General features: G+C 47.5%; 1 protein-coding gene across 1 annotated transcript; it reads right to left on the reverse strand.

Moving 5' to 3' along the window:
• Window positions 1–14,892: 14,892 nt before the first annotated feature.
• On the reverse strand, window positions 14,893–57,580 carry LOC143964190 (uncharacterized). The gene is made up of 9 exons (XM_077473887.1): window positions 57,420–57,580; window positions 56,995–57,075; window positions 54,783–54,884; window positions 51,585–51,626; window positions 42,525–42,587; window positions 29,515–29,577; window positions 24,572–24,723; window positions 15,975–16,081; window positions 14,893–15,458 (listed from the first exon to the last, which is right to left on the reverse strand). The coding sequence occupies exons 1-9, from the start codon at window positions 57,481–57,483 to the stop codon at window positions 15,326–15,328; spliced, it is 807 nt and encodes a 268-aa protein (XP_077330013.1). The 5' UTR covers window positions 57,484–57,580; the 3' UTR covers window positions 14,893–15,325.
• Between the last annotated feature and the right edge of the window lie 14,509 nt (window positions 57,581–72,089).

Consider the following 72,089-nt stretch of genomic DNA (forward strand, 5'->3'; position numbering starts at 1 on the left):
CGGTCCACAATACATAGGGTTGAGGTGCACCACTGCTGACCGCTGCCCTATACTGCAGCAGTCCTTCAGCAGTATAGGGACTGACGTACAGTCTGCTAATCAGTCACACACAACCTACTTGGTCCACAAAGGTCCTTATAAGGACTGGTAAGGTCCAGGGTGCTACAGTACATAGGGCTGAGTGAGGTACAGTCTGCTGTTCTGTAAGGACCTGTATCGGTCCACAATAGATAGGGTTGAGGTGCACCACTGCTGACCGCTGCCCTATACTGCAGCAGTCCTTCAGCAGTATAGGGACTGACGTACAGTCTGCTAATCAGTCACACACAACCTACTTGGTCCACAAAGGTCCTTATAAAGACTGGTAACTTGGTGTAGGGTGCTACAGTACATAGGGTTGAGTGAGGTACAGTCTGCTGTTCTGTAAGGACCGGTATCGGTCCACAATAGATAGGGTTGAGGTGCACCACTGCTGACCGCTGCCATATACTGCAGCAGTCCTTCAGCAGTATAGGGACTGATGTACAGTCTGCTAATCAGTCACACACAACCTACTTGGTCCACAAAGGTCCTTATAAGGACTGGTAAGGTCCAGGGTGCTACAGTACATAAGTTTGAATGAGGTACAGTCTGCTGTTCTGTAAGGACCGGTATCGGTCCACAATAGATAGGGTTGAGGTGCACCACTGCTGACCGCTGCCCTATACTGCAGCAGTTCTTCAGCAGTATAGGGACTGACGTACAGTCTGCTAATCAGTCACACACAACCTACTTGGTCCACAAAGGTCCTTATAAGGACTGGTAAGTTCCAGGGTGCTACAGTACATAAGGTTGAGTGAGGTACAGTCTGCTGTTCTGTAAGGACCGGTATCGGTCCACAATAGATAGGGTTGAGGTGCACCACTGCTGACCGCTGCCCTATACTGCAGCAGTCCTTCAGCAGTATAGGGACTGACGTACAGTCTGCTAATCAGTCACACACAACCTACTTGGTCCACAAAGGTCCTTATAAGGACTGGTAAGGTCCAGGGTGCTACAGTACATAAGGTTGAGTGAGGTACAGTCTGCTGTTCTGTAAGGACCGGTATCGGTCCACAATACATAGGGTTGAGGTGCACCACTGCTGACCGCTGCCCTATACTGCAGCAGTCCTTCAGCAGTATAGGGACTGACGTACAGTCTGCTAATCAGTCACACACAACCTACTTGGTCCACAAAGGTCCTTATAAGGACTGGTAAGGTCCAGGGTGCTACAGTACATAGGGCTGAGTGAGGTACAGTCTGCTGTTCTGTAAGGACCTGTATCGGTCCACAATAGATAGGGTTGAGGTGCACCACTGCTGACCGCTGCCCTATACTGCAGCAGTCCTTCAGCAGTATAGGGACTGACGTACAGTCTGCTAATCAGTCACACACAACCTACTTGGTCCACAAAGGTCCTTATAAAGACTGGTAACTTGGTGTAGGGTGCTACAGTACATAGGGTTGAGTGAGGTACAGTCTGCTGTTCTGTAAGGACCGGTATCGGTCCACAATAGATAGGGTTGAGGTGCACCACTGCTGACCGCTGCCATATACTGCAGCAGTCCTTCAGCAGTATAGGGACTGATGTACAGTCTGCTAATCAGTCACACACAACCTACTTGGTCCACAAAGGTCCTTATAAGGACTGGTAAGGTCCAGGGTGCTACAGTACATAAGTTTGAATGAGGTACAGTCTGCTGTTCTGTAAGGACCGGTATCGGTCCACAATAGATAGGGTTGAGGTGCACCACTGCTGACCGCTGCCCTATACTGCAGCAGTCCTTCAGCAGTATAGGGACTGACGTACAGTCTGCTAATCAGTTGTCAGTACTAGAATCCCTTTAGGACCCAGCACAACTCACCTGACACAGCCTGTGTCTGGGAAACAACAGTGATTGGCCAGCTCACGTTTAAATCACCTGTATCAGCATTCAGTCAGCGCTCGTGTTAGAGTTCACTTGTGTTTGATCCAGCTGATATTTGCTCTGTGACTTTCTTGTTTGACCTTCCTTGCTTGCTTCTGATTCTGTACCGTTTGGATTCTGATCTACCTGTGTATGACCCAGCTTGCCTAGACTACGCTTTGCCTGATTCTACTAGTACCCACATCTGCAGCAGTGAACCACAAGGTCCAGCAATCATCTATCCTCATCTACAACAGTGAACTACAAGGTCCAGTACTCATCTACCCTCATCTACAGCAGTGAACTACAAGGTCCAGCAATCACCTACCTTCGTCTGCAGCGGTGTACTACAAGTCCCAGCTGACCTGCTCTGCTTAGACCTGCTCATGGTATGTGCTTTGAACTCTTTGTATAATCAGCACACCTGAACTGTTACTTGTTATCTGCACCTAGCCTGACATCAGTCACACACAACCTACTTGGTCCACAAAGGTCCTTATAAGGACTGGTAAGGTCCAGGGTGCTACAGTACATAAGTTTGAATGAGGTACAGTCTGCTGTTCTGTAAGGACTGGTATCGGTCCACAATAGATAGGGTTGAGGTGCACCACTGCTGACCGCTGCCCTATACTGCAGCAGTCCTTCAGCAGTATAGGGACTGACGTACAGTCTGCTAATCAGTCACACACAACCTACTTGGTCCACAAAGGTCCTTATAAAGACTGGTAACTTGGTGTAGGGTGCTACAGTACATAGGGTTGAGTGAGGTACAGTCTGCTTTTCTGTAAGGACCGGTATCAGTCCACAATACATAGGGTTGAGGTGCACCACTGCTGACCGCTGCCCTATACTGCAGCAGTCCTTCAGCAGTATAGGGACTGACGTACAGTCTGCTAATCAGTCACACACAACCTACTTGGTCCACAAAGGTCCTTATAAGGACTGGTAAGGTCTAGGGTGCTACAGTACATAAGGTTGAGTGAGGTACAGTCTGCTGTTCTGTAAGGACTGGTATCGGTCCACAATAGATAGGGTTGAGGTGCACCACTGCTGACCGCTGCCCTATACTGCAGCAGTCCTTCAGCAGTATAGGGACTGATGTACAGTCTGCTAATCAGTCACACACAACCTACTTGGTCCACAAAGGTCCTTATAAGGACTGGTAAGGTCCAGGGTGCTACAGTACATAGGGTTGAGTGAGGTACAGTCTGCTGTTCTGTAAGGACCGGTATCGGTCCACAATACATAGGGTTGAGGTGCACCACTGCTGACCGCTGCCCTATACTGCAGCAGTCCTTCAGCAGTATAGGGACTGACGTACAGTCTGCTAATCAGTCACACACAACCTACTTGGTCCACAAAGGTCCTTATAAGGACTGGTAAGGTCCAGGGTGCTACAGTACATAGGGGTGAGTGAGGTACGGTCTGCTGTTCTGTAAGGACCGGTATCGGTCCACAATAGATAGGGTTGAGGTGCACCACTGCTGACCGCTGCCCTTTACTGCAGCAGTCCTTCAGCAGTATAGGGACTGACATACAGTCTGCTAATCAGTCACACACAACCTACTTGGTCCACAAAGGTCCTTTATAAAGACTGGTAACTTGGTGTAGGGTGCTACAGTACATAGGGTTGAGTGAGGTACAGTCTGCTGTTCTGTAAGGACCGGTATCGGTCCACAATAGATAGGGTTGAGGTGCACCACTGCTGACCGCTGCCCTATACTGCAGCAGTCCTTCATCGGTATAGGGACTAAGAGTTTTGTCACAGGGTGATTTAAAAAATGACAGGCAGAGGAAGAGGCAGGCCCTTCCGCAGGGGTGGTAGGGGTAGGGCAGGAGCACCAGCCTTGAGCCAAAGTGGGAAGTTGCAGAAGGTGCGTTCAATTACTTTAAAGGACGCACCAGACTTGGTTGAGTGGCTCACTCAGCCTTACTCTTCTGCACCCTCCTCATCCTCTCGATCTGCACCCTCTTCTTCACTCTCTGCTATGTGCACCCCCAAAGACACTACCACCAACAACACCACCACCACCACCACCACATACCTTCCGCTTGAGTCACAGGAATTATTTTCTGATCCATATCAAGAGGACATTGCTGATGCGCAGCCACTCTTGGTATTGGATCAGGAAAAGGAGGAAGCAACAACCGCTACTCAGCAGTCTGACGACAGTACCCAGATCAGCCCAAGGAGGAGGTTGGTCCCCGGTGTTGCTGCTGCCTACTCCGAGATCTCTTCTTATAGCGGTGGGGAAGGTGACGTTGATGATGACGTGTCTAGTGATGTCACGTGGGTGCCCACAAGAGAGTAAGAGGAGGGGAGTTCAGAGGGAGATATGGACCAGCAGATAGGGAGGAGAAGCAGGAATAACTTACATTGCACAGGAGGGACAAAGCAGACTGCAAATGTATCAGGAGCGAGTCATCGACCATGTACGGTCACATCTGGTGCTCCCAGGACACCGGCACATGGCTCCGCAGTGTGGGCTTTTTTTAACGTGTCCGCTGCTGACAATAGCGTTGCCATCTGCAATCTTTGCAGTCAACGCATTAGTCGCAGTAAGCCCAACACTCACCTCGGGACGACCGCCTTAAGAAGGCATATGGGCAGCAATCACCGAGCCCAGTGGGAGCAACGGAACACACAAAGCCACACTGCAGGCTCTCACCGTCCAGCCTCGTCTTCTACTTCTCCTTCTCCTCTCTCCTCACAATTGTCCTCCACTCCACCTTCCATCACGCCAAGCTCACGTTTTTCTGCAAAAAGCCAGGCTTCCATGGGCCTAATGTTCGAGCGTCAAAAAATGATGACGCCGGATAACCCTCTTGCCCAACGATTGACGGCTGGCTTGTCAGAACTCATAGCCCGCCAACTACTGCCATATAAACTGGTGGACTCGGAGGCCTTTCGCAAATTTGTGGCCATTGGAACACCACAATGGAAGGTCCCAGGAAGGAAGTATTTCTCAGAGAAGGGCATCCCAGAGCTATATGGCCATGTTCAGCGGCAAGTGAATGTATCTCTGGCACACAGTGTCGGTGCCAAGATACATCTGACCACAGACACGTGGTCTAGCAAACATGGGCAGGATAGGTATATCACTTTTACTGCCCACTGGGTGAACCTTCTGACGGCCGTCAAGCATGTAACCTGTGGCACCCGTGTAGATTTGGTTTTACCGCCACGGATTGCATGCAGGCCTGACTCTTCTTCTCCTCCTCCTCCTACTCCATCCTCCTCCCTCTCCTCCTCAGCTGCCTCCTCCTTTTCCGCTGCTAGCGTCTCTTCCGCTGCACCGCCCAAGCTCCCCAGAACCTATTCCACATGCCAGGTGAGACGTTGCCATGCCGTGCTGCGTCTGTTGTGCCTGGAAGCCAAGAGCCACACTGGCCCGGCACTCCTTTCAGCTTTGCGTTCACAAGGCAGATCAGTGGCTAACACCGCTCAATTTGACAGTTGGTAAAGTGGTGTGTGACAACGGTGCCAATCTGCTTAGCCAATTGAAACAGGGCAAAATCACACACGTGCCATGCATGGCACACGTCTTAAACTTGGTCGTGCAGCGATTCGTTGTCAAATACCCTGGGGTCCAGGACATCTTGCGGCAGGCAAGGAAAATCTCGGCCCATTTCAGAAGATCTTACACGGCCTTGGCTCGCCTTGCTGACATTCAGCGGCGACACAATCTGCCGGTCAGACGTCTTATTTGCGATTGCCCTCATTTGCGATGGAACTCAACCTTCTATATGCTTGATAGGCTGCTCCAGCAGAAACGTGCAGTTAACGTCTACCTGTATAAACTCTGCGGCAGAAATGGTTCTGGGGAGCTGGGTTTTTTTTCACCGTGCCAGTGGCTGCTCATGCGCGACGCATGCAGACTTCTGCGGCCATTTGAGGAGATCACCAAACTGGTCAGTCGCAGCCATGGCGTCATCAGTGACATGGTACCTTATGCCTTCTTTATGGAGCGTGCATTGCGTCGTGTCATTGATCAAGCTGTGGAGGACCAGGAGCGGGAAGATGAGGAAGTCGCAATGCTGGATGAATTCCCAGGGGGGCTACTCTATCCGAGACAAGTCAACAACAAGAGTCTGAAGAGGAGTCAGAGGAGGATGTTGCCAGGGCGGATGAGGAGGAGCAAGAAGAGCATGCTTTAAACCTTTCTGGGATCCCTGTTGTGCGTGGATGGGGAGAGGAGAATGAAGAGGACGACATTATCCTGGATGATGAGCAGGAGCCAGGCCACCACACCGCTTCCACTTTAGTGCAAATGGGGGCCTTCATGCTCCAGTGTTTTAATAGGGACCCCCGTATAAAAAGCATAAGGGTCAAGGACCAGTACTGGGTGGCAACATACTTAGACCCCCAGTACAAACACAAAATGGCGGAAATGTTACCGGCGTCGCAGAGGGCTGTCAGAATGCAGCACTTCTAGGCCTTGCTTCGAGAAATGCTGCATTCTGCTTTTGCGTGCGCTGGCAGAGGAGCAATTCCCACTACCAGAGAAGGAGTTGCGGGTACCAATCCAACAGCGCCTGCAAGAAGAGGCCGGTTTGAAGATGTGTTGGTGACTTCGGATATGAGGTCATTCTTTCAGCCGACCCATTGACAGGTGTCATCCGGATCCAGCATCAGGGAACGCCTAGACCATCAGGTGTCCGACTACATTGGGTTAACGGCCGATGTGGACGCTCTGAGGAGTGATGAACCCCTGGACTACTGGGTGGGCAGGCTTGACCTCTGGCCAGAGCTTGCCCAATTTGCAATCGAACTGTTGGCTTGCCCCTCATCCAGTGTCCTGTCCGAAAGGACGTTCAGCGCAGCAGGGGGGATCGTGACCGATAAGCGTACTCGCCTAGCTCACGACAGTGTTAACTACCTCATATTTCTAAAAATGAATGAGGCATGGATCTCGGAGGAATTCAACACATGTGACCAGTAGACCATGTATATGTCTATAAACATTTTTTTGAATCAAGCGCACAGACCTTCTTTCTTCATTTGGCTCACTTCCTTGTCCCAAAAAAGCACACCGTACTATATGCCCCTACCCTCCTCTTTGAAGAGGTTGAGCGGTGTCATATTTCTACTGGGGCTGCTTATGAGGGGATCACACCATCCCTGTGCTGTGCTGACTTCCTCCTGGGGGTTCTTATTATGAGGGGATCACACCATCCATGTGCTGTGCTGATTTTCTCCTGGGCCTGCTTATTATGAGGGGATCACACCATCCCTGTGCTGTGCTGACTTCCTCCTGGGGGTTCTTATTATGAGGGGATCACACCATCCCTGTGCTGTGCTGATTTTCTCCTGGGTCTGCTTATTATGAGGGGATCACACCATCCCTGTTCTGTGCTGACTTCCTCCTGGGGGTTCTTATTATGAGGGGATCACACCATCCCTGTGCTGTGCTAATTTTCTCCTGGGTCTGCTTATTATGAGGGGATCACACCATCCCTGTGCTGTGCTGATTTTCTCCTGGGCCTGCTTATTATGAGGGGATCACACCATCCCTGTGCTGTGCTGACTTACTCCTGGGGGTTCTTATTATGAGGGGATCACACCATCCCTGTGCTGTGCTGACTTCCTCCTGGGGCTGCTTACGGTGCTGATGTCAGTGCTCTCTATCACGGTGCTGATGTCAGTGCTGTATGTCACGCTTCTGATGTCAGTGCTCTCTATCACGGTGCTGCTGTCAGTGCTGTATATCACGGTGCTGGTGTGAGTGATTTATGTCACACTGCTGATGTCAGTGCTCTCTATCACGGTGTTGCTGTCAATGCTGTATGTCACGGTGCTGGTGTTAATGCTTTATGTCACGCTGCTGATGTCAGTGCTCTGTATCACGGTGCTATTGTCAGATGACTCTATCATGGTGCAGGTGTCATTGCTGTATGTCACGCTGCTGGTGATCATCTCCTGCACCCTCTTCTTTGCCTACCCTGGTCCCTGACCTTCCCTCTCCTCCATTGCCTTCATGCGCTCCACAGTCCTGAATTGTCAGAACAATTTCCCATATAAAAAAAGAATGCTTGTAGTTGTCGATCCCAGATTCACCTCATACATGTGTTATGTCATTGGCCATGTGGTGGGACTATGTTTGCACAGCTAATAATTATTTTGTGGCTGCAAATTTGACCTATAGGTTTGCGAAGTTCGCCTCCCATTGAAGTCAATGGGGCCCGCCGCGAACGTTCCGTTTCGCAAACTATCGGCCGCGTTCGCGGTCCGCGTTCACAAAACGTCCCGTCGGAAGTTCGTCCATCACTAGTGCCCAAGTGGCTGCTATTTTGGCCACACTTGATACGCTTCAGACATATGTTGCAAACAGCAACTGTGCAATCTGCTGCACGCATCTCAAAAAAGGCCCACACCAAAGAAATTTTGGAAAAACGCGTGGAGTCAGCAGCGTCCTGCACATGCAGAGCTCTGCGGTGTGATACAGTCGGTCGGCTGCCCTTAAGCTGGCCCCTGGAGGGCATCCTGCCTCATTGGAGATGTGCCTCCTCCCCCCTCCTCCTCTCAGGTGCTCACGTAGAGTCAGTGACCTCATCATCCCCTCTTTCCTCATCACTGGAGAAAACCTGGCAGTATGCTGCAGCTGGGGGAACATGACTGCCAGTTTGTTGTCCTTCTTGGGCACCCCCTCTCTCTGGGCTCATGTTACTGCCTTCCTCAATCGGGGTACCATCATCGGAGACTTTAAAACGCTGCACATCCTCCTGCAATATGTACCCAACACTGTGGTCGAACAGTTCGGGGGACTCCTCAGGACATGATGGTGGGGCTAGGGAAGGAGTAACTGATGACATTGAGCCGATGGAAGAGGCCACTTTGGCAGCTGCATTGGCAGTCAAAGTACTCTGAGCCTGGGTGACAGAGGATGAGGAGGATGAGGACGGCTTGGTCATCCACTCTACCAACTCTTCTGCATGTTGTGGCTCAACAAGGCCAGCTGCCAAAAAAAAAGACAAGCGTCCCCACGGCCATGTTCTGAGGATGCACCGTGTCCATGACCAGTAATGTTGGCTGGAGACACAGAGCCTGCTTGCCCTCTTTTAGTAGCCTGTTATCATCTGCCTCTCCTTGTTGGCCTTTCAGACATACTGTATTTGATTTATTTGTAATGTATTTGAATAGATACAGCAGGAATGGCCTGCAGTAAGATGTAGCTGCACAAAGCTGGGATGTATATCTATACTGATTCTGAATATACTGCAGCTAACTGAATGAGTAGTATATTAGGAAGAGAACAACAGGAACAGTCTGCACAGGATATAGTACTTAATATACTGCAGCTAACTGAATTAACTTATAAAAAGGTGCATACAAAAATAGTAGTAAACTTCCAAAAAACTAATTAGTTGCACGTGGCGCTATAACCTGTGTACCTTTCAGTGCACAAATCCTCACCTCCTCAGTGATCCTATCTCAAATCATAAATTGTCTAATCAATAACAAAATATATAAATATTAATCACTCAGTGAATACCCAAATTTACATTTAAATTACACATATAGTGAAAAATATATAATCAAATGTGAATATAGTCCATCCACCACACAATATTCGAAAAAGCATCCAGATTACAGAAAGTCTTTCTATAAATGCATAAGAAGAATATCCAGTGCTCAGATTCCTTTCTACAAGTGACTCCTTCACCACACCATCCGTGATTTATGCTCCCCCCTTCGTGAAAACACTCACCGACTGCTAAGCCTTACACTCTCGTGTGAGGCTCAAGGGCTTTCAAATGATCTCTCAAGATGAAATTCAGACCCCAGCACATCCGATTGGAACTTCTCCACTTACGCACTTCATTGTATAAATATATACAGGCATTTGTATATCTAGAGGCAAATTTGAAGACCTTCACTTGTCTGCATCAGAACTAAATGGCTTCTGAGGTAAAAACTTTAAATTTGCCTCTAGATATACAAATGCCTGTATATATTTATACAATGAAGTGCGTAAGTGGAGAAGTTCCAATCGGATGTGCTGGGGTCTGAATTTCATCTTGAGAGATCATTTGAAAGCCCTTGAGCCTCACACGAGAGTGTAAGGCTTAGCAGTTGGTGAGTGTTTTCACGAAGGGGGGAGCATAAATCACGGATGGTGTGGTGAAGGAGTCACTTGTAGAAAGGAATCTGAGCACTGGATATTCTTCTTATGCATTTATAGAAAGACTTTCTGTAATCTGGATGCTTTTTCGAATATTGTGTGGTGGATGGACTATATTCACATTTGATTATATATTTTTCACTATATGTGTAATTTAAATGTAAATTTGGGTATTCACTGAGTGATTAATATTTATATATTTTGTTATTGATTAGACAATTTATGATTTGAGATAGGATCACTGAGGAGGTGAGGATTTGTGCACTGAAAGGTACACAGGTTATAGCGCCACGTGCAACTAATTAGTTTTTTGGAAGTTTACTACTATTTTTGTATGCACCTTTTTATATGTGACATTTTATGGTAAGTGGCAGCTAAGATATAAAATATTGAGTTATCCACAGCGCTGTGATGATACACTAGGTAAAGGGTTTGTGGAATGTGTATCTTTAAATTAACTGAATTAACTGCCTGCCTGTAGTATATTAGGAACAGAACAACAGGAATGGTCTGCGGTGAGATCTAGCTGCACAGGATACAGTACTCAATATATACTGCAGCTAACTAAATGAACTGCCTGCCTGTAATATATTAGGAAGAGAACAACAGGAATGTTCTGCAGTGAGATCTAGCTGCACAGGATACAGTACTGAATATACTACAGCTAACTGAATCAACTACCTGCTTGTAGTATATTAGGAAGAGACCAACAGGAATGGTCTGCAGTGAGATCTAGCTGCACAGGATACAATACTCAATATATACTGCGGCTAACTGAATGAACTGCCTGCCTGTAATATATTAGGAAGAGAACAACAGGAATGGTCTGCAGGGAGATCTAGCTGCACAGGATACAGTACTTAATATATACTTCAGCTAACTGAATGAACTGCCTGCCTGTAATATATTAGGAACAGAACAACAGGAATGTTCTGCAGTGAGGTCTAGCTGCACTGGATACAGTACTGAATATACTGCAGCTAACTGAATCAACTGCCTACCTGTAGTATATTAGGAAGAGAACAACAGGAACGGTCCGCAGTGAGATCTAGCTGCACAGGATACAGTACTGAATATACTGCAGGTAACTGAATGAACTGCCTGCCTGTATTATATTAGGAACAGAACAACAGGAATGGTCTGCAGCGACCATTATCACCTGCTCTTCATCCTGGATGTCCATTAGTACTGGTCTTCCTGGAGATATGACCAGGGAGCATGGTGGGGGTTGGCAACCATGAGCTTGTTTTAACCATTTGATTGCCATGATATTTAGAACATGTCCTTAGCAGTCAAAGTGTTAAAGTGCAGATCACAGGGCATTATGGGGCAGTGCCAAACAGACAAAAAAAATATCTATTTGACCTGAATAGTATTAGTGAGGACAAAGCAATGGATTAACCAAACTTCATTACCTGTGTGTTTATTTAGGTGTAGCACAGGGTGACCCCCTTACATGTCATCATTATGATGATATATTGTGCGGGTGTGGTCATTTCCTGGCCACATGGATTATCTCAGCAACCTGGCACCCAAAGCTTGCTAATTTATTATTAATTGTCATCAAAAACTGACACAGTCCAATTTTTCAGCAAGGAATTGTTTCTTTATTAAAAGAGCAGAAAAAGCAAAAAAAAAATATTAATTGGCACAAAAAGATGGCACAGTCCCAAATTGATACACAGGGCTTTTATCCCATCTCACTTCTTGGGAGACACCCCTAACTCTGCAAACTGTCCGCCATGTGGGACCCTCAAACCCCCTTTGCTTCATCGTTTCTGGCAATGTGCCCCAGTCTCAGCTTTCTGGAGTCAAATCATACAGTATATTTTCAGTATAACTGACTGCCAATATTGCTAAGACACCTATCCTATTTTTATTCAGTCATAACAAATCCAGCCAACTGCAACTGGGCAAACCCAAAACCCATATCTCTCAATGAACTAACTTGTGTCTTCTAGCTGCACCCACAAATATACTAAAAGGTGGACATCCTCTTCACCACCAACGATTACCGCAGTACAGAATGACCTCACAAAACTTCTCTATCAAGAAAAATTGGGTACAGCGATGCAAAATTATGCACCAACTAATAGATTCTTCTCAAGATGGTGCTCTTACATTAAATACACCTTTTCGACCATGGAAATAGAGTGATTAATCCAATCTTCCAAATACACTGAAAGATATCCCAAGGCCAGCTTGTCAAACACCCTGGGCAAACTACAGACCACAATTTTAAGAAGCACATAGCTTAACTCATTTGCATGCTGCATGGATACCCGATCTTTATTTAGACAAGACCTGTGACCCTATGGAGGACCTATTATCCTTTATCCCCCCCCCCTTTTTTTTTCGTAATGTGTCTTAGGTTAAATTTATCTTACCTTTAGTTTACCTTCCTTTCATTTTAGTTTAAGGAGGGGTTTTGATTCTAACAATTCCACCCAGATTAATCTATTGTAGTAGTAGCTGTAATTCCTGGTATTCAGGACCGTCTGTTCAGTGAGAGACCCTAGTATCGCTTTCTCTTCACATACCATGCAAGAGAGCTTATTATGTTGCATTGTTTGTTCTACAGCTTTTCTTACTTGTTTGCCTCATTCAAAACATTATCTCTTGTAACCCTTTTCCACCAATGTTTATCGTCATATGGAAATATGGTCATATGCCTTAACCTTTAATAAATATAAGAAAAAAAGTCAAATTTTCTGAATTCTTTTTATAAAAAGCACAATGAATGAAAAGTGGACCTTTCCTAAGTCCATTCTTTGTAACTTTCCAATGGATCACTTGTAAAAAAGGCCTCTGCAACAGAAGATCATCTATATTTACTATAACTTTCCAGCGTCCGTGTCCTCAAAGTCCACCATGGTGGCGCTCTTCTGAAGAGCAACATGCCTCCAAGAGCCAGAGAGCAGCAAAGAGGTCCATTTTTATGACCTGGGAAACCTAAGTATTTAATTAGTATAAAAGAAGCGCCCAGGGGCCAAAGAACTGCAACTTTTGTGCCTGGGCGCTCTTTCTATCCTATCCAAGTCTTCTCACTGAAATGACCATAAGGAGAAGGGATCTCACCGCTCCAGGAGCACACATGCAGGCTATAAACTGTCTCTACGGCTGGGAAGCCACAGGTGCTGGCTATTACCTCTAGAAACAGACGAAAAACAAGCTCTGGACTGCCGCACTCTTCAGAAGACCACTTTCTTTTATTGGAAAATCACATTACAGCTCAGCAAATACAGCGAACAAGGAAAAATTGCTGACGTTTCGCATTAGCTGTAGTGCTTATTCATAGCACTACGGCTAGTGCGAAACGTCAGCAATTTTTCCTTGTTTGCTGTGTTTGTTGAGCTGTAATGCGATTTTCCAATAAAAGAAAGTAGTCTTCTGAAGAGTGCGGCAGTCCAGAGCTTGTTTTTTCGTTTGTTGAAATGACCATTATACCGTATCAGAAAGGTAGCAGCCCAAGCCCCCAAAAAGGTCAACCACCACCATCCACCGTTGGGCACATTCTACTGGAAAGGATTTCTCTCCGCCCACAAAATCACCCACCCATGACCACGGACTGCTCCAGTCAGTCCAGCGCAGCACGAACCAGAAACTTAAGCATGGATTATCTTCTTACGCAGGCTGGGCTTTGTTTATAAGTGAACATGTGGTCACTTGCTCAATCCTCTAACCCAGAGGTCCACAACCTTTTCGGCACCAGAGACTGGTTTCATGGCATACAGTTTTCCAATTTTCCCAGGGCCCGGGGGGAAAGAGCCCCTGCGTCTACTTCCAGAGGTTCCAGTCCTGATATCACCTGCGGTCACAGTGTAACCATGATCAACGCGTTTCGTCACTTACATTTGTACAGTACGGATTTTTTCACAGGGGGTGCTTGCATGGAGAGACAACCCCACTTATGTATCCTCTCCTCTTTCGAGGTTAACACAATCATTACCACTCAGGTACTAAGCATTTGCTGAGTGTCCACAGTGTGCTGTATTTCTTCTCCCGCAGCCATTTAACCAACTGTGCAATAAACCTCACAATTGCTAATGTTATTCCTCTACCCAATATCTCACCCCAACAGGTTCCCTTTTCAATGTGTTGAGTAAATATAACACACTTGTCATTTACTCCACTGCATGTTAAGTAAATCTTAAGGGAGGATACACACAGCGTTCACGATAAATACACTATAGTGCCAAAAGTATTATGATGCTTGCCTTTACACACACATGAACTTTAATAGCATCCAGTCTTAGTCCGTAGGGCTCAATATTGAGTTGGCCCACCCTTTGGAGCTATAACAGCTTCAACTCTTCTGGGAAGGCCGTCCACAAGGTTTAGGAGCGTGTCTATGGGAAGGTTTGACCATTCTTCCAGAAGCACATTTGTGAGGTCAAGCACTGATGTGGAATGAGAAGGTCTGGCTCACAATCTCTGCTCTAATTCATCCTAAAAGTGTTCTATCGGGTTGAGGTCAGGACTCTATGCAGACCAGTCAAGTTCCTCCACCACAAACTCGCTCATCCATGTCTTTATGGACCTTGCTTTGTACACCGGTGCGCAGTCATGTTGGAACAGGAAGGGGCCATCCCCAAACTGTTCCCACAAAGTTGGGAGCATGAAATTGTCCAGAATGTCTTGGTATGCTGATGCCTTAAGAGTTCCCTTCCCTGGAACTAACGGGCTAAGCCCAACCCCTGAAAACCAACCCCACACCATAATGCCCCCCTCCACCAAATGATTTGGACTAATGCACAAAGCAAGGTCCTGAACTCAACCTGATAGAACGGCTCTGGGATGAATTACAGCGGAGACTGCGAGCCTGAGTGTGGAGAGAAGGGGGCCCTCTCCCACCCCCGATAAAAGTGATCTTGCTGCGTATCCACCGCTGAGATCACTTTTATCTGAAACCGGACCGCACCCTTATGCACTCGGCAGTTGTGGTACTCGCTTACTTGGGAAGCCACAATCCATAATGATTATTGTGTCCATGTTTCAGGCGGTCTGAAAACCCAGACACACGATTTAAAAACGGGTATATGCCGGACAGGTGGCAACCCTATGCAGCCCATGAGCCATGGGTTGGAGATCCTTGTCCTAATGTATTACATTTAGAGATTCACCAGAGCAGACAGGTAACTGGAAATTTTAGAAGATGATCAGGCATAGGAGCCTGTACATTTCTCTTTGTTTTTAGCCCATTTGATATTACTCTAATAGGAAGTGGGAGAATAAAAGAGCAGAAGGGGGATGTCTGAGGTTCACCGGCACACTTCAGAATAATTCCTTCTCACAGATGTACGGTCTTGTCGAAGAACAATCCACATCATTCAAGCCATCTCCTTCTCTGAACTGAGCACAATCTTCTATTCCATTTTTTTTATCGGGCTGACCATCCTGCCAGAACCTGCAAGGAACAAATTCCATTAGTGACCAGGTCTGAAACTGATACTTAGCAGGACAGAAGCAGGGGCTTCATAAATGTTCTCGGAACCTAAAAAAGTACTAATGATGATATTTACAATGGGTACAGTATATATAATCTTCAACATCTACACCAGCCTTTCTCAATCTTTTCAACACAGAGGAACCCTTGAAATAGTTCTCCGGTCTCAGAGAACCCCTGCTAAAAATTAGAAATCTACAACTCATGATACATTAGTGTGATGGTCAGTGGGAAGAATGGTCCTTACACTTGTGGTCATTGGGAAGAATTACCTCCTTACAGATAGCTAAAAAGATCTGAAGTGGTCCAGAAAGACCAGAAATGGTCCGAAGCTGAAGAAACCCCTAGCAACCTCTGGAGGAACCCTAGGGTTCAACGGAACCCTGGTTGAGAATCACTGATCTACACAAACAATGAGGCTGATCACATTTATGACTTGTAATGTCTAAAGAAATCGGATGTGGAGGGTGGACTTACTCTTTAGTATTAAGAACAGTCCCATCCACCCATTGCCATTTATTAGACTCCGTCTTGTTGAGACCAACCCATGGACTCTCTTTCTGTGAAAATGTACGCAGGAAATTCTTCAGAAAGACAAAAGATAGAAATTGTTACAATGCAGTGTTTTTCATCTAGACATGAATTAATTAATTATGATTGTTATAATATTTGTGACATATTCAGCAATACACATAACCAGACACATCAGTCTCTGTACCAGAGCAGCGTACACTCAAATGTCCTGAATATGGAGAGAATCCCTTTAAATCTCCGGGATTTGACCTGGCACTCGTTCCATGGCAGACTCTATGTGAAGAGCACCCTGAAGCATCGCTCTGTGGAGAACCGTGGTTGTCCAACAGTGGAGTGTGGCGTTCTGGAGGAGATAATGGACCATTTCTTGCTTAAGTGCCCCAATGTAGAAGCCTATAAGTCTGATCCTACTTCAAGTTCTTTTGCGCAGAGGTTAGCGAGGTGGCTGATATATGCTGAGAAACCGAAGGTCCCAGAACAACGCCACGCAGCGACACAGGGGCTTACACTGTGGAGGCGCAACTGCCCCTGTAGGGGCAAGGCATCTGGTGAGTGCAAAACCACTACTTACACGGAAAAACACACCGGCGCCTTCCTTTCAGCATATTAAGGATTAGTCACAGCACTTGCTATATCGTGCACGAGCCACTTTCCACATGTTTATGGACTATAATTATATTTTTTAAGCATATTTAATTCATAATCTATTAGAGGGAAGCGCTATTCTCATTTTTTCTTTTTATTCTACACCTTATTTGTTAGTTTTTTTTGTTTTTTTTTAGTTTTTAATTTAATTCAACCATTTGAAAGGCTACAATCACTTCACAGTTTTTTGTCATATGAGACTGTTTGATTTATTTAAATCATTTTTCAGTTTAAATAACCAAAAAAAAACTCACCAGGGGGTCTAACACCATTTAGATATTTTTACACAAATTACAATATTTTTACACAATTATGGTTTTTCAGACATGGCATTGAAAAGGCACGAGGGTCGGTCACATTTCTACAGGATCACACACATCGCTGTTCTATTAATACCCGACAGAGGGTTTAACACAATATTTTGGTTAATAACACAAAGAATTGTTTTCATAATTTTATTTATTTTTTGCATTTAATTTAAAGAAATTGCATTTGGATAGCATATTCCTCATTTTTGAGGTAATAGGGGACAGCGCCACTTTTCCAAACCCGATGAAGACGCGCTCTCCTGAGGGGGTTACCTTGTGGGCGCGTTCCTGAGTCAAGCATTTGGCCTCCGTAGAGGCCAAATACAGGACTCGGCCCCGCCACCCCGGTGCCCGGATCATTGGATTTGATTGACAACAGCGGGAGCCAATGGCTGCGCTGCTATCAATCTATCCAATCAAGAGCCAGGAACCCATGGAGAGAGGGACGGCGGGGATGCGCCGACAGAAATTTGGGGATCAGGTAAGTAAAATGGGTGTGGGGGGGGTGACTGCAAGGTGTTTTTTCATTGCATTAGGGTGAAAACACACAAGCCTTTACAACCCCTTTAGGGGGGATATGATCAACATGTACAAATACATAAGTAGTCCATATTGTGAACTTGGTGTTGAGTTATTCACTTTAGGGCCATCACAGAGGACAAGGGGGCACTCTTTACGTCTAGAGGAAAAAAGATTTCATCCCCAAATACGGAAAGGTTTCTTGACAGAAGAGCTGTGAAAATGTGGAATAGACTCACTCCAGAGGTGGTTCTGGCCAGCTCAGTAGATTGCTTTAAGAAAGGCCGGATTCTTTCCTAAATGTACATAATATAACTGGGTACTGACATTTATAGGTAAAGTTGATTAAGTGAAAATCCAATTGCCACTCGGTAGATCAGGAATACATTTTTTCCCCTGCTGTAGCAAATTGGATCATGCTTTGCTGGGGGTTTTCGCCTTTCTCTGGATCAACTGTGGGTGAAGGATTGTGTATATGCAATGGCATCACTAGGGGGGGCCAGAGGAGGCCCTGAACCCCCCCCCCCCCGACATTATGCTGTGCCCCACCATGTGCCCCCTAATTAAAAAAAAATAAGATGAGATGAGATGAGATGGAGAGTGTCCCCATTCCCCCCCCATCCCCCCTCCCTCTGCTCGCTGACACTGCATAATGCACAACCATGGCCATCTAATCTGCTCCTTTCCCTGCATCCTCATTGGCAGAAGAGTGAGTTGCAGGAAGGACTCCACCAGGACTCTCAGTTACTGAAAAAACAGACTGATTTGTCCCGTCCTTAGGACAGGAGAACCAGCCTGTAAATTCCAAGAGATGCCAGACCAGCACTGTCAAGAGCAGGGGCAGGACAGCAAGAGGAGGCTGGGGAACCCCACAGTGGCAGAACACCAGGGCCCGGGGGCAAGACAACCTTTGCAACCTTGATAGTTCTCCCACTACTTTGGACCCTTATATTTTCTTGGTATGCTGGTGAGATATATCTCTTGTTTTCTGACACCCTGGGGGGCCCCAATACAGTAGGAAGGGAGCTCACTGCAGAACATGTGAAAGAGCCCATTGTGAGATTGTAATAAAGGCCCCAGGATATATATATATATATATATATATATATATATATATATATATATATATATATATATATATAATTGCATTTTATAGTTGCCCCCCTACTTTTGTCCCTGTACCCCCATGCCCCCCCCCAAATATGAAAGCTGGAGACGCCACTGTGTATATGGGATTGTATTTTATTTTAATTTTTTGGTTGAACTAGATGGACTTGTGTCTTTTTTCAACCTAACTATGCAAGTAGTGCCACAAGTGAAGGAAATAATGTGCAGGATAAAGTTGCTTTAAATGCTGGAAGGAGTGTGCTGGTGGAAGGAGTGACAGCTGCTACTGCCACCACTGATGGTGATTTGCAGAATGGGGGTTCTGGGGCTTTTTCTTCTGCAACCAATGGGCTGGGTGCAGTTTTGAGGTCTGGAACATCTGATTCTGCTAATAAAACCTATGCTGGGGCTCTGGCTGGGATGAGGGGGTCACATCGGGTGGGCAGCTCAGGGGGGGAGATAAACAAAAAAGTGTCACCACTAGAATTGTGGAGAAAAAAAGATGATGACCAAATTAGTGACACAACATGTGGACCTGGGGTTGATAAGACATATTGTTTATTAATTATAAAAACAAGTTAAATGCCTCCAATTGGAGGAATTAATTGTGATCAGCAAGGTGCATGTCAAATGACCACTAACAAAAATGGCCAACTAGGACATAAAAAAACAGACAAAAAAACAAATAAAAAAAAACATATATAAAATATATAGAATCGTCCAGACCCCAGGTAGTCACTGCACAGGTAGTCAAGCCACGGCAACTGGTGCAACTGTATAATCAATAAAAATCAATGTCTAGTAATAGCCCGGATTTATCTGTGCATGTTGTAGGTCTCCCATCTGCACCCCTGTCTTTCAGGTGGAGGAATGTAGTGCCGCTCAGGTGGGAAGGAGGGGGTGCTCCCCCTATCAGGAGGATGGTTGTGGACAAGATTTTGGCGATGGGTTTCAAGGCTGATATCATCTTTGATTTAATCAGTCCGGTAGGATCCTATGAGTATAATCTCTCCTTTGTTCACCCAGAGTCACTCAATATTTTCTGGGAGAAGTATGAACATGTGTATAGGGGACTGCCAAAGTGGGAAGGACTCGTCCAAAACCTTGTCCCATGCTAACCTCTTGTTAAGGATGTCACCATCCTAGAAAGGAATGAATCAATCCCTGCTGACCTGTCTGTCTGACTGAGGAGCTTCTATCCCCATTAAAGAAGATTGTGGATTAGAGGAGCATATGGACAGGTGGGTGGTCAGTGCAGATGAGGTTGCTTGTGTGTGGGAATGTGGTCCAGAATCTGCCCTTCTCAGCCTTCATTGGGAAGGATAGGATTGTCGTATTCTACCCTGGACAGTCCAAGCTCTGTAATAAGTGCAGTTCTCAGGGTCAATTCGCCTTCTTATGCAAAAGATGAAGTTCTCTCAGCATCAGGGCCTGGCTAAGGATTGCAATAGCATCAAATGCAATCTTTGTGAGGAGTTTGGGCATGCGTACAGCGAGTGCCTTGAGGCCTTGCAAAATCAGTCTGCTTTGGTGGAAGAGTTTTTTTTTCGCCTGGACATGGAGGAGCCAGAGGAGAGGAGGTCTGTGTCAGGGGTCCCCAATGTCTGTCTCTATTGTCCCTGTGGAATCAGTGCCTGGTTGTCCATCCAATGTTGTATCATCTCCTTGGTGTTTTGTGAGTCGGTGTCGGTGGATGTTGTGTCTGATCCTCCTGTGTCCTGTGAGGTAGTGGGGGCCGTGGAGGGAACTGGACCAGTGTGTATGCTTGCACAGACCCCCACTCCCTGGCATCTGAGGACTGGAGGGTTTGAGGCACTGAGGGATGGAGTGAATGATGGTGGGCATGTTGGGGAGAAGGGTGGGGGGTGAATGGGTGGAGGGACTGCTGTGGTGAGTGAAGTGAGTGGGGTGGATGATGTTGTAGGTGATGTTGGAATGGAATGGAAGGGGGCTTTGCAGTCAGGAGTGGTTGGAGGCAAAAAGAAAGTCTGGGAAGAAGAAGAGGAAGTAGGATGTGCCTGTACCTGAACCTTGGAGGGTGGAAGGGTCCAACAAGTTTGAAATGTTTTCTGAGGTGAAGGATGAGGGTTTTTTGGGTGATGAGTCAGTGATTTCCATGGAAGCGGAATCACAAAGGACATTAACGTATGTAGGGTCTCTGAGTAGGGAGGGGGGTAAGCAGGCTAAAAAAAAGTACCTCAATCATCCTGATGGCAATTCCCACTCCTTTGAAGGTGGTGACAATTAATGTCATAAAAAAAATCAGTAATGCAGTGTACACGCGATCGAATTGTCTGGCGGACTAGGTCCGCCGGACCACAGTACGCCAGACAATTCAATCGTGTGTGGGCTCCAGCGGACTTTTTCATCGTAAAGTCCGGGGGACTTAGAAAGTAGTTTTGACTCAAAATTTGTCAGCGGATAATCCGTTCGTCAGTATGCTAGTCCGGTGGACTAAGAATGATGCATGCTCTGAAGCAAGTACGAGAAGGAAGCTATTGGCTACTGGCTATTGAACTTCCTTTTTATAGTCTTGTCGTACGTGCTGTAAGTCATCGCATTAGAAATCGCCGGACTTTCGGAGCGTCCGTGTGTGGCCAAGTCCGTTAGTTATGAAGTCGGATTGTTTGCCGGATTGTTTGCCGGACCAATTTCGCCGGACAATTCGATCGTGTGTACACGGCATAAGTGCTCATAACATAGCCTTTTTCTGCACAGCAAGTTTGATGCTGATATTTTCTTTGTGCAAGAGACCCGGTTGTCTAGTTTGCTCGATATTCATCTGGCAAAGAAGGAGTGGAGGCGTGGCAGACACTGGAGTTTTGGTACTTTTTCAGGCATTGTAACCTGTTGGTGGATTATTGAGGTAGGAGATGGACGGTATTATGGGTAGATGTACGGCCTTAGAAGTCTCCATGAGAGGGCAGGACCTGCACCTGATCAACATCTATGGGCCCCAGAAAAAGTGGGACAGGAAAAGCCTTTTCTTTTTACAGCCCAGCAAGTTGTCTTCAGTGGTGATTTCAACACCATCACCAGCACAAAGGAAAGGAAAAGTACCAGAACTAGGCATGACTGTAACAGCTTTTTTCTTAATGAACTAGCTAGAGGCAGGTCTGGTTGAGGTGTACATTCATTGCTGCCCAGACAACACGGTAATCACTTTTCAGCGAGGTAGTAGTAAAAGGGGAACTTTGCCTTCTCTGCACCAGTGTGTCAGGCGGTTGAGTTTTCCGATCACTGTATTCTGTCTGTGACTCTGAATAGCCCCCCGATATACCACCTAGGGAGAGGGGTACTTAGAAGCTGAATTTGGTGCTTCTGGAGGATGAAAAAGAGAGTCAATTAATTGAGGATTTTTTTTCAGGCACAGGTATCGATCATGGACTTTTGTAGCAGTAATTCAGAGTGGTGGGAGCTTACAAAACAAAAGATTGTTGGGTTTTTCAAGGCCATAAGAAGAAATAAACACCTTGAGTCACAGCTCCCTGTGTCCATTCAGACACGGACCCCCGACCTGGCCCTGCCCCCTCTCTCCCCTAATTGGCTGGCTGACTGATTGACAGCAGCGGCAGCCAATGGCGCCGCTGCTCTGTCTCAGCCAATCAGGAGGGAGAATCTCAGATGGCTGATACACTCTTGGACATCACTGGACAGAGAAGGACCTCAGGTAAGTATTAAGGGGGCTGAGGGGGCTGCTGCACACATGAGGCTTTTTATCTTAATATATAAAATGCACCTTCTGCCTTTACGGACACTTTAAGTCAGGTGTAGGCCTGGTTGACAGTACACTTTCCTTGACAAAGCCCAAGTCGGGGATCCTGAAGCCGTCAGGTCATATTATGTTGACCTGCTGGGTAGGAGGAATGTCAAGTTTTTTTAATTTTTATTCCAAGACAATGGCAGTTCCCTGGTGAGTTTAACAGAGGATATCACTGCAGATGAGGTAATTAACGCTATTGATACGCTTGCCATTAAGAAGTTGCCAGGGCAGGATGGATTGACAGTCAAGTTTTACAAGACCTTTAGAGACGGTTCACACAGGGGCAACACGACTTCCAGCGTGACTTTGGGAGGCAACTTGGACACGACTTGAGGCAACTTACAAGGCAACTTGAAGTTGCCTCCAGAACAGGGGACTTTGCCAGTGGCCAATCACATAATAATCAGCTCTGCGGGAGGGAGGAGTTTGCCTAGAAAACTATTTTTACTTCCTGGAAAGTTGCTTCAGTTAAGACAGGGGATCAGACTTGGAGGCAACTTCTATTGAAATCAATGAGTACAAGTTGCCTAGAAGTCGGATTGAAGTCGGACTTCAGTAGTGTACATTAAGACAGCTCTCATTCCCTTACATTGATTTTATCATGTTACCTGACTTGAGGCAACTTGGGATGACTTCAAGTCGGATCCAAATTTGCCCCTGTGTGAATGGACTCTTAGGGCCGGTTCACACAGGGGGCGACACGAGGCGACACGACTTGCCGTGCCGCGACCTGACAAGTCGCCCCCGTTCTGTACAATGGAACCGTTCTAAGAGGAGCGACTCGAGTCGCTCCGACTTAGAAAAAAGGTTCCTGTACTACTTTTGGGCGACCTCGGGGCGACTTGCATTGACTTCTATACAGAAGTCATTTGCAAGTCACCGCTGAGGTCGCGGCAGGTCGCGGCGAGGCAAGTCGTGTCGCCTCGCATCGCCCCCTGTGTGAACCAAGCCTTAAGGTTACTCTGGCGGAAGTTTTAAATTGCTGTCTGAGAGAGGGTTTTCTCCCTCCCTTCACGCGACAATCTGCGGTGATTCTTCTCTCAAAGGGTAAAGATTTTTTTCGAGAATTGAGAATCGGTGGCCCATTAGCCTTCTCAGTGTTGATAGGAAAATACTAGCTAAAATATTTGTCTGCCTTTTATTATCTGTAGTGGGTAATCAACTGTCTCACCACCAGCATTGTTGGGTTCAGGGTAGAAGCACTTTTTCAGCAGTGTTAGCTCTCCTGGAGGTCCTGGAGCGGTGCAGGACTGCAGGCAGGAGAAATTTTATGTTGGCATTGGATCAGGCTAAAGCTTCTAAAAACCATGCATGAAGTTCTCAAAAGGGTCCTCAATGATAAATCAGGCCCAGTCTAATGACTGTTGTCTTCATTTATAACAACTGCAATGATGTTCCTGCTATTTGAGACCATCACATCCAGGTCATACAAGAGTCCCCCTATTCTCCGTAATAGTGCTTGGTACTTTTTTTCTGATTCAGGGCCCGTTTACACCACATTCAATCGAGTGCATTTTTTATTTTTTTTTGGAAAGTAGGTTATATGGTTTCCAGTGGCATAGTTCACACCAATACAGTCAGTTCCAGGAAAAAAAGTATTACATGCTGCATTTTTCCTGCACAGTGCACAAAGCAAGGTCCATAAAGACATGGATGAGAGAGTTTGGGGGTGGAGGAACTTGACTGGCCTGAACAGAGCTTTGACCTCAACCCGATAAAACACCTTTGGGATGAATTAGAGCAGAGACTGTGAGCCAGGCCATCTCGTACAACTTCAGTGCCTGACCTCACAAATACTGTTCTGGAAGAATGGTCAAACATTCCCATAGACACACTCGTAAACCTTGTGGACAGACTTCCCAGAAGAGTTGGAGCTGTTATAACTGCAAAGTGTGGGCCAACTCAATATTGAACCCTACGGACTAAGACTGGGATGCCATTAAAGTTCATGTGCGTGTAAAGTTAGGCATCCCAATGCTTTTGACAATATAGTGTAACTATTATACTACACCATTGGGAGAAAGTGTGGTGGGAGATGAACAACCATTGAACTATAGCATAGTATTAAATAATTCTATGATGGAGAAATCTTCCATGTATGAAGAGAATATCTGAAGTGGAGAAACGTTGGAAGAGAGACCAGGCTGAGTCGGTAACACAAGTCATGGAGACATGTTTGAGGTGCACGATTCTCTTACCATCTCACCATCCCCATTAATGATCACCAGGTGGGACATCTTTTTCTCACAGTCTTCTTTGGCGGAATTCCATGACGTTTTACTTGTACACTTGTAGTAACAACTGAGTTTATAGAACGTCCAGTCTTTACCGCACAATAGACCAGCAGTGCCTGGGAGAGAGAGGTAGAGGATGGTGAGACTCCTATTGAACTGTCACATTATCCCAAGTGGAACAAATCCTTAAAAAAAATAAAACAAAATTAAAAACATCTACAGAAGTGGTCACACCTCAGATTAATGAGGGTTTTTTTCTTGCTTTAATGGGTTAAAATTTATAAGATAATAAATGGTTGCCGGCGTTATTAAATGTAGTTGGATTTTTATAGTTACCACAGTAAAAAGCATGTTAGCGGTGTAATAAATAAGTGCGGTATGGTGTGTGAATCATCCATGCCCATCCTGGGTAGCTATGTTATGGCTTTGTATATGCAAAGCGGGGCTTAGCTCATTGTTGTGATATGTCAGGGCGCGCTGCTAGTCGGCTTTAATTTCAATGGATTGTTTAACACTCCGCAGAAGTCCTGTATGGTTGGGATGTATGGAGGTGTTACTTTGCCATTAATCCTCCCCTGTTAGTGTATTCGCATTTGAAAGCTCCATTGAAAATATATAGTTCATCACTAGAGTGTCCGCGGACCACAGCAAAATGGCAGCGGGCGCCGTATAAAATTGACAGGTTGGCTGTCCAATCAGAAACCCCTTGAGGAAGAGACGTCATATCGACACGCGTAGGGGAGGGGCCAGGACGGAGCGAGAGACAGTGTGCCTGCCTAGGATGTGATACAGGCCATACCCTTATCCATCTGTTACCTTATATGCTTTACAAAGAGCAGTGCACTGACGCACCTTGCACATGTGAGTACCCCAGCATGGGAGCGGTTTTTAACTTGTTTAAATAAATTGTAAAAACGATATTGCACTATTGGCCTTTTTTTTTTCTCATATACCTCCGAGATACTGCAGTGGGAACCTTTGATCCAGGAACCAGCCTAGAACCCTGCAGTGATTCATATGCGTGAATTGACTAAGTGTATTGCCCTGTACACACGGTCGGAAATTTATGATGGAAAAGGTACGATCGGATTATATTGTCGGAAAATCTGATCGTGTGTGGGCTCTATCGGGCTTTTTCCATCGGAAATTCAGACGGAAAAAATTTGAGAGCTGGATCTAAAATTTTCCGATGGACAAAATGCCACGCATGCTCAGATCAAATTATGAGACCAAAGCTAATGGCTACTAGCCTCTACGTAGTTCCATCGTACGCAAACGACCGTCACCCCGTTTCGAACGATCGGATTTTCCGACAAAATTTGTCCGACTGTGTGTATGCAACACCAGTTTCGGACAAAATCCGTCGGAAAAAATCAGACAGATTTTGTGGTCGGAATGTCCGACCGTGTGTACAAGGCATAACAGCTAAGTCACACGCTCTAAGGTAAGCCAAAGGGGTCACCGGATTGCACCAATGCATGTTTTGAAGCACGAATGGATGTAGATGCATGTCAGTAGAAGTATCACTGGAGATCACGTGTATGTATTATTTACACGCAGTATCAGCATAATCGCTACAAACCATATATTAGGACTGTTTCCCATTAAGGATTGCGATACAGGAACACGTGTATGGATTTATGCACATGCACTTTTTGGCACTAAGTTGCAATATATATAAATTATGATATAGCGCTTTAAAAAATAAATATAAAGTTCAAAATATTAGTGTACGGATTCCAGTGAGGTAATCTTGGTCAAAATGATCGTGTTCAAATTCATATGAAGAACAAAGGGAACCACCACCAGCACCCGAAATTACTGACTCTTACCGTCAGTCTGCAAATCAAACGCATGTAGGATTGAATCAAAGAAGATCATATATCCCAATTTCTCTTTATCACCACAAGTTTGATCCACTCAAAGGAAACTGTCCAATGACCATACGGGAAAATCCTTTTCCTCCTCACTTAGCAATCCGCTTCTCAGGAGTTCCTCAAAATACTTTTTTTTTAGAAAAATAATTCTCCCAGTGGCCATAGAAAATATAAAAAGAGTGGTCTCATTGCGCAGACTTAATGATAAGCCAATAACTCTTTATTAAATAAAAAAAAATTTCAACTCACATTGGCAAAAAAGGTATGATCCATTCCACGTGAAAGAGGGAGCCCTGGCCCCCCTCACTGCTATTAGCCATACCAGGGCCGTCTTTAAGGCAGGGCAAAAGGGGCAGCTGCCCTGGGCCCTGTCATTGTTGTGGGGCCCAAAGCAGCTGCCTCATACTTGCCAACTATCCCAGTTTACAATTCCTTGTCCATTGAGGTTTTAGTCCTGTGCTGTGTCCCAATATCTCAGTGTGAAGTGCTGCTACTAATGCTGCCCAGCTCTGACCTATTGTTGTGTATATATGTCTCACCTGCAGACCCTGTGTTTACATGTAAATAACCGGTATTCATATGTAAATATCAGTGACATGCATATGTAAATAGCTGAGGCCAACAGCATTGATATGTAAATATAAGGCAGCATTCATATGTATATCATGCCCCTGCATTGAGGAGATGATGTTCTATAACCTATAGCAACCAGTGAGCAGTATTACTGTACAGTAATCTCTAGCAGCCAATCAACAAGCAGAAATCATGTGCTGTAACCTCTAGCAACTAATCAGTGAGCCTTAAGGAGTGCTGTAACCTCTAGCAACCAGTCAGTAAGCAGTAATGATATTCTGTAACCTCTGGCAACCAATCGCAATCGCTGCCTGATCTGATACAGTAAATTGATTTCAAGTCTAGCTGCTATTTATTGTCTCAGAGAAGGTGAGGAGTGAAATTGCATGGGGGGAGGAGGGCCCTAAGAACATTTTTGCCCAGGGCCCAATCAATATTAAAGACGGCCCTGAGCCATACACACAACATTAAACACCAACTTGCCCTGAAACAAGAACTGTCCTCACTGAAACGAGACGCAGCTCCTTCCCCTAAGGGTGAGAATCTGTTATGGAGGGACCCAAAGGAGGACCAGAATTGCTAGTGGTGTGGCTGCTTTGGACATGTAAACAAAAACTGTGGCCAGCCTGAATTAAAAAACTGACTTTGATACCTTTATTGACCTAGGCAGACTATTTTAAGCCCTTCTGTGTGTATATGGATGGGAGTTTACAAGGCCTAGGAGCTGCACTGGCTCAAACACAAGATGGTTATTAATGGATGATTGCCTATGCAAGCCACAGTCTCCCACTATCAGGTGGAACACCCAGAGGAGGATGTGAACTCTTCCCGAGAAGACATCAATTTAGCTCCTGTCCTGCCCACAGCATCCACCTCATGCTCTCTCAGGGAACAGGGAGCAGTTCCCCAGGTGGAGTCCACCGAAATTTACAGCGGAGAGGAATTGGCACTAATTCAACAGAAGGATCCAGATCTCATGCAGGTACAAAGCTTCCTCTCCTGGTGGCGTAAGCCACCCTCCCATGAGTGTCAAAAACTGTGCTTTATTGCAAGGTGCACATTCCTACCGGATAGCGGGACATCCTATGAATTGTGGTCCCCTAGTCGCATATCCTCTAAGTCTGCTGAGTACTACATACTGTGAGTGGACACTTTGTAGTTGACAGAATTAAGTCCTTGGTTAGAAGACACTTCTTCTGCCCGCAGCTGGCAGATTGGGTCTAGAAGGTTTGCTGGGAGTGTGAAACTTGCTCCGTACATAGAATATCACCAGGATATCACTATGCCTTAGAATTTGTCAAAGACTTCACCAAGTTTGAGGTGGTAGTCCTCACTAAGGACCAGATGGCCCCAACCATACAGTTTCTCCAAACAGGCCAAGGCTAAAACTTTGAGTCAGTGATTATGTCTGAGCTTTGCCACCTTAGTGTAAGTCACATATCTCCCATACCATCCACAGGCCAGGGTAATGGAGCTTGTGAACGGTTCAACCGCACCCTGCTGGGCATGTTACAGACTCACAAACAAGGGCACAGAGATAGATGGCACCAACATGTTGGAACAAATGTTGGTAAAAAATATCAAAAATAAGCATGGTATTAATCTAGAGCCCAATTGGGAACGTACCCAATACCAGGTGGAACGACAGCCCTTTCCCCCAACTCCAGTAAATTATGTGGTCTCAGAAGAATCCAATCCTGTCAAGAAACGTCTCTACTGAAACCTGCTGAGGCCCTATGTGCTAAGTGTTGACTGTTCCATCAGACCAGCTGGAGACCGGGAAGAGTTTCACCCTGTGGAGGTTCCACCAATGCAAGAGGTTCCCGCAGAGTGGTACCTACCTCCTGTCGTGCTCGAGCCTCCGGCCCCTCCGAGCTCAGCAGTGGGAAGCCCCAGTGCAGCAATTATGGACAGTGTGAACACTCATGCGATCCGATTCCAGTGCGGAGCAAAAAACGGGTCCTGCACCATTTTGGTGCGAATGCGATGGAAATTCAGCCATACAATCAATTTGATCGTGTGTGGGCTTCCTTGGACCTTTGCAGTCAAAAAAAATCAGACGGACTTTAGACTTAGACCATGTTTCAATTTTTTCCGATGGACTCGAGTCCGGTCGAAAATCAGTTTGTGTGGATGCTAGTCCGACGGACGAAAACTGACGCTATGCAGCTATTGGCTACTGGCTATGAAACTTCCTTATTCTAGTACGGTCATATGTCATCACGTTCGAATCTGTCAGAATTTGGGGTGATTGTTAGGGTGATTGTTCGTTCAGAAAGTCTGCCGAAAGTCCGTCGGAAAAACCGTCAGACCTAGTCTGCTGGAAAGTCCGGTCGTGTGTACGCGGCATTAGAGTCCAAGAACAAGGAATGTGCTACTCAACCAGGACACTTGAGAGGGGGGGCATTAGGGGAACTCACTCCAATAAAAGTTATTTGTTTTAGAAATTCAACTTACCATTTACAAAAATATGATTAATTGTGGAATCGATCTCCATTACTTTACTGGTCATACTGGAGGCTGTAGAAAGAGTAAAACAAACGTGAATCTATCAAGACTTCATACAACATTTAAAACATTTATTTTACTTCATGACCAGTAGAGCAATATGGGAGGAAGGGAATTCCACATCCTTGCCGCTCTTACAGTAAAGAACCCTCTACGTAGTTTAACCACTTCAGCCATGGAAGATTTGGCTGCTCAATGACCAGGCCATTTTTTTTGAGATTCGGCACTGCGTCGCTTTGACTGACAATTGCGCAGTCGTGTGAGGTTGTACCAAAAAAAAATTGATGTCCTTTTTTTCCCACAAATAGAGCTTAATTTTGGTGGTATTTGATAATCTCTGTGAATGAATGAATGAGTGACTTGTATAGCGCTACCTATGCGAACTGAATCGCCTCAGGGTGCTTTCTTGCCACCGGTGTCCATCTGCAGCTTTTTTTACGCGGTCCTTTTAACCTGTAGGGTCCCGACATACTTACAACACATACAACATTGACATACACATACTATGACCAATTTTTTTGGACAGGGTCCAATTAACCTACCAGCATGTCTTTGGAGTGTGGGAGGAAACCGGAGTACCTGGAGGAAACCCACGCAGGCACAGGGAGAACATGCAAACTCCAGGCAGATAGTGTCATTGTCAGGATTTGAACCAGCAAACGTATTGCTGCTAGGTGAAAGTGCTAACCACTACACCACTGTGCTGCCCACTGTGGTTTTTATTTTTTTTGCGCTATAAACAAAAAAGAGCGACAATTTTGACACTATTTTGGGACCATTGACATTTATACAGCGATCGGTGCTATAGAAATGCACTGATTACTGTGTAAATGTCACTGGCAGGAAAAAGGTTAACACTAGGGGGTGATCAAGGGGTTAACTGGGTTCCCTAGGCGTGTTCTAACTGTAGGGGGGAGGGGACTGAATATAGGAGATGACAGATTGTGGTTCCTAGCTAGTAGGAACTCACAATCTGCATCTCCTCTCCTCACAGAACAGGGAATATATGTGTTTATACACAAAAGTCCCTGTTCTGCCTCTCGCACCTATGCCAGTGACCATCGCGACCGCCGGCCATGAGCATATATGCCCCGCAGAGCAGCGTGTGCACGCACCTGCTATCCCACTTAAAGGAGCCGACATACAGCTACGATGGCTCGTGGGATTGTGCCACAGTATGACGGTGGCTGGTTAGCAAGTGGTTAAGGTAAAACCTCTTTCATTCTAATTTTAATGAGTGGCCATGAGTCTTGTTAAACTCCCTTCCGCAAAGAAGTTTCCTCCCTATTGTGGGGTCACCAGTAGGGATGAGCTTCGTGTTCGAGTCGAACATACGTTCGACTCGAACATCGGCTGTTCGCCCGTTCGGCAAATTCCGAACATTATGGGCCGTTCGCGCCAAATTCGTGTGGCGCTCATGGCCCACAATGCACTGCGTCATCGCAGTGCATTGCTGGCTCATGATTGGCCAAGCATGCGATGTGACCCCGCATGCTTGGCCAATCACAGCGCCAGCAGCGAGGAGAGCCATGATTGGGATGCCTGTGGCCAATCATAGCTCAGGCTGTGTAGTACACACCCCACACTATATAAGGCCGCCAGCGCGGCAGCCTTGTGTAGTGTGTTGGCGTCTGAAGCAGTTAGTGGGTGTTCTGTGTACCTTCAACACAGTACACACCGATCGTTATCGGCCGATTTTCGATCTTGCTCTTCTGTAGTGGTTGTTGTCTGCGTGCCCTGACCGCAGTATACACCGCTATATTCACCTCACCTATATAGCTAGTGATCTATCTTTTATAATAGAGCTTGCAGTCAGTAGTGTTAGGAGCTTGTGCGTGCTGTCTGCATGCTCTGTACCCAGTACACACCGCTATATCCACCTACATAGTTGTTCTCTATTTGAGCCCACTTGCCATCTGCAGGAGTTATTGGAAGTTGTGTGTGCCTCCAGCACAGCACAGTATACATCTGTATATACCCCTTTATCTCTGGTGTTCTATAATAAAGGCATCTGCAGGAGTTAGTGGGTGTTTTGTGCCTCCAGCACAATATACACCTGTATCTACCCTTTATTGCTGTTCTCTAATGGAGCCATCTGCAGGGCTTAGTGGGTGTTGTGTGACTCCATTACAGTATACCCCTTTATCTCTGGTGTTCTATAATAAAGGCATCTGCAGGAGTTAGTGGGTGTTGTGTGCCTCCAGCACAATATACACTACCCAACTGCTGTTTTACCCAACTCCCTTCAGGCCATTACCATGTCTGGAAGGCCAGCAAGGAGAGGCAGACAGGCACGAGCCGATAAAAGAGGGCAAGCAGGCTCTGTGTCTAGAGACAACAGTGCTGGTCATGGACGCGGTGTATTGTCATCAGCACGTGGCCATGGGACACGCTTGTCCTTCTTTTCGGCAGCTGGACATGTTGAACCGCAACATGCCAACGACTTGGTAGAGTGGATAACCAAGCCCTCTTCATCCTCCTCATCCTCTCTCACCCAGTCTCAGGGTACTAGCAAAGCAGCTGCCAACGCATCGTCTTCCCTCGTCTCAATGTCATCATCAGTGACTCCTTCCCTAGACCCACCACGTCCTCCTGAGGAGTCTCCTGAACTCTTTGAGCACAGTGTTGGGTACATGCTCCAGGAGGATGCCCAGTGTTTTGTAGGCTCTGATGATGACACTCAGCTAGAGGAAGGCAGTAGCGTGAATGCAGAGAGAGGGGATGCTCAAGAAGGACAGCAATCTGGCAGTCATGTTCCACAAGCTGCAGCATATTGCCAGGTTTGCTACAGCGATGAAGAGGGAGGGGATGATGAGGGCACTGACTCCACGTGGGTGCCTGGTAGGAGAGAGGAGGAGGAGGAGGAGGAGGCACATGTCCAACGTTATGAGTCAGAATTTGTTTGTCAAAGTCACCTCCCCGTGAGTTCTGGAAAATACGTTTCAGGTCAAAAAAGGTTATCACAGGCGGATCGAAGTTGTGCTGAAGTCCCACATGTTTACATATAGCCATTGGTAGCACTTTTTGGGATCGCTGAATGAGATACTTATATGTGAATGCTGCTTTTCACTACGGTTAGCTGATCCAGTATAAGGAGGAGTATATTGAGGAGACTGAGGATTTACATACAACTCTTTAACTAAGCTTCCATCTGGTAAGCGCACTCACTTCATGGTGACGGCACTTGTGCGCATTCGTGTGTGTGTAACCACCGTGGTGTTCTCATAAAGGATCGCAACTGTGGATTGTCTATGGACTTTTTATGAACTCTTCAATTAAGAAATCATATTAACTGTCATTTTTTATTTCAATATATAATGAATGTGTTAATTATTTATAACCTTTAAAAAATGTTATGTTCTGGGTAGTTAGGTATAGACCATTTTCCTGTTGGCGCAGCTTTTCGTATTTTCTTATTGCTGTTGGGTGTGTGTATCTCACTTACTGCTGCTGCCTTCTTTATAGATTATTGCACATTTCTTCCCTTTTCCTTTTTTTTTTTGTTTTGCTGTTTTACTCAAGCGCAGTTTATTTTTCCTTTATACATGTCCAACGAGGCAGGATGCCCTCCGGGGGCCAGCTTAGGGGCAGCACACCGACTGAATCACACCGCAGAGCTCCGCCTGTGCAGGGCGCTGCCTCTGCGCGTTATTCTAAAAGTTCTTTGGTGTGGGCCTTTTTTGAGACGAGTGCATCAGATCGCACCGCTGCTATTTGCAACATATGTCTCAAGCGTATCTCGCGTGGCCAAAACATCAGCCGCGTGGGCACCACATGCTTGACCAGACATATGTTGACCTGCCATGCAGCTCGTTGGCAAGCGTACCTCAAAGACCCACACCAAAGAACAAAGCGGACCTCTCCTTGCTCCTCATCAGCTGGCATCTCCAACCCCACTAGACCTTCAGTCCTCTCTGAAACCTGCTCTGAGAGGAATGAAGGTGTAGAATTAGGTGTGTCACAGCCAAGTGCTTGCGGGCACTCTGCTAGCAGTACACCCACGTCCGATTATAGCAGGCAAATGTCCCTGCCCTAGCTGCTGGACCGGCGAAAGAAGTTCACTCCCAGCCATCCACATGCCCAGCGGTTGAATGCTAGCTTGGCTAAATTGCTAGCACTTCAACTGCTGCCTTTTCAGTTGGTAGACTCGGCCCCCTTCCGTGAGTTTGTACAATGTGCGGTTCCTCAGTGGCAGGTCCCCAAACGCCACTTTTTCTAACGGAAGGCGATTCCGGCTCTCTACCGGCATGTGGAAGGCAATGTCCTTTCCTCGCTGGACAGGGCGGTTAGCGGTAAGGTGCATATTACCGCTGACTCATGGTCCAGCAGGCATGGACAGGGACGTTACCTGTCTTTCACGGCCCATTGGGTCACTCTTCTGGCAGCTGGGAAGGATGCAGGACAAGGTGCAGTAGTGTTGGAGGTTGTTCCGCCACCACGCCTCCAAAATGCTACTATTGGTTGTGACACACCTCTCTCCTCCACCCCCTCCTCTTCTTCTTCCTCCATGGCCTCTTCCAGTGCTCTGTCCTCAGAACCAGCGGTGCTCCATAGGCATTCCAGGGGCTACGCAAGTACGCAGGCAAAGCGATGCCATGCTGTGCTTGCGCTGGTTTGTTTGGGGGACAGGAGCCACACTGGGGCGGATGTTTTGTCAGCTCTGCAGGGGCAGGCCGAGAGGTGGTTGACGCCATGCCAGCTTAAGCCAGGAATGGTGGTTTGTGACAATGGCACCAACCCCCTCTCCGCCCTCCGACAGGGCCAACTGACCCATGTGCCCTGTGTAGCTCACGTCCTTAACCTGGTGGTGCAGCGGTTCTTGGGCAGGTACCCCAGCTTACAGGATGTCCTGAAGCAGGCCAGGAAAGTCTGTGTGCATTTCCGCCGATCATTTAATGCCTGTGCTCGGCTGGCTGAGCTCCAAAAGGAGTTGAACCTGCCCAAGAACCACCTTATATGTGACATGCCCACCAGGTGGAACTCAACGTTGGCCATGCTGCAGCGGCTGCACACGCAGCAGAGGGCCATCAATGAGTACCTGTGCAACTGAGGCACCAGGACAGGGTCAGGGGAGCTCGGTTTTTTCTCACCACGCCAGTGGGGCATGATCAGGGATGCATGCACTGTCCTGTCACCGTTTGAGGAGGCCACAAGGATGGTGAGCAGTGACAGTGCATGCATCAGTGACACTGTACCTCTTGTCCACCTCTTGGAGCATACGCTGCATGGAATAATGGACAGGGCACTTGAGGCAGAACAGAGGCAGGAAGAGGAGGACTTCCTTGCCTCTCAAGGCCCCCTTTATCCAGACAGTGTTCCTGCTGTGCCACCCATCACACAGGAAGAGGATGAGGAGGAGGAAGAGGAGGAGGAGGATGATTGTGTCAGCATGGAGGTGGAGGCTGGCACTCAGCATCAGCAGCAGCAGCAGTCTTGTAGGAATGATTTACAGTCCCAAGAAACCCGTGGACTTGTATGTGGCTGGGAGGAGGTAGCTGCGGATCATGTTGCCCTTAGTGACCTAGAGGACTCCGGACCGAATGCCTCAGCTAACCTACACTGCATGGCCTCCCTGATCCTGCAAAACCTGCGGAAGGATCCTCGTATTCTTCGGATCAAGGAGAGGGACCATTACTGGCTGGCCACTCTCCTTGATCCACGGTACAAGGGTAAGGTTGCCGACCTTATCTTGCCATCGCAGAGGGAGCAGAGGATGAGACATCTCCGGGAGGCCTTGCAGAAAGGTCTGTGCAACGCGTTCCCAGGGACTGGGAGGTTACAAACTCCTGGTCCTGGACATCTGGTCCTGGACATCTGCTCAGATACTATCTATCAAACTTCTGCCATCTTAGCAAGGTATTTTGGTGTTTGTCGGTATCTTTCCCAGGCTTTCCATCTATTTATAAATCCCGTTTCTCCTGCTTCGCCACTATGTTTTAAATACTCCAAGTTGTAGATTTTATTGATTTTACCATACCAACTTTTCAGAGAGGGAGTCTCTGGGTTTTTCCACTGGCAGGGGATTAAGCTCTTTGCCGCATTTAGTAGGCTTGGGATCAGTGATACCTTATATTGTTTAATGGGCATGGAGGTCCCGTGAAGCAGACATACCCTTGGATCCTCTGGAATATCTAAACCTGTTATTTCTTTCATCGTTGACAGAACGGTCTTCCAGAAATTTTAAATTTTTGGGCATGTCCACCATATATGTATCACTGAGCCTGTTTCTGCACATCCCCTCCAGCACAAGTTAGAGCTCCCGCTCTGAAATTGGTATATTCTGTCTGACGTTAGATACCACCGAGTCATACATTTGTAGTTCATTTCTAATAGACTACAGTCTGGGGAGATTATATGCGGCATTTTTAATATTTTCTTAATCTCCGCCTCCGTACTTCTTATCCCGATTTCTTCATCCCATTTTTTAATGTGTATAGGGGGTTCCGTAATTTTCACTCCGCTCAATATTTTATATATCCTCGCAATCCCTCTCTTTCCATTGGTCGACGTACACAGCTGCTCTAGTCGGAGCAAATTGTCTACTGACCTTATCGGAATGGGGGAGGGATTCCACAAAATGTTTCAGCTGAGCGTACCTCCACCAATTAATATCTAACACCTCTTTTTTCATGTTTAAATCCTGAAATGTACACATTTTTCCTCTATTAGTAATATCTTTTACCTGTGCCTCCCTATTTTTAAACCACCCCCCAAATAACCTGTCTTTCCCTGGTAAGAAAAAGTTAGTGTCACATAAGGGTATTAACGGGGAATTATAATTCCATTTTTGTTTTTTGTGAACCCTATCCCAAATTACCATTGCAACCCGTGTAATTATGTGCGTGTGAACATCTAATTCTCTTAGCTGTGATGGGATCCAGATCACTTTTCTTAGTGCAGAATTACTTATCCCTTTCTCTAATCTAACCCAACTTTTCTCTTTGTTATCCCTAACCCATTCCACCACTCGTGCCATTAAAATTGCGTAGTAATAGGTTTTAATATCGGGAACCCCCCAACCCCCCTTGAGTTTTATCTCTAGAAAGTATTCCCATGCTTATCCGTGGTTTTTTATGACACCAGATAAACCTGCGAAATAGTAGATTTAGCTTATTAACCACTTCAGCCCCGGACCAATTGTCAGCCTAAGGACCGGAGGTCTTTTTACAATTTCGCACTGCACTGCTTTAACTGGTAATTGCGCGGTCATGCAATGTTGTACCCAAACAAAATTTGCGTCCTTTTCTTCTCAGAAACAGAGCTTTCTTTTGATGGTATTTGATTGGCTCTGCGATTTTTATTTTTTATGTTATAAAAGGAAAAAGAATGAAAATTTTGAAAAAAAATAAAAGATATTTTCTACTTTTTGTTATAAGAAAAATCGAATAAACTCAATTTTAGTCTTACATTTAGGCCAAAATTTATTCAGCTACATGTCTTTAGTAAAAAAAATGTCAATAAGTGTATATTTATTGGTTTACGCAAAAGTTATAGTGTCTACAAACTAGAGTACATTTTCTGAAATTTACACAGCTTTTAATTTATGACTGCCTATCTCATTTCTTGAGGTGCTAAAATGGCAGGGCAGTACAAACCCCCCCCCCCCCCCAAATTACCCCATTTTGGAAAGTAGACACCCCAAGGAAATTGCTGAGGGGCATGTTGAGCCCATTGAATATTTTTTTTTTTGTCCCAAGTGATTGAATAATGACACAAAAAAAAAAAAGTTTACGAAAAGTTGTCACTAAATGATATATTGCTCACACATGCCATAGTTATATGTGGAATTGCACCACAAAATATATTCTGCTGCTTCTCCTGAGTACAGGGATACCACATATGTGGGACTTTTTGGGAGTCTAGCCACGTACAGCACCCCGAAAACCAATCACCACCTTCAGGATTTCTAAGGGTGCAAATTTTTGATTTCACTCCTCACTACCTATCACAGTTTTGAAGGCCATAAAATGCCAAAATAGCACAAAACCCCCCCAAATGACCCCATTTTGGAAAGTAGACACCCCAAGCTATTTACTGAGAGGCATGTTGAGTCCATGGAATATTTTATATTTTGCCACAAGTTGCGGGAATAGTACAAACTTTTTTTTTTTTTTTGCACAAAGTTGTCACTAAATGATATATTGCTCACACATGCTATGGGCATAAGTCAAATTACACCCCAAAATAAATTCCGCTGCTTCTCCCGAGTACGGGGATACCACATGTACCCCTTTTTGGGAGCCTAGCCACGTACGGGGCCCCGAAAACCAAGCACTGCCTTCAGGATTTAAATATAAAACGCTACAAAAAAAACTGTTAGCGATCGCAGGGATCAGACCTGACTCTGCGAACGCTGCAGTTATGTGTTTAGTGTTTTGTAAGTGACAGTGATCGATCGATACTGCATTTGGGTGGGCTGGGCAGAGGGGCAAAATGCAGGTGCTAGCAGGTATCTGGGCGGATCCCGCTAACAATGCGTTTTTTAGAACCCTAAACTGCTGGGGACGCTAGTATAGATCTGATCAGATCAGATATTGATCTGTTCAGATTCTATACCACTATGGGAGGTGTATGCTTTGCGCGTGGGTGGCACTAACCTAGCACTGCCTGGGGCGACACAGACCCTATCTGACCCTAAAACCTAATTGATATCACCCGCCGGGTGATCAGGGGGTTAAACCTTTATTGGGTAATAAATGGTGGTTGCCCTGATGCTATAAAAAGCAAACTAACTAACCAGAGTCACCCGTAACACTTATATGGTGATCACTGGTGAAAGGGTTAACTAGGGGCTAATTAGGTATAATATAGGTAGTATATGGGGGTACCTAACGCTATAAAAACCTGGCGGTGAACCTAAAAAATAACTAGCTACCTAGCGGCACCAGTGACACTAATGCAGCGATCAGAAAAACGATCGCTTAGTGACACTGGCAAAAGGGGGTGAAAGGGTTAACTAGGGGCAATCAGGAGGTTAAAACCTTTATTAGGTAGTATATGAGGCTCCCTGACACTATATAAAAACCTGACGGGGAACCTAAATAACTAAATAACTAACTGGCTATCCAGCATCACCAGTGACACTTATACAGTGATCGCTGGTGAAAGGGTTAACTCTAGGGGCAATCAGGGGGTTAAATCCTTTATTGGGTAGTATATGGGGGTACCTAACGCTATAAAAACCTGGCGGTGAACCTAAAAAAAATAACTAGCTACCTAACGGCACCAGTGACACTAATGCAGCGATCAGAAAAACGATCGCTTAGTGACACTGGCAAAAGGGGGTGAAAGGTTTAACTTTAGGGGGAATCAGGGGTTAAACCTTTATTGGGGGGTGGTAGGGGGCTACCCTGGACGTAACACTAACTGCCCTGACACTTTTTACTGTCACAACTGACCCTAAATGAAGTGATCAGTAAATAAATGATCACTGCAATCAGTGACACTGTGACTGGGAGGGGGGGGGGGATCGGGGGGGTGATCGGGGGTAATTTGTGTGCCTATGTGTACCTACATGTCAGTGTAGTGTTGGTGCACACTTACTATGTCCTCTCCTCGCAGTCCAGTCAAAAAGACCGCCCCGAGGAGAATGACATCACTTCCTCCCTGCCTGTGTTTACACTACACAGGCGGGGGAAGCTTCTCATTCGCCAGGAGTGATCGAGAGGGGATGGCCTGAAACCAACGGCCATCCCCTCATCCCGGATCGCTCCTGAAGCGAAACGGACCGCCGCAGCCAGCGGGAGGGGGTCTGATCGGACCCCCCACCCGCTGGAAGGCAAGCATGTACGGGTACGTGCTTGTGCCCGTACATGCCATTCTGCCGACATATAGTTACATGCGGCGGTCCTTAAGTGGTTAAAATAAAAATCGGGAATCAAAATTGGTAACATTTGAATTTTATATAATATTTCAGGGAATATTATAATTTTTAAACAATTTATCCTATCGATCCAAGATTTCTGTCTAGGGGCCACTACATCTAATTCTATTTTAATATCATTTATTAATGGAATAAAGTTTTGTTGGAATAGCATATCATATGAAGATGTTATATTAACGCCGAGATACTTAATTTCCTTCTCCAAGTAAACGGGAAATTTTGTTTGAGTATTTGAACCTCTTGTGGGGCAAGATTTATATTCAAAATTTTGGATTTTACGGGATTCATCTTAAAGTTTGATACTTCCCCATACCTTTTCAAAATGTTCAATAGGCTCGGGAGGGTTGTCCTGGGGCTAGTCACGTAGAACAAAACATCATCCGCATAGGCAGCTATTTTATGCTCGACATTGTTAATCTGTATTCCCTTAATATTGGGATTCAATCTTATCCTGGACAGCAATGGTTCCATTGATAGAATAAATAGTAAAGGAGATAGGGAACAACCCTGCCGTGTCCCATTGAACATCTCAAAAGGCTGTGATCGGGCCCCGTTTATTTTAACCCTCGCTGTGGGATGTTTGTATAGGGCATTTATCCAGCTAAAAGCGGACCTCCACCCTGAAGTGGAAGTTCCGCTCATCTGAACCCTCCCCCCCCTCCGGTGCCACAATCTGCACCTTTCAGGGGGGAGGGGGGTGCAGTTACCTGGATAATCCAGGTATCTGCACCCACTTCCGGGACAAGACCGCCGCAGACCCCCGCAGATGCCCTGCCCCCCCCTTTGTGTTTTGGGAAACACACAGTTCCCAGGACACAGCAGGGACCAGCAGAGACGCACAGCGCAACTCGCGCATGCGCAGTAGGGAACCGGCAGTGAAGCCGCAATGCTTCACTTCCCGATTCCCTGACAGAGGATGGTGGCGGGGGCAGCAGAGAGACGATTGCTCGTCATCTGCCGCCGACATCACTCGACCCCGGGACAGGTAAGTGTCAATTTATTAAAAGTCAGCAACTGCAATATTTGTAGCTGCTGGCTTTTAATATTTTTTTTAAAGGTGCAGAACCACTTTAACAACCTTGGGCCAACTCCATATACCTCCAGGGACTTTTGCATGAACCCCCAGTCTACTCTGTCAAAGGCTTTCTGAGCGTCTATAGACAGTAGCAGACCTGGGGGTCCACTTTCTTTCAGTTTATGTATAACTAGAAGGGTTCTGATACCATTGTCCCTACTCTCCCTGCCCAAAATAAATCCCACTTGGTCTGTATGTAGCAGATCATTCATTACCGTTTTTAATCGACTGGCTAAGATCGATGCAAACAATTTTACATCTACATTTAGTAGAGAGATGGGCCGGTAACTTCAACACAAAGAGGGATCTTATCTGGAATAATAGTAATCTCAGCCTCTAAAGCTTCCCATCGTATCTCCCAATCTCCGCCTATCCTATTCATATATGATACCATTCTTGGTATCAATATCTCACTAAATTTTTTGTAATAGGCGATCGTAAACCCATCAGGGCCTGGACTTTTCCCCGATGCTTTTATCATTCTAAATAATTCTCGTTCTATTATCGGGTCCTCCAATGGGGCCGCTTTATCTGGGTGTATTTTCTTTAAGCCGCAACCCTCGAGGAAGATTCTAGTATCCTCTACTCTTTTTTGTAATATTACCTGTGGGTTCCTTTTGATTTATTGAGTATAATTTCCCATAATATTCCTGAAAGGCCTTTGCAATCCCTGGGGTTGAAAAGGCCTTATCTCCTTTCCCTGTTTGTATACTCTCAATGAAGTTGGCCTTATTTTTCTTTTTTAACATTTTAGCGAGGTATTTACTCGACATGTCCCCCCACTGACACCTCTCTTTCTTAAACCGATAGTAAGTTGATCTATTTTCTTGTTCAATGATTTCTTTTAAGCCCGCTTTTTTAATATTTAATTCCTGTTCTTCCCTGTTATCCCCCCCGTTTTTGAGTCTCTGTTCAAGCGTTTGAATTTCTTTGACTAACCCTTCTCTAATCTGTGCATTTGCTTTTTTCTTTGCAGTTTCAATTGAGATCAGAATCCTCCTGATGTAGGCCTTGTGTGCTTCCCACACCGTGGCTTCTGATGTATCATTACCACTGTTTCTTGTAAAGAACCATTCTAATTCGGCTTTAATCTTTTCGACAACCTCAGTATCTTGTAAAAGTACTTCATTCCCATCCTTTGTAACCAGATGTCCTTCCTCATTCTTTATGGGGCCAATATGGTCTGTCCTCCCTTTTTTACTGTTTACATACTTAAAGAATTTCTTGGGATTTTTTTTTTTGCTCTCCTCCGCTATGTGTCTTTCATGTTCTATCTTAGCCGCCCTGATTGCACCCTTACATTTCTTGTTGCATTCCTTATAAAGTCTGAATGCTGATCCCTCAACCTTGTATATTTTGAAGGCCTTCTCCTTTGCTTTTATATGCATTTTTACATTGGAGTTAAGCCATCCAGGAATTTTGTTCGCTCTTTTAAATTTATTAGCCTATAGGATGCATTGGCTAATGCCCTTAATTAATATGCTCTTAAAGAAAACCCACCTCTCCTCCGTGTTCTTTGTTCCCAAGATTTTATCCCAATTCATGCCTTCTAACAAAGTTCGTAGTTTAGGGAAGTTTGATCTTTTGAAATTCAGTGTCTTTGTATTGCCCTTATGTTTCCTATTTGTGTGATCTATACTGAAGCCAATTGACCTGTACAGGAGTATGTACAGGAGAGGAGTGGGAAGGGTATGCCAGTGGGCAGTATGTACAGGAGAGGAGTGTGGAGGGTATGACAGTGGGCAGTATGTACAGGAGAGGAGTGTGGAGGGTATGACAGTGGGCAGTATGTACAGGAGAGGAGTGGGAAGGGTATGCCAGTGGGCAGTATGTACAGGTGAGGAGTGTGGAGGGTATGACAGTGGGCAGTATTTACAGGAGAGGAGCATGGAGGGTATGACAATTGAAACGAGAACTGTGCTACTCAACCAGGACACTTGAGAGGGGGCATTAGGGGAATATGACTGCAAAAATGTTATTTGTTTTAGAAATTCAACTTACCATTTACTGAAATATAAATAATTGTGGAATCGATCTCTATTACTTTACTGATCAAACTGGAGACTGTAGAAAGAGAAAAACAAACACGAATCTTTAAAGAAATTCACCAAAATGGTTATGCTGTCTAAAAACTATACACATATTTATTTTACTTCATGACCAGTGGAGCAATATGGAGGGTATGACAGTGGGTAGTATGTACAGGAGAGGAGTGTGGAGGATATGACAGTGGGCAGGAGGTACAGAAGAGGTGTGTGGAGGGTATTGCCATGGGCAGTATGTACAGGAGAGGAGTGTGAAAGTTGTCTGTAATTAGAAGCCTGTGCTGGCGTGATGCCTTTACTGAAAGATATTTACTATAAGGTTGTCATCTGACGCCCATCTTGGGGGTCTTTCCCCAGGAAGGGCGTGTCCCTGAAAATTGTTGCCTTGGCCTTGCCCCCTGCAGCTATGCTGTGTATAGTAAAGAGAAGAGAATGGACGGGCACGTATATGAGATATTGTGTGTACATACAGGTGCACTGGCTAGTTGGACTCAGCTCGCTCTCTGTAGTTGACATAAGTACACTGCCAGACATGTGAATTAAAAATTGTGTGCATTCCATTTTCCAGGGACTAGCTACAGTTACATTTTGGAGGCAGAGGTCAGAAAGGTATGTTCAGGCACTTTTTTGTGGGCACTGGTAGAAATTGGGGAACTTGATTTTTAGGGCACAATTTATAGGATACCTGGATTTTTTTGGGGGACACATTACCAAATTGTTGGGCTACAGGAACTGTTGGAACATATGCCACCTAAGCTGAAACGTTGCAACCCTTTTGCACTGAGCGACATCCTTATTTTTAAGCTCAACCCCTCTATGCAGGGCTGAATTCTTCTTCTGAGCTCAACTCTTCTCCATAGGACTGCACCCTTCTCCAGAGCTAAACACTTCTCCATAGGGCTTCCTCCTTCTGAACTCAACCCTTCTCCACAGGGCTTCCACCTTCTTCTGAGCTCAACCCTTCTCCACAGGTCTGTATACTTATTCTGAGTCTAACCTTTCTCCACAGGTCTGCATACTTCTTCTGAGTTCAACAATTCTCCTTAAAGTAACATCCTTCTTTTGAGCTCAACCCTTTTCCAGAGCTTCATCCTTTTTGTGAGGTCAACCCTTCTCCATAAGGCTGCATCCTTTTTCTGAGCTCAACTATTCTATATAGGACTGCAGCCTTCTTCGGAGCTAAACACTTCTACATAGGGCTTCCTCCTTCTTCTGAGCTCAGTCCTTCTCCACAGGGCTTCCTTCTCCAGAGAGGACCAGAGCGGGACGGACCACGGGGAAGGATAGAGGAGGGCCGGGCATGACCGTGTGTCTAGTGACACATGAAGGGATGGGATTTAGAAGGTAGAGGCGGGGCCGAATGAAGGGGAGTGGCCATTTAAATGAAGGGGGCGGAGCCGGAACGGAGGAAGGAGGAAGACACGAGGAGGCAGTTTTTTCACTGCTCCTCGTTTTTCATGCGGCCATGGCGGACGTGGAGGCGCTACTGGAGAGGCTTCGAGCGGCGGTTTCGTCCCGGGGACCAGACTGGCTGCATCGGCAGGTGGCGGCGGCGTTGGACGGGTCCGTGGACCAGGAGGAGCGGCCGGAAGGCTCGGACGGCGGCAGACCGGCGGCACGTGGGCAGATCTCCAGGCCGCCGACAAGGTACTCGCCTGGGGGGGGGCCTGCAAGACTGTCCAGGAGCCCACGGGGGGAGCACTCCTCCCCCCCAGCTAAGAGGAGTCAGCCACTGCATTTTGAGGGGTTTGGGCGGCCTGCACGCCGCGGACATGCGGGAGGGGGCGGGGCCACGGACTTACATGGCGGGTCTTTGCCAGGCCCGAGCGGGACCATATCCCACGTTGGATTGGATGCTGCAGCCCTGCAGGGGCCGGGGGGGCTTCCAGACGGAGGGTCAGGCGCCCTGCGGCTGCCGGAAGGGTGGCCGTCAGCAAGGGGGCTTCCCGGCCGGTCTCCCCCGGCCGCTCTACACGTAGCGGGGGAGGCGGACGGCAGGACCCCCCGCACGGCTCGTGTACATGGATGCACGGCCGCGGATGTCCGAGGCGGGACCGGAGTTACCCCGCCAGCAGCCCTGCGGGAGACGAGGGGGGCGGGAAAACGGGCTCCTCATGGCACGGCCAGGAAGGGTGCTTTTGCGGCCAGGGGTCCACCATTGACGGTCCCCCCCGGCATCCCTGCACGGGTCGCGGGGGGCTGACGGAAGGATAAGCGCTGGGCCAGCCGCTGTGGGCCGAGCGGGTGGGGGTAGGGCCAGTCCAGAGGGGGGGAGAAGACTGTCAAGTGACCAGGTGCGGGCATCACGGAGCAGGAGCGGTGCCCGGATCGGCCCGCCTGCCAGCAGAGCCAAGAGACAGCCGGTCCCACTGGACAGCGGGGGGGCAGTTGACGGTCAGCACGGGGCATGGAGCAGCCCGCCATCCAGGGGCCCCTCGCCAGGGGGGTCGCCGTGTGCAGAGGACTTGGCCGGTGCGAGCAGTTTGGAGGGGGAGCTGTCTGAGGAGGAGGAGGTGCCCAGTTGACCGATCACGTCCAGGGAGGTCCGACCAGCGGCTGTGGGGAGACCGCCCAGTCAGCCCGGTAAGTCGAACGACAATGTTATTTTCACTACTGCTTTGAGGGGTTTGTTGGATTCTGTGTCGGTGGGGGGGGAGTGACGGGGACTCCCGCGCCGCCGCTGGCTACCTCTGGCCAGACGCGGGGCGGGAGTGTGCCCGACGGGATGGCGGGGGGTCAGATGCACGAACTGTTGGAGGGTTTACGGTTTCTGGTGGGCCGTTTTGCTGGTAGCCCGGTTCTGGATCCCGTGGTGGGGCGAGGTGTCGAATGCGTGGAACAGGCCGGCGGTGCGACTACTGGGGTCGCTGACGGGGTGCTCAGTGAGGGGTCGGGGGCGATTCCCGCGGGCAGTCAGGCGCCGGGTGTTTCGGAAAAGGTGAGTACGGCAGATTCGCCAAGCACGGAGAAGACGGCGAGGTCGGACATTGTGAGGATCGCAGATGCGGCTCGGTGCGAGGTATATGTATGCTTCGAGGGACCATTGGGGGCGCATTTAAAACAGGAGGTGAGGGACAAAATCTGGAAGGGGGAGTATGTGGAGATTTTCTCCCTTTTGCCCCTGGAGAAGTTCAACCTGGATAGGGTTAAGCCTGATGATACGAAGAAGGAGGATGAAGAGAAGCGTCGGTACCGTTTAATCCCGCGCATGTTTGCTAACTGGCTACAAGCGTTCGCTATTTTGGCAAGCGTCATCGGGGAAAAGAACCCAGAACACTGTTCGGCCTTATTTTGTTACATGGACGCGGTTGGGGAGGCCTATAGGGTTTATGGTGGCACGGCGTGGCTTCGCTACGACAAGCAGTTCCGTCAACGCAGGGCGGTGCGACCTGCCTTGCGTTGGGACCACAAGGACATTAGCCTCTGGATGAGGCTAATGGCGTCGGCAAGGACCCCTGATCGGCCATTTCAAGGGGGGGCCGGGAGTAGCCACTCTTCGGGATTGTCGGCCGGAAAAAAATGGGGAGTGTGCTGGCAGTTCAACGAGGGCTCCTGCAAGTTTGGTGGTGCCTGCAAGTTCAAACACGAGTGTTTGGGCTGCGGGGGAGGACACGCACTCGCGCGGTGTTTTAAAAAGGGAAAACGTGCCGGAGAGGATGGTTCCTTTCCTAAATAGGTACCCGGGTAGGGCGGCAGCGGGGTTGCTCTACGCCGGTTTTCGGCATGGGTTTAGGATCCCGTGTGCGTTGACGGTGGTGCCACCGCTGGCGAAGAATTTGAAGTCGGCTTTGGAGCACCCGGCGGTGGTTTCTGAGAAGCTGGCTAAGGAGGGGGCCTTGGGGAGGATGGCGGGGCCTTTTGCGACGAGACCGTTAGCCGAGTTGGTGGTGTCGCTGTTGGGTGTGGTTCCCAAAAAGGAGCCTCACAAGTTTCGGTTGATTCACCACTTGTCATTCCCGAAGGGGGGGTCGGTGAATGATTTCATCGACCCGGAGGCTTGTACGATGTTGTATACGTCGTTTGATGCGGCGGTCCGCTGGGTGAGGCGATACGGTCGTGGGGCGTTGATGGCAAAGTCTGACGTGGAATCTGCGTTTCGACTTTTGTCGGTTCACCCGGATAGTTTTCATTTGCTGGGTTGTTGTTGGCACGACCGGTTTTATGTAGATAGATGTTTACCGATGGGTTGTTCCATTTCCTGCGCGATGTTTGAGGCGTTTAGCTCCTTTTTAGAGTGGGTGGTTCGGGACGTGGCAGGTGTTGACTCCGTCATCCACTACTTGGATGATTTTCTCTGTGTGGGCTCTCCTTCTTCCAATGTGTGTGCCATTTTGCTGTCCACGTTGCAGCACATTGCGGAGAGATTTCGGGTGCCTTTGGCAGCTGATAAGACGGAGGGCCCGCGTACGGAGCTGAGCTTTTTAGGCATAGTGATTGACTCCATGGCGATGGAGTGCAGATTGCCGGAGGGGAAGCTCAGGGACTTGCAGAGGGAAATTCGGGAGATTCATGGTTGTAAGAAGGTTCGGTTGCGTGCGTTGCAATCATTGTTAGGAAAATTTAATTTTGCGTGTAGGATCACTCCCATGGGGAGGATATTTTGTCGCAGGCTGTCGGCGGCCACGGCCGGGGTGCGGTCGCCTACACACTTCATCAGATTGACTAGGGAGCATAGGGAAGACCTTTTGGTGTGGTATCGATTCCTGACCGAGTACAATGGCAAGTCAGTGTGGATGTCGGGCCCGGTGAGTAACTTCGACGTGGAATTGGTTACTGACGCCGCGGGATCCACAGGATACGGAGCATTCTTTCAAGGTCACTGGAGCGCAGAGCCGTGGCCGCGATCTTGGGTGGAGGCGGGTTTCCTTAAGAATTTGGTGCTGCTGGAACTTTTTCCGGTGGTGCTGGCCTTGGAACTGTGGGGGCAGGCTTGCCGGAACTTGAAATTGCGGCTTAATTGCGATAATATGGGGGTTGTGCAGGTGATCAACGGCATGTCGGCGTCTTCACAACCCGTCATACGGCTGATGCGGCAGTTGGTGTTGAGCTGCTTGCAGTTGAACATTTTGCTTTATGCTGTGCATATCCCGGGGTTGATAATGCCCTGGCTGATTCTTTGTCTCGGTTCCAGTGGGACAGGTTCAGGACTCTGGCGCCGGACGCGAAGGAGGAGGGAGTCCCCTGCCCGGGCTGGATTTGGGAGTTGGCATTGGAATCGCCGCAGGATGGATCCGGCGGTCCGTAAGTGCGGCCACATGGTCGGCTTATACTAAGGTATGGTTGGAATGGCTGGCTTTGGTCCGGGAGGCGGAGGTCGGGGGTGAGGAGCGTGAGCTGAGGCTTTTGGTGTTGTATTGGGTGACCAGGAACATGGAGGAGGGGAAGTCGGTTTCATCCATAAATAGGAAATTGACAGGGTTGGCGTTTTGGTTTAAGCTGCGTGGGATGGTGGATTGGACGAAGGATTTTTGGGTGAAACAGGCTGTTAAGGGATATCGGTCGGAGCATAAAAGTCAGGATGCGAGGCGGCCTATTACTTTCGTGAATCTTTTGGCGTTGTGCGCACAATTGGGATCGGTATGTTCATCGCGCTTTGAAGGGTTGTTGTTTTTGGCGGCTTTTTCGCTGGCGTTTTTTGGGGCTTTCAGGATCGGGGAATTGGTGAGCCCTTCCAAGGCGGTCGGGGGTGGTTTGTTGGCTCAGGATGTAGCAGTGTTCAGCGATAAAGTATCGGTGCTGTTGAGGAGGTTGAAAACGGACCAACGAGGTGTGGGGGTTCGTCTGTCGTTGTATGCGTTGCCGGGCTGTGTGGCATGCCCTGTTCGGGCAGTTGGAAGTTTTGTTCGGGAAAGGCCGGCAGGGGGTGGTCCTTTATTGGTTCATGCGGATGGGTCTTTCTTATCGAAATACCAGTTTGTGGCGGTACTGCGAAAATGCTTGCAAGGGTTGGGCTTGGATGGTGCAGCATACGCTTCCCACTCCTTCCGTATCGGGGCGGCCACGGAGGCCGCCAGACGCGGGTTGGATGAAGCGGACGTGCGGAGGTTGGGGAGGTGGGAATCCAACCGATTCCGTACTTATGTTAGACCGCAGTTGGTTTGTGAATAAAAAAAAAAAAAAAAGGGGTTTTTGTACAATGGTTGGTGAGTGATTGCTATGTTCTGTTCTGTTGTTTCAGATGGAGGGCCTCCGCGCCTCGTCTGAATCCTGGGGCATTCGTATGTGTGCTGGGGCGCCAGGAGAGGGGATGTCAGACCAGGTGGGAGACAGTTGGTGATCTCCGGGCGGGAGGCGACCATCTGGTGGCTGGGTAGGCCGGGTATGATGTGGGGCAGGGTGGTCCCAGAAGTGGAAAGATATGTTGGTTTGGACAGGCCGCCGGATGTGTTGGTCGTGCATGCAGGAGGTAACGACCTGGGTGTCCGAACGGTCAGGGACCTGATCGCGGATATCAAGGCGGACCTGGTATACCTGCGCACAGCTTTCCCGGACACGTTGCTGCTGTGGTCGGACATGGTGGCGCGGACGACTTGGCGCATGGCCCGGTCTGTGTACAGACTCAATAAGGCACGGATTAGAGTCAATAAGGTGGTAGGGAGGTTTTTGGCGAAAGAAGGGGGGATGGTGATTCGCCATAGAGAATTAGAGATCAACGTTGGCCTTTATTTAAGGAAGGATGGGGTCCATCTCACGGATGTGGGCATTGACCTTTGGTCTTTGGGGCTTCAGGAGGGCATTCAGGCGGCCCTGCGGGTGTGGAGGTGCCATCAAGGATGAGGTTTCACCCTTTCAGGCTGTGGCGGTAGTTATTTATTGGTCAGTGACGGTAGCAGTTATAGAGGTGGAAAAAGTGGGTGGGGGGCTCGTCGGTAGATGGCCCCTCCGGTGTGTACATCAAAAGTTTTGATGAATACTGGTGTTGTTGCACTGCGGGAACGTTGGTTGTCTCTGAGCGGTACAGCTGGAGGCCTATGAGGTTATGGAAAAAGTCCCGCAGTGCCCCCTGGGTGTATATAGATATATATGAATATATATATTTATAGGTATATGGTAAGAAGGAGTTTAGCTCCGTCACTGACCAATCAATCTGGTGAAACATGTTGTTTCTTGGTTATATGTGTTAATATGTTATTTAATGTTATTTATTATTAAAGTAATTTGGAGTTTTATTTTGGTTGGTTTAATAAAGGCTGTTGTGGCCAGTTTACTCCACGAGAACTGTGTGGTCTATTATTAAAGGAAAAGGGGTAGGAGTAAAGGGGCTATTTCAGCAGAGAGTGTATATCTGGGCTACACGGGTCAAGAGAGGACCGGAGCGGGATGGACCATGGGGAAGGATAGAGGAGGGCTGGGCATGACCGTGTGTCTAGTGACACACGAAGGGGTGGGATTTAGAAGGTAGAGGCGGGGCCGAAGGAAGGGGAGCGGCCATTTAAATGAAGGGGGCAGAGCCGGAACGGGCAGTGCGGAAGGAGGAAGACACGAGGAGGCAGTTTTTCCCACCCACCCTCCCTTTATAGGTTGTTTTTACTGTAGGCTGTGTTAATGTTTGTTTGTCATTGCAGGTTCGGGAGCAGGGGTCGTCATGACAGCTGGGGTTGGCGGTAGTTATTTATTGGTCACTGACGGTAGCAGTTATAGAGGTGGAAAAAGTGGGTGGGGGGCTCGTCGGTAGATGGCCCCTTCGGTGTGTACATCAAAAGTTTTGATGAATACTGGTGTTGTTGTACTGCGGGAACGGTGGTTGTCTCTGAGCGGTACAGCTGGAGGCCTATGAGGTTATGGAAAAAGTCCCGCAGTGCCCCCTGGGTGTATATAGATATATATGAATATATATATATTTATAGGTATATGGTAAGAAGGAGTTTAGCTCCGTCACTGACCAATCAATCTGGTGAAACATGTTGTTTCTTGGTTATATGTGTTAATATGTTATTTAATGTTATTTATTATTAAAGTAATTTGGAGTTTTATTTTGGTTGGTTTAATAAAGGCTGTTGTGGCCAGTTTACTCCACGAGAACTGTGTGGTCTATTATTAAGGGAAAAGGGCTAGGAGTAAAGGGGCTATTTCAGCAGAGAGTGTATATCTGGGCTACACGGGTCATGAGCTCAACCTTTCTCCACAGGTCTGCAACCTTCTGAGCTCAACCCTTCTGCCCTTTCTTTGTGCACTGGTACAAATCATTTGATTGAGGGGGGATCATGGTGTGGGGTTGTTTTTCAGGGGTTGGGCTTGGCCCCTTAGTTTCAATGAAGGTAACGCTTAAGGTGTCAGCATATCAAGACATTTTGGACAATTTCATCCTCCCAACTTTGTGGGAACAGTTTGGGGATGGCTCCAACATGACTGCGCATCAGTGCACAAAGCAAGGTCCATAAAGACGTGGATGGGAGAGTTTGGGATGGAGGAAACTGACTGGCCTGCACAGAGTCTTGACCTCAACCCAACAGAACACTTTTTCGGAGACTGAGAGCCAGGCCTTCTAGTCCACCATCAGTGCCTGACCTCACAAATGTGCTTCTGGAAGAATGGTCAAACATTCCCATAGACACTCTCCTAAACCTTGTGGACAGCCTGAAGAGTTGAAGCTGTTATATCTGCAAAGGGTGGGCCAACTCAATATTAAACCCTACAGACTAAGACTGGGATGCCATTAAAGTTCATGTGCGTGTAAAGGCAGGCAGAGAACTTACTGACCACGGCAGATAGATAGTAATGAATGGGCTACAAATCTGCCCCACGCAGTCTACATTCCGTTGTGATTTAGGTGTGAACCGACTCCAAATCTAGTTATGATGTCTCATATTACAGTAGGACCAACAAAGCACTAGTACCATCCAGTGTAGCAATGATAAAGACCTTTAACACCCTATTATATTAGCCATAAGCTTGATGACTGAAAAAGTTTATTAACAACTGAACTTAATCTTCTGCCAAAACCTTTACCTGCATTAAACCTAGAAATAATTTCTAGAAGTTGCCAGATACCAATAAAAGCTCCTTCTCCACCTACCAGAGTCCCTCAGATCTGATTGCTCCTCAGCCATGTTCACATCTGGTCAGGAAGAAAAAAATAATAATTATAGGAAAGTTGATCCAATAACAGAGAAGGTACCCATCCAAACTTATCTTATTTTTGAGTTGTGGATTCAGGTCCGATTCAACTTCAATCCAGACTTCTGAAATTTCAACCCATTTTGGATTCTCATCTCATTTGTGGCATTAAAAAAAAAATTGCACCAACCCATCTAGTTTAGTATTAAATCATAGAATTCAAGTTTTTCCATTAAAAATGTTCTACTAATGCTACAGTGAGCAACTGCTGTAGTAACAGTTTGGTGAAGACCATGTATGGTTTCAGCAATACTGTGTACAAAGCCAGCACCATAAAGACATGGTTTGACCAGCTTGGCGTGTAGGATCTAAAGTGTTTTGGGCAGAGCCCTGACCTCAACCCTACTGAATACCTTTGGGATAAATTGGAATGTTGATTTTGAGCCAGGTTTTCTCATCCAACATCAGTATCTGACCTCACAAATGCTCTTTGGCTCATTGGACACAAATTCCCAGACACACTACAAATTTTCGAGGGAAGTCTTCTCGGAAGAGTGGAGCCAGCTCCATAAAGACGTGGTTTGACCAGTTTGAAGAAACTGGAGTGTCTTGCACGTTTCCCTGACCTCAACCTTAAAGCGGAGGTCCACCCTAAAGTGGACCTTCCGCTCATTGGAACCCTCCCCCCCCTCCGGCGCCACAATTGGCACCTTTCAGGGGGGAGGGGGGTGCAGGTACCTGTACAGTACAGGTATCTGCACCCACTTCCGGCGTAGATTCTGCAGAAGGTACGCCCCTTTCCGCAGAATCAACGCCCCTTTCCGAAGGTCCCCCGCTGACTGCTGGGAAACACACGGATCCCAGAGGCAGCGGGGACCATCCTTATTGCGCAGCGCGACTCGCGCATGCGCAGTAGGGAACCGGGAAATGAAGCAGAAAGGCTCCACTTCCTGATTCCCATACCCAAGATGGCGGCGGCAGCACCCGAGAGACGATCGAGAGATCGGCTTCGGGTCCCGACATCGCGGGCGCGCTGGACAGGTAAGTGTCACTACTTTAAAAGTCAGCAGCTGCAGTATTTGTAGCTGCTGGCTTTTAAAAAAAAAAACGGCGGACTCCCGGCGGACTCCCGCTTTAATGCATACCTTTGCAATGAATTGAAACATTTAATGTGAGCTAGGTCTTCTCACCCAACATCAGTACCTGACTTTACAAATGGGTCCAAATTCTCACAGACACCCTCCAAAATCTTGAGCATGGTCTTTCCAGAAGAGTGAAATCTATTGAAAAGTGGCAGAACTCATTATTAACAATTATGGTTTTGGAATGGGATGTCCAACAAGCTCATATACACTATATTGTCAAAGTATTGGGACGCCAGCATTTACACACACATAAACTTTAATGACATCCCAGTCTTAGTTCATACTGTTCATAATTGAGTTGGCCCACCCTTTGCATTTATAACAGCTTCAACTCTTCTGTGAAGGCCGTCCACAAGGTTTAGGAAATGTGTCTATGGGAATGTTTGACCATTCTTCCAGAAGAGCATTTGTGAGGTCAGGCAATGATGTTGGACGAGAAGGCCTGACTCACAGTCTCTACTCTAATTGAGCCCAAAGGTGTTTTATCAGGTTGAGGTCAAGTTCCTCCACCCCAAACTCGCTCCTCCATGTCTTCATGTATGGACCTTGCTTTGTGCACTGGTGCACAGTCATGTTGGAACAGGAAGGGGCCATCCCCAAACTGTTCCCACAAAGTTGGGATCATTAAATTGTCCAAAATGTGTTGGTATGCTGACGCTTTTAGGCTGGGTTTGCACATTCTCTGCATCCAATTCGCAATATCAGCTAATTTTGACCGGCTCTCTATGGAGCCGGTTCAGATATCTCTGCAGTGGGTCCGGTGGGATTTGCACGAAAATGCTGTGCGTCTTTTGATCCCTTTCAGGTTCGAATTTGGCAAAAAATTTGGGTTGAAATCGGACCTGAAATGGTGAAGCAGGACACACCGGACACCTGGTGTGAACCGCATGTTGCTCATATGTGAACCAAGCCTAATGCCCTGTACACACGATCGGACATTCCGACAACAAAATCCATCGGATTTTTTCCGACGGATGTTGGCTCAAACTTGCATACACACGGTCACACAAAGTTGGTTGGAAATTCCGAACGTCAAGAACGCGGTGACGTACAACACGTACAAACGAGCCGAGAAAAATGAAATTCAATAGCCAGTGCTGTTCTTCTGCTTGATTCCGAGCATGCGTGGCACTTTGTGCGTCGGAATTGTGTACACACGATTGGAATTTGTGTGAACAGATTTTGTTGTCGGAAAATGTTAGATCCAGCTCTCAAACTTTGTGTGTCGGAAATTCCGGTGGGAAAGGTCTGATGGAGCCCACACACGGTCGGAATTTCCGACAACAAGCTCCAATCACACATTTTCCATCGGAAAGTCCGATCGCGTGTAGCGGGCATTAGGGTTCCCTTCACTGGAAGTAAGGGGCCAAGCCCAACCCCCGAAACACAATCCCACACCATAATTCCCCCTCCACCAAATGATTTGGAGGGGTGGCCCAATACTTTTGGCAATATAGTGTGGATGAGTGAGTTTGGGGTGGAGGAACTTGACTGGCCTGCACAGAGTCAACCCAATTTTTGAGTATTTTTGGGGTATTTTGTGGGTACTTTTAGAGCGAAGACTGCAAGCCAGGTCTCCTCGTCCACTATCAGTGCCCTGACCTCACAAATGGGCTTCTGGAAGAATGGTCACACATTCCCATAGACACACTCCTAAACCTTGTGGACGGCCTTCCCAGGAGAATTAAAACTGTAAAGGGCGGAGCCAACTCAATATTGAACCCTATGGACTAAGACTGGGATGCCGTTAAAGTTCATGTGCGTATAAAGGCAGGTGTTCCAATACTTTTGGCAATATAGTGTAGGTGCGAGGGTCAGGGGTCTAAAGACTGTTGGCCATGTATTGTGAGCTCATGCTCTGCCAATCTGAGGTCAAAAGGGGCTGAAAATCAAAATTCTCATGATAAACCTTTCACTATTTTTTTTATAAAAATATAGACGAAAATAACGTTTTTAACTGTAGCAGTAATACTCAGTAATACTCACTATAGCAGTGTACCAGTAATACTCACAGGAGATAAACAGGAAAACTGTGACGACACCCAGAGCCAGGAACAGGAAGATGAGAAGGACCACCAGGATCAGTAGGAGCCACATTTTAGTATTCATGGCAGCTGAAATAATTATAGACAGACACTTGTGAACAAGCCTGCAGCCATCAACTCTTATAGGAAATCCTCATCCATACACAAAGCCATTCCAACACAATCCTAAACAATGTGGTTAGCTATTCCGAGCATCAGTGGTGGCCTGTGCACTGTGGGCGGGAGGGGGTGGTACTTTTTGAAGCACCTGATTAGAGCCAGAGGCTCTAATAGGCTTCAAAATAGGGTGGGCTCGGGGTGCAGAAAGTGCAACCTGATCCCACCCAATTGTGTGACCATAGCAAATTCATTTTCACTATTTTCACACTAACCTTCCTCCCCACCAATCAGGAGGCAGGGCGACAGACCTGTTTCCTGATTGGCCAAAGCACCAGGCCACCCTATTGGATGCCTGGCGCTTAGGAAGATGAGCGGAGGACTTAGAGACACACACTGGAGTGGAGGTCATGGTATGTGCCACAATGTAAAAGCAGCGAGTGGAGGGGGGTTGGATTGTGCTGCCAGAGCTGCGAGCCGCAAGCCCTGTGAGTGGGGGGGGGGGGGGTGGGTCGGTGGGAACAGTGGCTGCATATGATGGGCAAAACAGTGGCTGTATTTGACGGGCACAAGTGGCTGTGTTTGATGGGCACAATGGCTGCATATGATGGGCACAAGTGGCTGCATTTTATGGACACAAGTGAAAGCATTTGATGGGCACAAGTGGCTTCATATGATGGGCACAAGTGGCTGCATTTGATGGGCACAAGTGGAAGCATTTGATGGGCACAAGTGGCTGCATTTGATGGGCACAAGTGGCTGCATATGGTGGGCACAAGTGGCTGCATGTGATGGGCATAAATGGCTGCATTTGATGGGCACAGTAGCTGCGTTTCATGGGCACAAGTGGCTGCATATGAAGGGGCACAACTGGTGGCATTTGACGGGCACAAGTGGATGCATTTGATGGGAACAAGTGGCTGCATATGATGGGCACAAGTGGCTGAATATGATGGGCACAAGTGGCTGCATTTTACGGGCACAAGTGGCTTCATATGATGGGCACAAGTGGCTGCATTTGATGGGCACAAGTGGCTGCATTTGATGGGCATAAGTGGCTGCATATGGTGGGCACAAGTGGCTGCATGTGATGGGCATAAATGGCTGCAATTGATGGGCACAGTAGCTGCGTTTTATGGGCACAAGTGGCTGCATATGAAGGGGCACAAGTGGCTGCATATGAAGGGGCACAACTGGTGGCATTTGATGGGCACAAGTGGATCTATTTGATGGGCACAAGTGGCTGCATATGATGGGCACAAGTGGCTGCATTTTACGGGCACAAGTGGAAGCATTTGATGAGTACAATTGGCTGCATATGATGGGCACAAGTATCTTCATATGATGGGCACATGTGACTGCATTTTATGGGAACAAGTGGAAGCATTTGATGGGCATAAGTGGCTGCATTTGATGGACACAAGTGGAAGCATTTGATGGGCACAAGTGGCTACATATGGTGGGCACAAGGGGCTGTATATAATGGGCATAAATGGCTGCATTTGATGGGCACAGTAGCTACGTTTGATGGGCACAAATGGCTGCACATGATGGGCACAAGTGGCGGCATTTGATAGGCACAAGTGGCTGCATATGATGGGCACAGTGGCTGCATTTGATGGGCACAATGGCTGGATTTGATGGGCACAGTGAGGCTGCAATTGATGGGAGGGGGGTTCAGTATTTTTCAGTTTGTTTTTGCCCCCCAAAAAATGTTGAGCACCAGCCGCCACTGCCCAGCATGCCATCCTGTAGCTCTAGTCAATTGCACTGGGTTAATGTGACATTTATATCAGGTGCTGATGAGTTGTTCATATTCCTCCACAACCTTCAAATAAATATCACATTTAGTTATTGGTCTTCATATACCAATAATTGGACCAATAAGAAGCTCTCTTTCATTGGCTTATGTGCTCCAGATAAATAGAGCACATCTTAATAGTTACAAGATTTATAGAGCCAAGACTACAAGATATTGGTGTTAGTAAAAGGTAAATGTCCTATAAATGGAGGTGTGTGTCCTCCTATGGAGTAGGACCTGGAGTAAAACAGAAGGTTGTCCCTTGTTATAGTAACAACTCACCATTGGCTTTTTCATAGTTCTTTTTTCTCTGTGGACCAGGAACATGCAAAGTGGCATACGCACCTTCCTCGTCAGAGTTCCCTGAGGGCAAACATAGAAAGAGCAACTCCTGGCATTGCGTGCAATCAATATACTTTAAGGTCTTAAAACAGCACGTTTCAATGCATAGTACAATATATGAAAAACGATAAGATAGAAGACGCCTATCTGTATTTTTTGGGCACTCCATCAAAAACCAGGGAGGAAAGAAATATGGAACCCCAAGACTTGCAAATTCATTGAATACGTCATTAAAAATAATTATTTTACTTGCAGACCCCGAATTAGGGTTTACCAAGAAAACCAAGAGATACTAAACTACTGAACACACCGACACATTTCCCATCCCACTCAACACGCCAAAATGGTACATTGTTATATCTTACTCCATTCCATCTCCAGATCTTCGGTATTCCTCATTGTGTGTGGAGAAGGAGCGGGATTTTCCATGCTGGTCTGCGACTTCTCTGGTCTTCTGAGATAAATGTGTGAAGAGGAGCTCACCAAATTCAATTTTGAAAATGACCACAAAAAAGGGGAAGTGTATCCAGTCCTGTAACATAAAAAGGGGAAGTCTACCCAGCATCTCCTCCGGAATCCAATCTATTTCACTTTCCCCCCCCCTCTGTTTCCCCTTTTTTACGTCCAATTTATAAAGCTCTATAAAAATGTATTATTTCATTTTCAAACGTTTTATAGAGTATTGATCCTTTTTTCCTCAACCTCTGTTATTGTATTTGTTATTTTCTACAAGCTGCTATAAAGGAGGACCCAAAGATGATGAGAGTGGTCCCTACTTTGATGATGAGGGACAAGTACCAAGGTGGGCTTAGCTGGGAGTAGTGATTTTAGTAACGTTTAATGTGAAACAAGAATACAAAATTCCTTTAACCACTTACAATACCGGGCACCTTCACCCCCCTACTTGCCCAGGCCAATTTTCAGCTTTCAGTGCCGGCACACTTGAAAATTGCGTAGTCATGCCACGCTGTACCTAAACAACATTTTTATCATTTTTTAGAACATATGGAGCTTCCTTTTGGTGATATTTAATTACCACTGGGGTTTTCATTTTTTGCTAAACAAATTGTTTTTCTTAGTTTCTGTTATAAAATTGTGTAAATAAGTAATTGTTCTTCTTCACTGATGGGTACTGATGAGGTGGCACTAATATGCTGCTCTGATGGGCCCTGATAGGCTGCACTGATGAGCACTGATGGGCACTGATAGGCGGCGATAGATGACACTGATGGGCACTGATAGGCGGCAATAGATGACACTGATGGGCTCTGATAGGTGGCATTGATAGGTGGCACTGATAAGGAAGCACTGATTGGCGCTAATGAGGCTGCACTGATGGGCACTGATAGGCGGCGATAGATGACACTGATGGGCTCTGATAGGTGGCATTGATAGGTGGCACTGATGAGAAAGCACTGATTGGCGCTAATGAGGCTGCACTGATGGGCACTGATAGGCGGCAATAGATGACACTGATGGGCTCTGATAGGTGGCATTGATAGGTGGCACTGATGAGGAAGCACTGATTGGCGCTAATGAGGCTGCATTGATGGGCACTGATAGGCGGCAGGGATAGATAACACTGATGGGCACTGATAGGCGGCACTGATGAGAAAGCACTGATGGGCACTGACAGGCATCACTAATGGGCACTGATAGACAGCACTGATGGCCACTGATAGGCAGTACTGATGGGCACTGATAGGCGACACCGATGAGCACTGATAGAGAGCACTGATGGGTACTGATAGGCAGTACTGATGGCCACTGATTGGTGGCAGGGGTAGATAAGAGTGATGGGCACTGATAGGTGGCATTGATAGGTGGCACTGAAGATGAAGCACTGATGGACACTGACAGGCATTACTGATGGCACTGATAGGTATAATTGATGGGCACTGGTTCACAGCACTTATGGGCACTGATGAGGCTGCACTGATGGGCACTGATAGATAGCACTGATGGGCACTGATAAGCGGAAGGGATAGATGACACTGATGGGCACTGATAGGCATCAATGATGACACTGACAGGCATCACTGATAGGGACTGGTTGGCAGCACTGATGGGGCTGCACTGATGATCAGTGCCCTGATTGTCAGTGCAGATGTCCGTGCCGAGGAATGCCATGCTCACCTTCCTCTATAGTGTTACCATGTTGCACACCACGCGTGCCGTCTGCTAGTTGCTCCGGTCTGAACCCTGCTCACCTTCCTGTTGCTCCACATTGCACATCAGTTGTGATGTCTGCACCAGACACTCCCAGAATACATACACATGAACCGGAAGTGACTGCTGATGGCGTCTTTCCGGTTCGCTTGTTGGTCTCCCAGTGCATCCTGGGACACCTCATACCTACAATACCTCCAAAACAAAGTGGAGCTAAATCAAAATAAAAGCTTTTCAAAAGCTGCAGGTGCTGTTAGCGGGCATTGTCATAGACTTCTATGGAGGCTTTGGAGACGCTTTGAAGTGCCAAGAAAGTGGCATGGGGTATAAGGATTTGAAGCAAGGCAAACACAACAGCGTGACCAGGAATATAAGATGACCATTTTATTTAGTGACGGGAGCTTTGATTGGCATTCAGAGCGCTTAAAAAAAAACATGTCCAATGCCACATTTTAAGGCAAGTGTAAACGAGACCTTAGAGGTACAAAGTAACTTTACACATTCACAAAAAAAGGGAAAACAGTCTGATCCTGTCACCTCCCTCAGCCAAATGACAGCTTCTATCCCCACCACTAAAATTCAAACAAAGAGGTGGAGTCTCCCAGGTGACATTATTGAACATACAGTAAATGAACATGCGAGGAAAGCAAAGGGACCGAATTTGTCTGTTTTTGGATGTTGATTTGAGGGATGTACATCGTGGGACTTTTTCTTATCTTTTGGCAGGCATTGCTCATTGTATTTGATGTCATCTGCATTTTGGATGATGTAATTGATGGATTTTTTTCTTTTTATAAAGGACTTGTCAAAAACGGTATCAGTGTTTTGATTTACACTAATATATATATATAACGGAAAATTTATATCAAATACTTACCGTAATTTTCCTTTCCTGATAGGCTCCATGGCAGCATACGTGTGGGTAGCCCCGCCTCCACGATTACCCAATAGGACCCAACTCCCATAAATCTTTGCTCCCGGCTACTATCAGTGTTCCGTAACTAGCCAACTCCAGACATTTGGGAGGGAACTCCTGCTGCCATGGAGCCTATCAGGAAAGGAAAATTACGGTAAGTATTTGATATAAATTTTCCGTTTTCCTGAAAGGCTCCATGGCAGCATACGTGTGGGAAATAACTCGCCAAACACACCCGGGTGGGCAAAATGTCGAGCAAAGAACAAAAGTTTATTTTGCATTGTCAACCGACAAAACTTGCAAACCAAAATTAACAGAAGAAAGAGCCGCTGGCTCTACACAGTAATGAGAAACAAAGGTATTAATAGAAGACCAAGAGGCTGCTCTGCAAATAACTTCAGGCGCCACATGGCGAGAAGCTGCCCACAATGTTGAAATACTCCGTGTTGAATGAGCCGTTAATGCCTCAGGAGGAGCCAAGCCCTTTGCTCTGTATGCCCTCTGAATGATCTGAACGATCCAGGTAGAGATAGATCTAGCCGAAGCTCGCAATCCTTTATTCTTGCCATGAGGGAGAACAAAAAGAAATTTTGTTTGTCTAAAAGGAGCTGTGACTTCCAAATATTGTTTAAGCGCGTGTCCTACGTCCAGAGGATGAACATCCTGACTCTCTGAGTTCTTGAAAGTGGGAAGCACAATTTCCTGATTCTCATGGAAGACCGAGGTTACTTTGGGATTCGACCCCAACATGGGAATCAATACTGCCCTATCTGGAAAGAAAGTCAGAAAAGGTTCCTCCGAACCTAGATTCCTAATCTCAGAAACTCTCTTGGCTGAGGTTATAGCTACCAAGAAGATGGTCTTGAGAGTGAGATCCCTTATGGACAGAGGCTCTGTAGAATCCTTTCCAAGGTTTGAGAGAAAATCCAGCACTAAAGGGAGGTCCCATTTAGGAAACCTTGGTTTTCTTTGGGGTCTGAGCCTGGTAGCTCCCTTGAAGAATTGTCGTACCAGTGCATGGTTTGCCCAGGAAATACCCGTAAAGGCTGAAATAGCCGACACTTGGACTCTCAATGAACTGATAGCTAGAGGTAAATCAAGGCCTGTTTGGAGAAAGCTTAGTATGTCTTGTATTGTTGGAGAACTGCAAGAATTTTCTCTGGAGGACATATGGGCTGAAAACTTGGACCATATGCGCTCATATACCCTATTAGTACTCCCGCGTCTGGAATTGAGAAGGGTTGGAATGACCTCTTTCGGACAACCAAGAGCTTCTAGCCTTTCCCTCTCAAAAACCATACCTTGAGGTTCAGACATGATGGGCATGGATGTAACCTTGTGCCTTGAGATAGCAAATCCGACCTGAGAGGCAGGGGAACTGGCTCTTGAAAACTGAGGAGCAGCAGTAGAGGGAACCAAGGTCTGTTGGGCCAGAAAGGAATCACTGCGAGAATCTCCACCTTCTCTGACCTGAGTCTCCGAAGGAATTGCAGGATCACCGGAACTGGAGGGAAGGCGTAAGCTGTCTGAAACTTCCAATGTTCTGTGAGGGCATCTATCCCATATGCCTGAGGATCCCTGAACCTTGAGTAATACTTCGGAAGCTTCCGATTGCACGGGGAAGCGAACAAGTCGACTTCCAGGGACAATCCTAAGGTCATGAGCCAATCGAATACTTCCCCGTGTAGACCACTCGTTGTTGTCCAACTCGACACGCGATAGGAAGTCCGCCTGAACATTCTGCACCCCTGGGATGTAGACTGCAGAAAGGTTGGACAAATTCTTCTGAGCCCAATTCATTATTGGCTCCGTCTCCTGTAACAGGGACCAGCTGCGAGTTCCCCCTTGCTTCTTTACGTAAGCCACCGCGGTTGTGTTGTCCAACCTTAGCATGACCGAGGCATTCGCTGTCAGATGGTGGAATGACCGAAGCGCCTGGAAGGCCGCTCTTAGCTCCAGAACATTGGGGACGACTCTTTGTGATGGAAATGTCCACCTGCCCTGAGCGACCTCCGAAAGACAGTGAGCACCCCATCCTCGGTTGCTGGCATCTGAAGTTACCGTGACCCATGAGATGGGAATGATTGAATGGTGGTTGCGCAGGTTCTTCCCCTGCAGCCACCAAAGAAGAGACGTCCTCATGGCTGGAGTGAGGAATATGCGCTGTGTCTGGCTGGATAAGTCCCACTGTTGTAGAAACCCCTTCTGAAAGGGACGAGTGTGCCACTGGGCCCACTTTACCATGGGAATGGTGGCTGACATTGTGCCAATCACCCTCAGACATTGGAGAGCCGAGAGATGGGATGCTGCAAGGGCTGCATGAATCCTGTCTCGTATGACTCCAACCTTCTCTTCTGGAAGGGCGATAGTACCTTCCACTGTGTTGAACTGCGCCCCTAGGAAAACAAGAGACTGAGTTGGATCTAGGTGACTCTTTTCTAAGTTCAGAAGCCACCCGAACTCCTGTAGAGTGGAGATGACTAGGTCTTTGTGCTCCAAGAGCTGATCTTTGTTCTGGGATAGCAGAAGAAGGTCGTCGAGATAGTGGTGGAGACGAACACCTTTGACTCTGAGAAAGGCCACAACTGCCAAAAGAACTTTGGAGAAGACCCGTGGGGACGTTGTTAACCCAAAGGGAAGACATGTAAATTGAAGATGTTGATTGCCTACTGCAAAGCGGAGGTATTGTTGAAACTCCTTTGCCACGGGAACATGGAAGTAAGCGTCCTTCAAATCGACTGATATCATCCAGTCCCCCAGATACACGGACTGCTGGATGGTAAGCAGAGATTCCATCTTGAACTTCTCTTTGCGAATGAAGGAATTGAGATGGGTCAAATCTATTACCGGCCTCCATGTGCCGTTTTTCTTTTGAACCAGAAACAAAGGGGAATACATGCCCTCTCCACGTTCTTCTTCTGGAACGGGAATGGCTGCGCCTTGATCCAGTAAAGAGTTCACGTAGGTCAATAGGACTTGTTTCTTCTCTTTTGATTCTGGAAGATTTGTGGGAATAAATCTTAGCCTTGGGGCGCTGATAAAACCCCACTTGTGACCTGAGGAAATTGTTTTTACAGACCAAAAATCCCGAATTGAGGCCGCCCAAACATGCCTGAAGTGGAGAAGACGAGCCCCCACCTGACAAGTTTGAGTGGGCCCAATTTCAAAAGGATTTCGCGGAATCCTGCTTGCCGGACGAACCCCCTTTTGAGGTATTTTTGAAAGAAGATTGCCTGGATCTCCATGACCTTGAGAATTCTCGACCAGGTCTATAGCTCCGCGCCTCCCTGGCACGATCAGGGCCTTGTCTTCTAGGAAATGGACGCCTTTGATTTTGAAGACGTCTGTCCTGGGGAAGAAACCCAGATTTCCCACCTGTAGCCCGGGATATGGCAGTATCCAGCTTGTTACCAAACAAAGATGACCCCTCAAAGGGAATACGGCACCAGGCCTGTTTGGATGCTGGATCCGCCAGCCATGGACGGAGCCATAACGCACGGCGAGCTGAGACTGCTGCTAACATATCCCGAGATATCAGGCGGATAACATCAATAGATGCCTCCCCCAAAAAAGGCAGACGCCATCCTGATTTCTTGAATAGGGGAGTCTTTTGCTGATTCAATAGAAATACCCCTCAGGAATTCTTCTACAGAATCAGCCCAGGATTCTATGGCCTTGGATACCGCTGCCATTGCAAGCACTGGTTTGCAAGCCATTCCAGAAGTCAGATATATCCTTTTAAGGTCTGAATCGATCCGCCTTTCCAAAGGATCTTTAAAAGATACCGTATCCTCTAAGGGTAGGGTTACATATCTCACCAAACGCATGAGCGCTGCATCCACCAGTGGTGCTGACTCCAGGTGCTTCACATCCTCTTCTTTAAAAGGGTATAACTTCAGGATTTTTGACTGCATGGAACCCTTTTTATCCATCTTGCTCCATTCCTCGGTAATAATGTCACCCAACTCTGAAAGGAAGGGAAAAAATTGTCGCTCCTTATTGAGCTGTTTAAAGAACTTTCTCTGCTTTGGTGGGGAAGTAATAGGGTCTTCCCACTTCAGAGCCTCTCTCACTGCTTTGACCAATGAAGGCACCAGTCCATAGTCAAATCCTAAAACAGGATCCTCACAGTCAGATTCACTGTCTGAGATGGGAGCAGATAGGCGGCTTGGCTGAGAGGATTCCCATGTCTCCTGCAATGGGTTCTCTCCAGGTGGAGGAGCCAATAATTCTGACGGGGATTCACACAGCTGTAGAGCGTCCCTCTTCTGCAGAGACTCCTTCACAACTCGTCTTACTATTGACTCCAAACGCTGGTCTGCACCATCCCTTTCATCTGCAGCTTTGGAGAAGCAATGATCGCATAAGGATTTGTCTGAAGGAACAGGCATCCTGCACCCCCAGCATGATTTTTCCATATGCTTGCTGGAGTGAGCAGCAGGGGGGTGAGAATAATTCTTATCACGCTGTTCAGACCTTGACCTATGCTGGCTAGATCTTGAGGAGGATTTATGGCGGTGTGATCTTGATGATCCACTGCGTCTAGAGGTGTTAGGCTGTGGATCAGACCCAGAAGGGCTGTAAGGGTAAAACAGACAGAGAGAGAAAAAGATACACAGTCAATCCTACCTATGCCAAACACTCTCTCCATTATATAAAAAACATAAATACTAAAGACCTACCTAACATGAGCGGGCTGGCCACTAGGAGGCAGTAAGGCGTCCATATTCAAAATAAACCCACAGTTTAAGAAACACTGCAACCAAAGAGAAAAATAAAAATACATTTTTTTTTTTTTTTTAAAAGCATTTCCCCAGCCTAAGGGACATGCTCTTACCTTAAACCGCCACACTGACAGCCCCGGGAAGTCGCTGCGACCACTGCAAACATTCCCAGGGTTCTGACAGCTTCCAAAGCCTTTTAAATTTGGCGCCCGTGACGTCATCGCCGACGTCAGACGCGAGGCGCTCGCGCGCATGCGCGGGAACCAAGCCTCGGTCTCATACCGGGTTCGCACATGCGCAGAACGCCTGCATAACCCGGAAGTAGGAGAGAGGTTTGCTGGAACGCGGAAGCGAACGCAAACGGCATGGAGGAGACCGCAAGACAAACAAGAGAAATACACACAAATACAATGCTGCCATGGATAGATGAAAGGCTCACCACTCCACCAACGATCACCTGGCCGAACGGACTGGAACACACACGCCATACCTCCAAGCAGATAATGGTCACCCATAGCAACGGGACACAGACCGTGCGCACTCAGGTAGGAAATCCTTTCTTCAGCGCTACTCTGCAAATACTCTCCATACCCTGCTTAACAGTCAGGGCCTATCGGAGGAAAAATTCTCAGTCAATCAGCCAATCGATCGTCGTGAAGTTTTGTTTCCAGGAAAGAAACCATCTGGTCCTACTGGGGAGGACAAAAAAGGAACACTGATAGTAGCCGGGAGCAAAGATTTATGGGAGTTGGGTCCTATTGGGTAATCGTGGAGGCGGGGCTACCCACACGTATGCTGCCATGGAGCCTTTCAGGAAATATATATATATATATATATATATATATATATATATATATTATTTTATTATTTTTTTTTGTGAAGCCCCCCTTACTCATTAAACTGGGTGGATATCCTGGGAGCCCAGTGATTGTTAAAGGGGCTTTCCAGACTTCAGTATGTATCCCGGCCCATAGACCCCCACAGTCCCTGGGCCAGGGTTGTGGGGAAGAGGCCTTTGTCCTCATCAACATATTTCCCTGGCAAGGTATCCAGCATATTGAGGGATTGATATGATTCAGGAAGGGGGCACATGCTTGTCTCCTCTCTTCATGGCCAGCCAGTGAGCATGCTCAGAGAAGGGTCTGCTATACATTTTAAAGGGAGACTACATGTTTTTTCCCCCTGAATTTCATGCAGATGCCTTTGAGGAGGACCTCACTACATTTGTGCTTTTTTGTGTGCATGGAGTGCTCCTTAAAATTCATACCAGAGAAAACTTGCAACTACCGTAGTTATCGGCGCATAACACGCGCCGGCGTATAACACGCACCCCAAGTTTAGGAGGGAATTTTAAGGAAAAAAACTTTTAGGAGGGAAGTTTAAGGAAAAAAACCTGAAGGCTGCAGATGGACGCTGATAAGGTTGCCCATCAATGCAGCCTTATCAGCGTCCATCTGCAGCCTTGTCCATCATTGCACCCTTGTCAGTGTCATTTGCAGACTTGTCATGCAGCCTTGTCTATCATTGTACCCTTGTCGGTGTCATTTGCAGCCTTGTCTATCATTGCACCCTTGCCAGTTTCATTTTCAGCTTTGCCGAGATACAGAGCTGGATGTCCTGTGTATCTCTGCAGCGCTCGGTAGCTCTTGGTTATTCTCGGCAGCTTTCAGCCACTCTCGGGCATTCTCGCCGGCTTTCGTCTGCTGAGAACGGCCGAGAGCGGGCGAAAGCCACCGAGAGCGGCCCAGAGCGACCGAAAAGCCGCCGAGAACGGCCAAAAATGGGCAAAAGCCGCCAAGAATGGCCGAAAGCCACCAACAACGGCCGAAGGTGGCTGCAAGCCGCCCACAGCTTCACAATCGGTGGGGGATTGGCGTATAACACGCACCCACGATTTCCCCCTGATTTTAAGGGGAAAAAAGTGTGTGTGATATGCACAACCAGGAAATCAGCTCATGGATAATGGGAACCCCTCATAATGGGCATAGCATAGTGTAGGCCCAAAAGCTCATCGCTACGATGGTGGTAACCCATTATTATAGACACAGCATGTGCTCAGATCCAGGAACCCAGCAAAGGGATCGTGGGGACACCTCCTAATGGGCACAACAGGTGTACAGAGCTTTGTGCAGGGATAATGGGAGCCCCTAATAATGGTCACAGCAGGTGTAGAGACCCAGGGACTCAGAATAGAGATAGTGGGAATCCCTTACAATGGGCACAGCAGGTGTACAGACCAAGGAACTCAGCACAGGGATGGTGGAAACCCCTCATAATGGGCACAGCAGGTGTACAGACCTGGGAACTCAGAATAGAGATGGTGGAAACCCCTCACAATGGGACCAGCAAGTGTACAGACCCGGAAACTTAGCACAGGGATTTTGGAAACCCCTCATAATGGGCACAGAAGGTGTACAGACCCAGGAACCCGCAATGGGTCTGGTGGGAACTCCTCATAATGAGCACAGAAGGTACATAGACCCAGGAACCCAGCATAGGGATGGTCAGAACCCCTCACAATGGGTACAGCTCCAAAAACCTCAGCACAGGGGTGGTGGGAACCGTCATAGTAGGCACAGTCTGTGTGTGCAGACCTAGGAACTCAGCACAGTATTGGTGGGAATTCTCATAATGAGCACAGTGTATGTGCCAGGGGCGTACAAAGTGGGGGGGCGGGGGGGGGGGCGTGCCGCCCCGGGTGCCACACACTGGGGGGGGTGTCAGGCCAGCGCCCCCCCCCCTCCCCTCTCCGCAACTGAAGTGTCAGACAGCGCCGTGAGGAGCCCGAGGCACTGGCAGTGGGCGGCATTGCGGGGGGGGGTGCGAGCAGCACCCCAGTGGAGTGACATCTGCCGGCTCAGTGATCCGGGACCCGGCTCCCCTTCTCTCTGTGGTCGCGTCGCGCTGCCGTTCTGATCAGTCTCGGGCAGCGGCTGTCACTCACAGCCGAGCAGAGTGAAGCCGCCTCCCCCTCCTCCATGCACAGCACTGTGTAGACAAGGAGGGGGAGGCGGCTTCACTCTGCATGGCTGTGAGTGACAGCCGCTGCCCGAGACTGATCTGAACGGCGCGATGTGAGTCATGTGACTACAGAGAGAAGGGGATTATTGCGCCGGGTCCCGGATCACTGAGCCGACAGGTGACACTCCACTCGGGTGCTGCTCGCACCTCCCCCCTGCAATGCCGCTGCCTTGGGCTCCAGGTACACTAGGGGTTCTTTACTGTGGTGGGTCCTGCACTGTAGGGGGGTCCTGCACTGTAGGGAGTCTGCACTGTAGGGGGGGTCCTGCACAGTAGGGGGGTCCTGCACTGTAGGGGGTCTGCAGGGGGGTCCTGCACTGTAGGGGGGTCCTGCACTGTAGGGGGGGTCCTGCACTGTAGGGGGGTTCTTTACTGTGGTGGGTCCTGCACTGTAGGGGGGGTCCTGCACTGTAGGGGGGGTCCTGCACTGTAGGGGGTCCTGCACTGTAGGGGGTCTGCACTGTAGGGGGGGTCTGCACTGTAGGGGGGTCTGCACTGTAGGGGGGGTCCTGCACTGTAGGGGGTCCTGCACAGTAGGGGGTCTGCACTGTAGGGGGTCTGCACTGTAGGGGGGGTCCTGCACTGTAGGGGGTCCTGCACTGTAGAAGGGGTCCTGCACTGTAGAAGGGGTCCTGCACTGTAGGGGGGGTCCTGCACTGTAGGGGGGTCCTGCACTGTAGGGGGTCTGCACTGTAGGGGGGTCCTGCACTGTAGAAGGGGTCCTGCTCTGTAGGGGGGTCCTGCACTGTAGAAGGGGTCTGCACTGTAGGGGGGGTCCTGCACTGTAGGGGGGTCCTGCACTGTAGGGGGGTCCTGCACTGTAGGGGGGTCTGCACTGTAGAAGGGGTCCTGCACTGTAGAGGGGGTCCTGCACTGTAGGGGGTCCTGCACTGTAGGGGGTCCTGCACTGTAGAAGGGTTCCTGCACTGTAGGGGGGTCCTGCACTGTAGAAGGGGTCCTGCACTGTAGAAGGGGTCCTGCACTGTAGGGGGGGGTCTGTACTGTAGGGGAAGATTCTGCACTGTAGGGGGGTCTGTACTGTAGGTGAGGATTCTGTACTGTAGGGGAGTCTGTACTGTAGGGGGGTCTGCGCTGTAGGGGGGTGGGTCTGTACTGTAGGAGGGTCTGCACTGTGGGGGGTCTGCGCTATAGGGTGGAGGGGTCTGTACTGTAGGAGGGTCTGCACTGTAGGGGAGGATTCTGTACTGTAGGGGGGTCTACACTGTAGATGGGGGTCTGTATGGTAGGGAGGGGGGTCTGCACTGTAGGGGATCTGTGTAACATGCAGAGGGTCCAGAGCTGTGAGGGGCTGTGTAATGTAAAGGGGTGCAGAGGTGCAGGGTGCTGTGTAATGTAAAGGGGTCCAGAGGTACAAGGGCTGTGTAATGTAAAGGGGTCCAGAGGTTCAGGGTGCTGTGTAATGTAAAGGGATCCATGGGTACAAGGGCTGTGTAATGTAAAGGGGTCAGGAGGTTCAGGGTGCTATGTTATGTAAAGGGGTCCAGAGGTACAAGAGCTGTGTAATGTAAAGGGGTCCAGAGGTGCAGGCTGCTGTGTAATGTAAAGAGGTCCTTAGGCGCAAGGTCCTGTGTAATGTAAAGGGGTCCAGAGGTGCAGGGCGCTGTGTAATGTAAAGGGGTCAGGAGGTTCAGGGTGCTATGTTATGTAAAGGGGTCCAGTGGTACAAGAGCTGTGTAATGTAAAGGGGTCCAGAGGTGCAGGCTGCTGTGTAATGTAAAGGGGTCCCGAGGTGCAGGGGGCTGTGTAATGTAAAGAGGTCCTTAGGTGCAAGGTCCTGTGTAATGTAAAGGGGTCCAGAGGTGCAGGGTGCTGTGTAATTTAAAGGGGTCCAGAGGTGCAGTTGTGGAGAGGGGGGGGGTACACAGTAGTGACAAAAAGATATTGAAGGATGCAGAGGTATGCAGGGGACACGGTGGGTGTTTTTACATTTTATGGTGGGGGGGGGGCCAGATATAGGATCCGCCCCGGGTGCCAAATGCTCTAGGTACGCCCCTGGTATGTGCAGCTGGAATTCAGTTTAAAGATGATGGGGACCATAATGAGCCCAGTGAGCGTGCAGGCCCTAGCACAGGGATGGTGGGAACCCTCATAGTGGGCAGATCATGTGTTCAGACCTGAGCTCAGCACAGGGATGGATATACAGACAGCAAAGGCTGTCTCAGATCTCGACTCTCATGACAAGCTGATCTGTGTCCTTGGTTGCCTTCTGGGGAAGGTGATGTGGTAATATACTGTACATTTCAACATGAACAAATATGATATAAAAATACACCAGCTGTGGTGGATTTCATCACAGCAGTGGTTTGTCTGCAGCCTACATTCTAAATAATTTGATGAAGCAATTTTATGAGGCGTGTGAAATCCACTATTGTTACTTAGTCAAGAGGCAGAGCACTTGGCCATCTTAAGGACCCATCTCATAGAAACATAGAAAAGTGACGGCAGAGGAAGACCAAGCGGTCCATCGAGTCTGCCTGTTTTTTTAATATACTGTGTATCATGACACGTCAGGGTTTCTTAGCTCAATGGTAGCATCAAAACCATGAGTTTACTTCATGCCAGATATAGTTTTCAGGGCTTTCCTGCCCACTTTTATTTCAACGAACATCAAAATTCCCACACAGGGGGGGTTCTCACCATCACCGCAAAACATAACATGCAGCCTCCTGGCTCTCTTGTGGCATCTTTACTCCTTCAAGTACCTCTTCAGGTTCCCTCCTGAACTTTAGTACCTCTATTTGGTTGACTTGACCATAAAACATGTACCAGTGTTTATGCTGCACCTCAGCTCTACATCTTCCTTACAGCTTTCCAGCTGTTTGTCTTGTACCACATGGACACTCTCTTGTCCCACATGGACTTCCTCTCAGGCTTGGGCCTTCCTCTGTCCCAACCTGGACACCACTGATTCACACATCACCTCACATGGTTCCCCTCAGACACACTGACCTCCCTCAGGAAAAGGGGCAGTTGCCCTGGGCCCTGTCATTGTTGTGGGGCCCAAAGCAGCTGCCTCATACTTGCCAACTATGCCAGTTTAAATTCCCTTGTCGTTTGAAGTTTTAGTCCCGTGCTGTGTCCCGATATCTCAGTGTGAAGTGATGGTACTAATGCTGCCCAGCCTTGCCCTATTGCTGTGTACAGATGGCTCACCTGCAGACCCTGTGTTTACATGTAAATAACCTTCATTCATATGTAAATATTGGCGGAATTCATATGTAAATAGCTGCGGCCGGTGGCATTGATATGTAAAGAAAGGTGACATTCATATGTATATCATACCCCCCTGCAGTGAAGAGATGATGTGCTGTAACCTCTAGCAACCAATCAGTGAGCAGTATTACTGTACAGTAATCTCCAGAAACCAAATAACAAGCAGAAATCGTGTGCTGTAACCTCTAGCAACTAATCAGTGAGCTGTAATGTGTGCTGTAACCTCTAGCAACCCATCAGTAAGCACTAATTATATGCTGTAACCTCTGGCAACCAATCGCAATCGCTGCCCGATCTGATACAGTAAACTGATTTTAAGTCTAGCTGCTATTTATTGTATGTCTCAGAGAAGGTGGAGAGCGAAATTGCATGGGGGAGGGGGGCCCCAAGAAAATTTTTGCCCCGGGTCCAATCAATATTAAAGACCGCCCTGGTCATAGCTCTCTTGTATAATGCAGGGAAAGCCACGCTTGGTTATCTCCAAGTAACGCAAACAGACGCTGGTATCACATTGAGCTTAGCAAAATCATGCCTAGAATGATCTGCTGCTTTTATTTATACTGTAAACATGAATAACAAAGGAAGGTGGTGGCTTCAGAATCAGCCAATCAGACACTTGTTTTCTTTCAAAAGAACCAATCACACACATGTATATTTTCAAAAAGAATTGCAGTAGTGACGTGTGCAGATGGTCGTGTGCAGGGCCATGCGGTCAGTGTCTCACAATTTGAACATTACTTACAGGGCTCTGAACACGATCGCATGCACATTCCCACCGCTACCAATGAAGCGAGCCGTACTCTATCATGGGTCAGTAGGTCATAATTTTTGTATGGTTATGCTATGGTTCCCATGTATGCAGATCTGTCTGATAGGAACGTTACTGCAATCGCCATGATGTGGCCAGTCTCTTGGTGAGGCATGAACAAACATCCTTAAAAGAGCAAACAGATCTGGTTTCCACAGTCAAT

The sequence above is a fragment of the Lithobates pipiens genome, unplaced genomic scaffold (assembly GCF_037356315.1).
Source record: "Lithobates pipiens isolate NorthernLeopardFrog02 unplaced genomic scaffold, aLitPip1_a1.2 Scaffold_8, whole genome shotgun sequence".
Classification (NCBI taxonomy): Eukaryota; Metazoa; Chordata; class Amphibia; order Anura; family Ranidae; genus Lithobates; species Lithobates pipiens.

Bases quoted from the DNA above. Each gene is read 5' to 3' on its own strand.
- LOC143964190 (XM_077473887.1), bottom strand. From the start codon at position 57,483: ATGGAAAATCCCGCTCCTTCTCCACACACAATGAGGAATACCGAAGAT. The intron at 29,578-42,524 runs GTAAGTTGAATT...CTCTTTCTACAG, and splicing joins TATTTATATTTCAGTAAATG to CCTCCAGTATGACCAGTAAA. The intron at 15,459-15,974 runs GTAAGTCCACCC...TGTTCCTTGCAG, and splicing joins ACTGTTCTTAATACTAAAGA to GTTCTGGCAGGATGGTCAGC.